At 44.5% G+C, this 72,089-nt stretch overlaps 1 protein-coding gene across 10 annotated transcripts; it reads left to right on the top strand.

The window, feature by feature from the left end:
• The first annotated feature begins 19,599 nt into the window (after positions 1-19,599).
• On the top strand, positions 19,600-49,724 carry SRRM1 (serine and arginine repetitive matrix 1). Of its 10 annotated transcripts, none has more exons than XM_066574605.1 (18): positions 19,600-19,695; positions 23,136-23,225; positions 25,691-25,813; positions 29,324-29,494; positions 39,347-39,450; positions 40,534-40,755; positions 41,419-41,607; positions 41,682-41,801; positions 42,181-42,449; positions 43,498-43,578; positions 44,516-44,602; positions 44,833-44,974; positions 45,348-45,389; positions 46,903-47,007; positions 47,343-47,816; positions 47,895-48,072; positions 48,255-48,422; positions 48,708-49,724. In XM_066574605.1, the coding sequence occupies exons 1-18, from the start codon at positions 19,675-19,677 to the stop codon at positions 48,810-48,812; spliced, it is 2,691 nt and encodes an 896-aa protein (XP_066430702.1). In that variant the 5' UTR covers positions 19,600-19,674; the 3' UTR covers positions 48,813-49,724. The 10 variants fall into 10 exon arrangements, with proteins under 10 accessions (XP_066430702.1, XP_066430704.1, XP_066430699.1 ...); XM_066574607.1 differs by having other exon boundaries at positions 42,178-42,449; positions 47,361-47,816; XM_066574602.1 differs by having other exon boundaries at positions 42,178-42,449.
• The last annotated feature ends 22,365 nt before the right edge of the window (positions 49,725-72,089 follow it).

The raw sequence follows: 72,089 nt of genomic DNA, 5'->3' as shown, positions 1-72,089 counted from the left end.
GTGGCGTGAGCTTCCTGCTCAGATAAATTACGGGATGTTCCTCTCCTTCTACTTCCTGGGACAGAACTGCTCCCAGTCCCACATCGGACGCGTTTGTTTGGACCATAAATTCTCTTTTAAAATTAGGTGTGACCAACACTGGACGTCTACAGAGGGCCCGTTTTAACTCTTGGAACGCCTTTTCTGCGTCAGGGTTCCACTTGACCATGACTGACTTACTGTTCTTGGTCAAGTCTGTGAGGGGCGCTGCTATGCTAGCAAAGTTTTGCACGAACCGCCTATAGTACCCTACAATGCCTAAAAAGGCTCTCACCTGCTTTTTAGTTGTGGGTTGTGGCCAGTTCTGAACGGCTTCAACTTTATTGACCTGGGGTTTTATAATACCCCTACCTATTATATACCCCAGGTATCGTGCTTCTTCAAGACCCAGGGCGCACTTCTTTGGGATTGCTGTGAGCCCTGCTTTTCTAAGGGAGTTCAGTACTGCCTGTACCTTGGGTAGATGGCTGTCCCAGTCTTCGCTAAAGATTATGATATCATCTAAATATGCTGACGCATATTGACGATGGGGTTTGAGTATGATATCCATCAATCTTTGGAAGGTTGCTGGGGCTCCATGCAAACTGAAGGGTAGGCAGATGTACTGAAACAACCCTTCTGGTGTGGCAAACGCAGTCTTTTCTTTCGCGCTCTCTGTAAGGGGAACCTGCCAGTAGCCTTTAGTAAGGTCGAGAGTGGAAAAGTACCTGGCATGACCCAGTCTCTCAATTAACTCGTCCACTCTCGGCATTGGGTATGCGTCAAATTTTGACACGTCATTTAGCTTCCGGAAGTCGTTACAAAAGCGCAGAGAGCCATCAGGTTTTGGTATCAGCACGATAGGGCTGGACCATTCGCTTTTCGACTCCTCAATTACTCCGAGGTCTAGCATTTTCTTGACCTCCTCTGAGATGGCTCGTCTGCGGGCTTCTGGAACCCTGTACGGTTTCAACTGAACCTTTACCCCTGGTTCATTTATAATGTTGTGTTTTATGACACCAGTACGCCCTGGTATATCAGAGAACACATCTGAGTTACGTTGTATAAATTCCCTAGACTCTTGTTGTTGGGATTTGGACAGGGACCCTGATACACACACCTCTGGGACCCCACCATGGGGGGTGCTCACTGCAGTCAGGGCTTCTCTGTCCTTCCATGGCTTAATTAGGTTTACATGGTACAACTGTTCTGGTTTCCGCCTACCTGGCTGGTATACCTTATAATTTACCTCTCCGACTTTCTCAATTATTTCATAGGGCCCTTGCCATTTTGCTAGGAATTTACTTTCTAGGGTGGGCACCAACACTAGTACCCGATCCCCAGGGTTGAAGGTTCTCACCTTGGCGGACCCGGCTTTGGGCTTCTTGAGCCTGCTGTAAATGTTCTCTAACAATGGGCATGACCGCCGCAATTCGATCTTGCATGAGGGAGATGTGTTCAATAACACTCCTGTAGGGATTGGACTCGTGCTCCCAGGTCTCCTTAGCTACATCAAGGAGCCCTCGGGGATGTCTACCATAAACTAATTCAAAGGGAGAGAACACAGTGGAGGATTGTGGGACTTCCGGGATTGAGAACATTAAATATGGCAGTAGACAGTCCCAGTCCTTCCCATACTTATTGACTACCTTTTTTAGCATGCTTTTTAGGGTCTTATTACATCTCTCAACCAGACCATCCGTCTGTGGGTGGTACACAGATGTCCGTAAGTGCTTAATATTCAGCAGCTTACACAATTCCTTCATGACCTTTGACATAAAGGGGGTTCCTTGGTCCGTCAGGATCTCTTTTGGTATGCCCGTGCGGGAGAACATGTAAAGTAGTTCCTTTGCAATACCCTTGGATGATGTATTGCGTAAAGGAACGGCTTCGGGGTAACGGGTGGCATAGTCTACAACCATCCCACCCTTCACTTTGGTCACTCCAGGAAAAGCCGGCCCGGATTATGCGGCTTGGAGCCACTTACTTACTACAACGTGTTAGTAGCTTAATGCTACTAACACTATACTGCCGGCTTCCTCCACCGAGCCCAGGCTGCTCGGTGGCACGTATCTGCCCAAGCGCTCCCCAAAGCAGCATAGGAGAGCATCCTAGGCGAAATATACCTGCCCTCCAGCACCTTGCCGGTCACCGTCTCACACTATATAAAGTAAATGAGCATAAGTGTCAAACAGTCTCAAGCTATTTAACACTACAGGAACAAGTTCAACTTGTGCAGCCTAATGTAACTGGACAATCATAACGCTCCATAGTGTTAAAGGGGTTTTCCAGGGAGAATACTACTGATGACCTATCCTTAGGATAGACCCCTACTGATCGGCTGAGCGGGCGCATGCTGTCATTGCCGCAAATACACAGAAGTCAGAGTGGAAGCCGCGGAAGTTTCCGCACTGACCTCTGTGTAGTGGCTGGCGCTTGTAACTGCAGGCACAGCTTGCATTAATTTCAATGAGACAGCTGTTTCAGGGGTTTTGCTCTTCATCAGTGTGCAGTAGGTTTCTGGCTTGGCTAGTGAGAGGCCTATGATATGAGTCAGGAAGGGTATCATTTCTCCTTAAGGAGAGAAGGTGTGTGAGGAGACGTCTATCCATGCTCCTCTAGGAAATATGTAAATAAGGAAGATAGAACAATACCTCTGCAGTGCTACCTATTGAAAGGCAGCGTTCCTGCAAGTTAATGTTTGACTCTTTATACAGGCCTTATAACAATGACTAGAAATTGAAAACCAAGCCAGAATTCATATGCATACAGCTAGCTGTTTCAGGGTTTTTACTCCTCATCGGTGTGCAGTAGGTTTCTGGCTTGGCTAGTGAGAGGCCTGTGACGTGTGTTGGGAAGGGTACCATTTTCCCTGAAGGAGGAATGTGTAATGTTGTATTTATTTCCAGGTATGGAGAGCACTAATTTATCCCTTAGTGATGAAGCCGGTTTGTACCTTAATGACCAACTATTGGTTGAATTTTTTTCATCGTGACATTCCTAGGGCCATAATTTTTTAATTTTTCCGTCCACATAGCCATATGAAAGCTTGTTTCTGCAGGACAAGTTGTATTTTTAATCACATAATTTGTGGGTACATATAATGTATTGTATAACCTTTATTACTTTTTAAGGGGATTTGGGAAGAAAAATTCTGCCTTTTTTTTTTTATTTCATTTTTACGGTGTTCAGTGTGTAGAATAAATAATGTGATAACATTGTTCTCTAGGTCAGCGCGATTCCAAGTTTATACAGTTTTTTTATGTTTTACTCTTTTTGTACACAAAAAACACATTTTTTTTAAGATTTGCTTTTGTGTTATTGCATTCCAAGAGCCATAGCATTTTCATTTTTCCATTGATGGAGCTCTATGGGGGCTTGTTTTTTGTGGGATGAACTCTAGTCATCATATATCCAATTTTTCAGAGCATATAGCATTTGCTCAGGGGCGTACCTAAGGGTTCAGGGGCCCGGGTGCAAAAGTTAAGCTCGGGGCCCCCCTTGGGCCTCCACCCCACACTCCCCCTTACCCATATCTAGATCGTGCTGTATACATGATCTGCCCCCTTGGCGTAATCTTTCCAAACATGACACATTTCCTGAACATGAAAATTTGTTTGTAGCCCCGTAGGCCACTCTCACAGACACCGCTTTTTACCGCTATTAGCACGGTGTCCCGAGCGTCGTACTAACCACGGTACAACACTCCCATTGATTTTAATGAGCTTACTCAAATCAGCGCTCGAACGCGGTGTTTCTAACGCTGTGATTTTCGAGAGCTGTCTGTTCTATTTTGGCATTTTTTTGGTTTTCAACACACCTCCTCGCAATGATGGGGTGCATTAAAAAGCGCTGTCAAACGCTGTAACCTGTGTTAGAAAACGCTGCTCGAAATTCCGGTAAAAATGCCACAATTTCAAGCTGCGTTTTCTGAACACGTGTGTGAGAGCAGCCTTAACCCCTTGAGTGGCACGCCCGGAAAATTTCCGGGGACGAGCTCCACTGCTCATAGCAACATAGCCCGGAAGATTTCCGGGCTATGTATCACTATGGGAGCTGCAGAGCACAATGCCACAAGCTGTGACAGTGTGCTCTGCCTGCCACAGAGAACAAAGCAAGGGCTTTGAAAAACCAGCAGAAGATATTGCCGACATGTCGGCAATGTCCTGCTTTGTTTACAGGTTGCCATAGAGACCATCGGCTTGTCAGAAGCAAGCCGATGGTCTCTGTGGCAGGGAGAGCTGGTTGTTAGCTGTCAGAGGACAGCTAGGTACTAGCTCTTACAGCAGAGATCAGAGAAAACCTCCGATCTCTGCTGTGTTAACCCTTTACATGCTGCAGTCTATGTGACTGCAGCATGTAAAGGGCTGTCACTGCAGCATCTAAAGGGCTGTCACCATCGAACCCCCGAAATGTGATCAGGGGTCCTAATGGGTCCCTGTGGAAGTCCCCTAAAAGGGACAAAAAAAAAAAAGTGAAAAAAAAAAAGTAAAAAAATTATTCAAACAATAAAAAAAAAACACTTGTCCCCCTTTACTTTGTAAAAAATCAAAAATACAATCACACATGTGGTATCCATACGTCGTAATGACCCAGAGAACGAAGTTAATACATTATTTAACCCCTTAATGACATGGCCCCTTTTTTTCTTTTTTCCCCCATTTCTTTTTTTCCTCCCCCCTGTTTAAAAAAATCACAACTTGTCCCGCAAAAAACAAGCCCTCATATGGCCATGTCAATGGAAAAATGAAAAAGTTATGGCTCTTGAGACGCAACTGCAAAACTAGTTGAAATTCAATGATTAGACCATTTTAAAAAACCTGCCCTGGTGGGCACGACAGGGTGGTAGGAAACCTGCCACTCAAGGGGTTAAGGGGGTTCATGTTTTTGTTGCACTTTAGAACCACAATAAAGAAAAACACATAAAAAACCTGCATGCAGTATTTAAAGACCACATACGTTATTAAGGAGCTGCAGACACTATTAATAACCGCATGCGGTTTTCATGCGTTTTTTAATTGTGTGTAAAGTGTGCAAATAAATACAGCAAATCCAGGGAGATGTATAACTTATACCAGAGAGAGAGAGCGAGAGATAGATAGATAGATAGATAGATACCGTGTTTCCCCGAAAATAAGGTACCCCCTAAAATTTGCAGAAGTCCCAAATATAAGGCACCCCCCGATAGTAAGGCATAGTAAAGTGTGCAGGCAAGTCAAGAGGCCTGTCCCCTGCTGCCATCCCCGTTGTCTCCTACCTCCAGATGTATAGGTAGATCTGCAGACAGTCTGCTGTTATCCTGTCCCTGCTGTGCTGTACGAGTGTGCTGTTGTGAGCTCCCCTTGCTGGCTGGAAAAGTCCATACTGTACGTTCTGTTCCTGCTGTACATGTCTGCTGTGATGAGCTCCCCCTGGTGGCCGGAAGCTGCAATACCATCCCTGCTTACAAGTGGTACAGGAACGTCTGTTTGCAGACAGGTACGTTACTTTACAGCCCTTATTTTTTTATGGCTCTGTGTGTGAGTCAGGCAACCTGTGTGTGATTCTTAAGGCTGGGTTCTCACAGAGCGTATTTCCAGCGGAAATCTCGCAGTTTGGCCACAGCGATAAATAGCGAGATTTCCGCTGCTTGTTTTGAAGCGACCTGGCTGCACGCTTTTCAGTTTCTGTGGCCGGTGAATCCGCACCACAACACCGGCTTCTCCCAGCTTTGCCGTAACAGATTTGCTGTCCCATCTGTACGAGATTTCTGAGAAATTTCGTCCAGAAAGCTGACCAATTGAGGAATTAGCGGCCACAGACGGATTTGCCGCGGCAAAATAAGACACCCCCTGAAAATAAGACGTAGCGCATAATTGGGAGCAAAAATTAATATAAGACACGTCTTATTTTCGGGGAAACAGGATAGATAGATAGATAGATAGATAGATAGATAGATATGAGATGGATAGATGGAAATGAGATGGATAGATGGATATGAGATGGATAGATGGATATGAGATGGATAGATGGATATGAGATAGATAGATGGATATGAGATGGATAGATAGATAGATATGAGATTGATAGATAGTATATAGATAGATGGATGAATAGATATAGTATATATATATATATATATATATATATATATATATACACACACAAAAGACTTATGGGCGGTCATTAAGGGGTTAAAAAAATTGAGCTGCATGTTCGGTTCTCATGCCATACTCATGCCATCTGTATCTCCTGGTTTAATCAGAAATATGCAGACCAGTAGCGTGCTCGAGATCATTTTGTAGGCCTCTGGCAGTGCTCCTTGTAGCACAAAGGAAGAGATATCAGTCTTGATGATTGGTTGATGAATTTCTACAGCCCCGTCCGGCTCTCCTTATGTAACAGTCTTTATCCTGGTATCTGTTTTATGTGCTTAAGCCTATGTTTTGGAGACGCTGCCAACCCATATGGATGTGCCTTCTTGGAGGAGCAGGACTACATTTTCAATCTGATTGGGTTGCGGATACCACCTCATGCTACCGGTAGTGACAAGGATACTTGCAAAACTCAAAACTAGAGAAGAATATAAGAAGAGAGTAACTGTTTGTGTACATCACCTACAAAACCCATAGCATATTTGGGGGTTGCCCTGGTGTTGCCTCTCCAGTACACTACACCTGTTGCCACTTCCATTTGCATCATATCGAGTGAAATAGATTCACAACTGCTTATGCTTCCAAGCTAGTCAGATTGGTATTCCTGAGACTGCGTCCTCACATAGCAAAAACTGCTTGCAGCTTAAACCCTGCTGGGCTGTACAATCCTGCTGATAGTGTTAGCAAAATCATACGGCTATTGGCAAATATTCATGGACAAAGGTTTAGCCACAAGTGCTTTCTGATGTGTGGGAATGCAGCTTGAACTTTAGGTGACAAGGGTTATACTGTGATGCTTAAAGGGGTTCTGTCATTAAATAAGAAAAATTCTATACTCACCTATTCCTCTCCCATCAGTCTACCTACCAGATGTTACAGTACTAGTGGGGTGCATAGGTACGCACGGCGCGAGGCTCCCTGACTCTCACCCACGCCAATGTCCCTTCCTGGAGGTAGCCCCGAAGGTGGACACGTCCAGGCCGCCAACTCTGAACCTACGCTGCCTAGTGGCAGGACAGGAAGGAACCGCGGTACCTATGCAGATGACTACTCATTAGTACTAACAGGCAAGGTAGATGGAATAACCAACAGGAAAGAAAACCACAGAACACTGGCAGAGCTGGATCAGGACAGGGTAACTTCCACCGGAGCAGGACCGAGGTCAAACACACAGAGGATGCAACCAATAACTGGCAACTGCCATCAGCAGAGATAGAGAGCGCGTGCCTCTCACAGCAGACACACGCGTGCGCACGGCCGTGTGTGCTACGTGCCATGCCTGCACACTGGAGCATGGCACCGCCGCTCACCGACCCGAACGACGGCGCAACGTCATCCCAGGACGCCGCGGCGAATCACGGCACTCCCACCCAGGGTCCCTGACTGGCCTCATGGTAACACCAGATCTTCACCTTACCCATCTTCTCCTGTCTCCTGCGGTTTGGAGGGGTCACTTTACCTCCACCTGCCTGATTCTTCTCCTTCCTGTGAGGTTACGTACATTTGGTTGGTAGTCTTCTGCCTGCCAACCAATGTGTGTTACGTCACAGCTCACAGCCCAGCAGGGGGAGTGCTTATTTACTTCAGAGATTGCTCATGCCAGCTGACTCTGAAATAGATTACAATTCCTTCCTAGACAGTGAACGCTACAGCACAGGTATGTGACCTTCACTGACCCAGCGGGAAGGAATGTGAGGAATGCAGCCTTAATAACAAGATGGCCAGCATGTGGTGAGGTGACCCGGGGAACTGCAGAAGCTCAGCCAGGAGAAGATGTGGTAAGGAGACTGGTGGGGAAGGAATAGGTGAGTATAAATTTTATTTTTAATGACAAAACCCATTTAATTATTCATTTAATTTCTTGAGCAGTGCATTTATATTCCAATTCTTCCAGCAAAATGCAAGGATTCTATGAAAAGCAATATTGGTGAAATAACATTAAAGATAAAGAGGTTATATCTGTTTGAATATAGAGGTGACTGTAGTGCTACTAATACTCTTTTCATTACACAGTGTTCCTCCCCACCATTCTAGGAGTTAGTTGTGTCCTAACTTTTGGACCAAAGCAGTGGAAGTCTCTGCACTGACCTCTGTGTAGTGGCAGTAAATTATCCAAGTGGAATGCTATAACTTATATTCGTGTGAAAACCCTTTCAAAATTCGGTCTTTAGGCACACCTCTCCAAAACTGTGGGTATAAATTCACCCATAAGGGCCCTGTGTGGTGCAGAGTGTTATTAAGGCAGCAGAATGCCATCCTAAGCTCTAGCTCACAACCTGAATCCCCGGATGGTTCAAGTAGTCAGTTCAAGGTTGACTCAGCCATCCATCCTTCTGAGGTCGGTAAAATGAGTACCCAATAAATAAAAAATTCACGGTTTCTTTAAAGAGCATCTAGGAATAAAACTTCAAGAATCACACATGAAGACTTTCCATCATGAAGATCACACACCCCTGTGTCAGAGAAATATTAGCATAACTTTAGTGTGAGGTGAAGAACTGTCCATGCCACAACTATCACACTGAATTGCAAAGGGGATTAGTGCATGAAGCTTATTCATTGTTTCTATATTACAGACCTTTCTAATATACTGTACTTTAGGCTAGATTCCCACCACATTTAGGGATTAGTTTGAGAGCGACCATTTGGAACAATCTTCAAAATATACGTCCCTAATTCATAACAGATTTTTTTAACGAACCTGTTCCACCTGCTGCTCATAAAGTACAAATATAAATGCCTCATGTGTGCCACCTTCTGGTCATTATTTGCATTACAAGCAGGTTGATTTATGTCTTTAGCACATCTCAGGTTTGATAATTATTATGTTGTCCAGTTACCCAAATAATGTTTACGTCTTCTTTTTTCTCAGTACATTTTTTTAAAATAATGTTAATTAGATTTTAAGTTTTTCTTATTATGGAAAATGTGCAAAAGGTGTATTTATGAAAAACAGTAGAATAAAATCACTACTTTGTTCCCCAAGAATGGGGCTATTTTTGCATCTCTTATTACCTACCCCCGTCACCTTCATTAAAAAAAAGGTTGCAGCGGTGACGAGTCAACATCACTGAGGTTACCGCCACTGCTAGTGATTCACTGCGATGATTACATATTGAGTAAACATAGCATTGATAAAGCTGGGTGAACAGAGACTATCAGGGAACCCGGAAAATGTCACCTTAAGAGTAGCAGGGGAATTGGTGAATATTACTCTTTTGAAACAGTTTGCAAAACTTATTGCAAATTTATGTGTAGCATGTGCTGATACTGACATTGTGCAGAATCCACTATGAAAATCCATCATGTCTGAACGTAGGCTTATAGTTACACTACTCTGAGTCAAGTGACTAGTCTGTAAGGCCCTTGCCACAATCCATAGCAACAGGTGACCTGTCCACCAGCATTGTGTGTAAACAGGGCAGTAATAATGCTAAAAATTTGAGGTACAGGTAATTGAATAGTATTCCATGGCATAGGGTTACTTAGTGACAGTTGTCATAGTATGGATGACCTGTTATATATGGATGGCTCAACAGAAACATAAAGGTCTGTAGCAGTAATACATCACACAACGCTCGTGTATAGTGGATTCTTCCAACTAAACACAGCAAATCTGAAACATAATGGGCACGCTCAATATGTGAATATCTATAACTTGCTCTGAAATTAATACATTTTCACTTACAGCACCAGTAAGAGACTGTCTCCCATCCAGACAGAAAATGGGAACCACCAAGATCTCTTTTAAGGTGGGTACACCCTTCACCTCCTCAGTTCCTGTTTCCTGTCCATAAAACGGCCATGGAAACAATGACCTTCACGAGCGCAACCCAAACAAGGACTGAAGAGAAAGGATTGGGATAGGAGAATGTGCATACTAGCTGAACACCGTAACAAACTGAACTGCAAATGGAACTTGCAAGCAGACATCCAACAACGACTGACAACCAAAATGCTTACATAGAATACCAACACGCATAAGCAGATGGAATAGTTAAGTACCTGTTATGTTTTTCTCAATCCCGAACTGCCAACAGAATTCAAAACCAGCGGACATAACTTAGAAACAGACAAAACACAAACCCATCATACCCGCACACATAACCCGATAGAATTGCTATAATAAGTACGAGTTATGAGTTCCGGAATTGGCCAAGTCACTTTAGCCTACAAGCCCACATCAAGCGTCCTCGTTGTCTTGTGGGTCTCTACTCTAACAAGACAACTACCCCCAGGAAACCTGCCTGCAAGCAGGGCGATCGTCCCGATAAGGACGACCCTGCACTGGAGCCTAAGGACCTGACTAGCCCAGAGATGGAACATGATCCAAAGCAGGACAGGAGACAATTCACACCTACACACCAGGATTTGCATGTAACCCAGATCAGAACAGTTCACAACACATGTCTGGCCACCTGCACAGACATATAGAACAAATTGCTGTTCACACCAATGTACACTGAACAGGGCTGTTCACACCACATATCCGACCACCTGCACAGACACACAGAATAAATAGCTGTTCACACCAATGCCACTGAACAGGACTGTTCAGACAACGTGTTCAGCCACCTGCATAGAACACGTCACTTCAAACCATAGAACCGGACTCCACGCAGAACTCTCATGCATACAGATATCAAACCATAGCTAATCCAAGTGTCCTCACACCGAGGGGAATGAGAGTCAGCCACCGTGCTGACATACAGGGAACCATATCAGGAATCACCCATCTGACCATACAAGACATCAGACAACTGGAGGCCGCACTTGTCAAAGGGAAGAAGAGAGGGGGTCAGCATAAGATGCAGACTCGGAGACCAGGTGTCCAGACCATCTTCAGCCTCTAATTTTGCCTATAGCCTTTTATGCCTCTGGGCCTCACCTATGCATATTAGCCTGTAGGCTTGTGGCTGCTGAACCTTGCCTATGGCTCTATGATCTGCCTTTGACTTATAGCCTCTAGGCTCTGCCTATGACCTGTTTACTCAGTAATGTCTAAGTTGGACAGGTGATCCTCAATGGAAACATAATAGACAAAGCCTCTTTTTTCTCACCACACATCTTCAGTAAGATATCTATGGTAAAAACTAACTTTGGATATTAGAGGTAAGATTGTTCTAATGAGTGCATAAGAACAAGATGACAAATAGATGGAGGTTACAATTTACCTTTCATGGGGCATTTTTATACAATAATCTAGCTTCCTGAAGTTGCATCCTGATGTGGGGTAGTTGTAGGGTAGTTTTATACTTTGGAACATTTATTTTTGACAAGTTATTTTCACTGATCCTCCTAAGTTTAAAATTAAGAACTCAAAGCTAGAATTTTTGAAACAATACAGCCTTGGGGTGTTGATAATCAGGACTCACCTGGTGTGGGTTGGATTCATCCTAAGTACAATATATTGGTGTAATATTGTGTAAATAGTGAGTTCCTTTCTGGCAATCATAATTTCTAAGAACAACATCAAAGTGTGTACCATAGTCAAAAAGAGAGAGGCTTGGCCTTAGTGCAATAAATATTCGCAGGCGTCAGATTTATAAAGATATTCCAAGTTTCCTGAGCCGTTTTCTACACGTGTGTTGCCATTGTCCAGACTGAAAGGTCGGCGATCCACAAGCGAGTAAACCAACCCCTTTGCCACAAGATATATAATTTATACATACACACACAAACACACACTCTTTGTTAAGAAAAATTCAAGCCCCTAGAAGAAGGTGCCGTTTTGCTACAAAACTCGGTATGCAGTTACATCTCATGCAAATGATTAGTCGTAACATAATTAGATGATGAACTTCCTTGCCACCTGAAGCCCTAAGATTTGTTCCACCATTGGCCTATAAAATGGTTCTAAGAGGCTACTTGTGTGTAGATGAGCTCTTTTTCGATGTAGAGCTTGTGAACCACTATGATGCAATCGAAGAATCCAACACCACCTGGGCCATTCTGACCAGACGTTTGGGAGGTGCATGCACTCAAGGCATTCGGGATCAGGACACGCTCAATAGACCACCAGAGAGGATTGTCTGACAAGCATGAGCAGCTCCAACTGTTTTGTTGTCCACCATCCAAAGACACCATCATTACAGGTCCCTGTGTCTGTCGGAACCATTTCCAGGTGCTTGGCTGAAGGACATTTGGTCTCACAGTGCCCATTACGTGTATGGCCTTTGACATCCACCGTTGCCTCTGTTTGCAGTGGCGTCGTGAATGATGTAACTGGACTGTAACAAAGTGGAACCGGGTTGCCTTCAGCGATAAATCCAGGTTTAGTTTGGGCACTGACAACAGCCATCTTCATGTCTGGAGACTTAGATGTGAGCTCCTCAGTCCTGCCTTTGCGTGGTGCGGCACACTGCCCCTACTACTGGTGAGATGGTCTGTGAGGCCATCACATATAACAGTCAGTCACCCCTAGTAGTGGTACGAGGGACAATGACAGCTCAGAAATATGTTCAAGACATCCTGCAGCCACATGTGTTTCTCTAATAGCGGCTTCCAAGAGGCATTTTCCAGAAGCATAATGCTCGGCCGTGCACAGCAAGAGAGAAAGTTTCATTCAATACTGAGAACTCCTTCTAGGGGAGGGTTTTTATTTGACAATGAGTGTATATATAGTATCCTATGTGTATAGTGTCTTACAGTCTGTACGTTTTTGCAAGCATAGGCCTCACCCGCTGTTCACGCTTTGCATTTGTTGAATACAGTATGTTATGACTTATTTTGTGTGTTTCCTCCGATTTCTACAGTGCTACGGAATATGTTGGTGCTATATAAATAAAGATTATTATTAGTAGGTTTAAGCAACTAATTGTGGCATGGACTGGTTTCGGGTAAGTATGTGTCTATAGCCTCCTTAATTACAATATGAACTCTGCATTTATCATTACATACCGGTGGGACATATCCCAAATACTAATAGGTTATTAGTGAACCAGCAAGTAATCTGCTTTAAAGTCAGATGCTTGTAAGTCATCACAAGTTAAAGGGAAGCTCAGCCTGGCATATAAAACTGCCCTCATCAGTACAGCACTGAAGTACAGAACAAGCAGAACTAAGGGCCCTCTTACATACGAGTGCTGGGCAAACGATGCCCATGACACTCATTGCACAGGAGCAAGCATCGGTGGATCGCTCACAGAGCAGCCAGCATCGGGGCAGGGCGACTGGAGGAGAGTTCTCTCCCAGCTCTCTCCCTGTCCCTCTCCATTCACTGTAAGCAGCGGCCGTTCAGTACTGAGTGGCTGCTGCTTACACAGAACGAAAGTCGTTCATCTCGTCCAGTTGTTCACATTCTGCAGGCTGTTATACAGGACGCTTATCGTTCAAAACGGGAGAACGATTACACTGTGCAACAAATGTTTAAAACATTTTCATAACAGAAAGTAATTGATACGTTTCTGTAAAATTAAAACCTGCTGATTCCACTGGTAACATCAAAGGGGTTCTGTCATTATACTCATCTCCATCCTGCCCTGCATCACTTTATAGCCTAACATATATATATATATATAAGCAAACACACCTGTATGCTGCCGTATACATATATACACGCAGCCAGACATGCATATTAATATACACATACATATATATGTGTACCTAGACACATGTTTATAAAGTGCTATGCCAGTACACATGCATATACATAAATTTAGATATATATATATATACACACACACATACACACACGCGCACACACACACGCTCCCAACGTCTTCTCTCTCTTCACTATGTGTCAGCCGCTGCCCAGCCGACACGTGCGCAGAGCCGAGCCGGACCGTCACTAGTGGAGTTTCTGTGTGGGCCTCTGAAAGACCCGCACAGATATAAAACATGCCGCCATTTGTTTTACGCGTGAGTTTTCATGTGGACAAATCGCGGCTGTGTGCATAGGATTGCGTTTTGTAATGCAATCCTATAAAGGTCGGCACGGGCGGAAATTCTGCAGGAAATCCCGCCGCAGAATTTCCGCCCGTGTGCAGGGGGCCATAGAGATAGTGGGAGAAAGAAAGTGTAATACGCATTTTGACATATATGTATGTAAGTGTGCGTATGTCTGTATGTTTGTGCATATGTTTTTGTGTATGTTTGTATGTATGTCTTTATGTTTGTGCGTTTGTATGTGTTTGTTGGTGAATACATAAAGGACTAATGCCCACGGCCGGATTTCTGCCGCATTTTACTTGGCAGAAATCTGCAGCGTTGCCCTGCAGCTGTTAGGTTCTATTGAACCTAATAGCTCAATGCTCACGCTACGGAATTCCACCGCGGAATTCTGCATCATGAGATGAACCACGGCATGTTCTAAATGGCGCAGGCATACGCGCGGCCAGCTTCTATTGTAGTCTATGGAAGCCGGCCGTCACGCTATACTTCGGCAGTAGCACGGCACTGCCGGTGCATCATGCGCTATATATATATATATATATATATATATATATATATATAAAATATGGGTGTGTATGTGCGCATATATAAATATATATATATATATATGTATGCATATAGTTGTGTGTATATATTTCCGTTTAATTTCTTTTTTTACAAACCTTTTAAAATCGTGAAAAAGGAACAAGTTTAAAACTTACCTTCTTGATGGCTTGCCTGACAGCAAGCAGCGTACATTTATATTGGCCCTTTTTTTAAAAATGTGCCCGCCTCTCTCTTCCTGGTGTGCATGCGCACTCCAGCCAGGCAATCCTAACTCCGTCACCACTGACGTCTCTTGCATCGCCCCGTAATATGCAGGAGTCGATCGTGAGTGCGCATGCACGCCGGGAAGGGGTACGCATGCGCACTCGGCATCGGCTCCAGAGGTTAGATGCGGCCGGCATAGGAGTGACGCGTTACGTGACAGGTGCCGATCATTGACCCGGGCGGAAGTATTTGCCGTCCGGCAGTGGTCGAGGCAGTTGCGGAAGCTGGAACTTTTCCAGCTTCTGCACTGCCTTATACAGGCTGCAGAGGGACATCGGAAGACGAGGTGGTGTCTGGTGAACGACGAGGTTCAGGTGAGTATAGAATTTTTTAAATTTTTTTTGGCGACAGAACTCCTTTAAATACTAGCAGCGCGTCTCACTTTCAAGTTACGAACCATTTCCTTTATTTAAGATGATAACAGTTTGGACGTGCCGTAATATTACTATTTAACTGTTTTTGGTGGAAAATGATACTTGGATCTTGACTTCCTCCTGTAAGAAACATAACTTTCCCTCTGTAAGAACCAGCAAAAGTCGCCCATCATATTCAGATTGCACTTCCCTCTGTTACGTTCTTCAATGACTGAAATGTCTTGTGTGCACAATAGAAAGTGAATAGAACTCATTGATTTCAAGGGGTTCGTTCACATGAGCATATTTTTTCGCATGATGTACAATCACGTGAAACATATGCAGCATGACCTTGTTGGGGCGAATTACACACTGCAATAAGCCATTGAAGTGAAATGGGCGGGCACAAATACGCAGTGAGTACGCAGGAAACCTGCTTATTTGCACACCATTTCAATGAACCTGTCTACGTTCTTTTCTGCATGCATAAATATGCAGTGTATTTGTGCACCTAAAAACACACCAGAGCAGGCGAAAAACGCGCGTGTGTAAGCGATTTATGGTCATGCAAATACATATCGCATTTGCCCAACTAAAATGCGCTTACATCCATGGCAGTGAGCCCCAATAGTGACCCCCTATAATAGCCCCAGTAGTAATAGTGACCCCATAGTGGCCACAGTAGTAACAGTGTCCCCTATAGTGGCCCCAGTAGTAACAGTGTCCCCTATATTGGCCTAAGTAGTAATAGTGACCCCCATAGTGGCCTCAGTAGTAACAGTGATCCTCATAGTAACAGTGGACCCTATAGTGACCCCAGTAGTAACAGTGCCCCCCTATAGTGGCCCCAGCAGTAACAGTGTTCCCTATATTGGCCCTAGTAGTAATAGTGACCCCCATAGTAGTACCAGGGATACTGCCCAGCCAGAGGCCAATAGCAACACTCCCATTGGATCAGGAATAGATAATATGGCGTCATGAGGCACAGGTTTTATTGCAGAAGGTATATCTGGATACAGAATTTTATCTTTCTGTTTAATGGAGAAACCTTTGGCATTTGTCCTGCAGAAATAACAGTCAGTATGGTGGTCTCTTTGTCCTCGCCATACCATCGGAATGGCGTATGGCGTTCTGCTGTTGGCTTTCAGCCACTGTGTGAGATAAGTGTTACATGACACACAGATGATGTGTGGTGCCACTTTTTACCTTGGTCATCAAGCTTTATTCTGAAATACCTGAGATAGGCCCACTTTACCAAGGATGTTGTTTTCTCCCGCTGTGTCTTTGTTGTGAACTGACCACAGACTTATCAGAAATTGTCTGGGTTGTTCAGACATCCGTGCCACTCAGCCATATTGTTATTAAATTTTCAAAATAGTCCCAGTCTAACCAATAACCTGTAAAAACACAGTTCATTAATTACAACTTACTGATGGATGATCTGCAACATTTCTGCCACGTGGAAACATACCGTATATGTTACATAAACCTACCCTTAGGCTGGATTCAGACGAACGTATATCGGCTGGGTTTTCACGCCCAGCCGATATACGTCGTCTCTCTCTGCAGGGGGGGGGGGAGCCTGGAAGAGCCAGTAGCAGTGCTCTGAGCCCCCGCCCCCTCTCTGCCCCTCTGCACTATTTGCAATGGGGAGAGGTGGGACAGGGGTGGGGCTAATTCATGGAATTTTGCCCCACCCCCTTTCATTGCAAATAGTGCAGAGAGGGTGGAGAGGAGGCAGAGAGGGGGCGGGAGCTCAGTTCCTGCTCCTGGCTCTTCCATCCTCCCCCCCCCCCTGCAGATGAGGACACCGTATATCGGCTCGGCGTGAAAACCGAGCCGATATACGGTCGTCTGAATCCACCCTTATAGTGTTCAGTCAGCGAGCGGTGTGTAACAGCGATTGTTAAATAGTTGCGCTATCACTTTTGTTACTCTTTTTATTAAGCAAGGTTAATGGCGAGCCTAGAGGATTGATTGTATAGGCATATTTCAAAAAATACAATATAACGGCAATTGGATTACATTATTTACCATAATTTGAAAACCTTACGTGGTAGATAAAAACGTACATCATATTTGAATTCAGTGCACTAAAGTTACTATAAGCCGCTTATCTGTTACAAACATTGTGTTGCACAGTGTAATCATCATTTGTGAGAGGGCCCTAATGCATGCTACATTAGCACAAGCGTGTTTCGTTGTGCCGAGCCGCGGCTTGGCACTGCTATGCTAATTCTGTAGCTATGCAATTAGTGTAGCGTGGCCGAAAGGCACCTGGCGGTCTGTGCTACAGATGAAGCGCGCCAAACATCCTGTTCAGTGCTGTACATCTCTAGAGCTGATTACAAAACCTATTTGGGTTAGAATTCCTGAAGAACGCATACCTTTAGAAATAGGGTTTTTTAACATTTTCAATGCCAAATACTAATACTTGCTGACCGAGCCGGTGGGTGGGCCCGGCTGCTTCTGTTGCTGGGAGTATGTTCCATAACACAGCCACCTCCGTCATGTGGATGATGTAGGAGACGTCATCTACAGGTAAATTAAACCTTACGCACGTGCCAGGAGATCGCAGACCAGCGCATGTGCAGATCATTTGACCCTTTTGTAGGCAGATTCAGCACACTCATGTGCCGGTTATCAGTTTTGAAACGGAACATTTGACCCAGGCAAAAGAAGGCCTAGATACGCCCCTGGGTAGACTGTGCGCTCACAAAGACTTAGGACACAATTTTGCTACTAAGCACTAAGGGCTCATGTCTAGAGATGAGCGAACACGTTCGGCTCCGCCCCTTTTTCGCCCGAACACCGAACTTTGCGAACACTTCAGTGTTCGGGCGAAAAAGTTCGGGGGCCGCCGTGGCAGCGCGGGGGGGTGCGGCGGGGAGTGGGGGGGAGAGGGAGAGAGAGAGGGCTCCCCCCTGTTCCCCGCTACTGCCGCCCGCGCCGCCGCGCATCTCCCCGCCCCCCGGCGGCACCCGGACACTTACGCGCGAACACTGCAGTGTTCGGCAAAGCCGGTGTCCGGGTGCGGATGTGTCCGTAACGGACACGTTCGCTCATCCCTACTCATGTCCACAGACAGATTTGATTTGCGGGACCCGCAAGTCAAGCTGCCCATAGGGATGTATGGGCATCTGCAAATGAATTAAAACATGCGGATTTGATTTGCGCACCTTTCGGTCTGGAAAACAAATCACAGCACGCTCCATTTTTTGGCGGATCCCACATTGACAGCTTCCATTGAAGTCAAAGGAAGCCATCCGAACCGCGGCACACCTGCAGCTGACACTGTGGACGTGCGGCGGATCTGCGGGATAGCAGGAGATTTTTTAGAAAGTACTGTGCATGGGTGCGACACACATCCGTTGTGCAGAAGAAAGAAGATCCAGCCAGGATGGAAAAGACCTACACAGGATCCGGACAGGTAAGTACCTGTCTATGGCCGCGGGCAGGGTAGAATCCCACGGGCGGAATCTGACCCGCCCATGGACATGAGGCCTAAGGCTAATTTCACACGATAACACGCTCCCCAACATGCAATCTCCCCGTGGATGCGAGATGTTTTTATCTCTAGACCGCCTCGCATCACATAAATGATCCTCCGTCACAGAGCTTCTCCCATTGTTTTCACTGGGGAAACCTCACACGACGTGAGCCTCTGCCCCCGGCCCATTGAGAATAAGTGGTGATGCGCGGTGAGAGCGCGACTAAAGATGGGATGTGCTGTGATTTGTGTATGACCCCAGGCTCGTATTCGTGAACCATGTGAATTCCCCCAGGATGCAAAGCATTTTTATGTCAAAACAGCCTTGCATCATTTCGGTAAAAAAACAACCCTCTGCCGATTTCCCTGGCCGTGTGAAGCCGGCCTAAAGGCCTCATGTACATGTGCAATCGCAATGCGTGAAAATCCGCGTTCACTATGTTTTTCACGTGTGCAAAGAAAAAAAAGCAAGAAAGCCCAATTAATGTAACTTTTTTCCTACGGTCTCCTGGCAACATGCACAAAAATATGCAGTGAATCCACATGCGACGTGTTTGTGTCAGCCAAGATTAATTAGCCAATTCTGGTCCGTGATACGCGCTAAAACAGGCCCCGCTGCAAACTGTTTTAATGCGCTATTGCAAATAAACGCTATTGTACGCAGTCTGTATTGTGACTATGAAACATATGGACGTACTACGGCCGGTCCGTCTGCAGGAGGCCAAAGCTTCTCAGCACAAGGGCTGTGCACCACAGTATTATGGCCTCAGCCTGCCGACTTGTAGTAATGATTTGGGCTACAAGCAGCCTTTTTTGGCTATTGTCCCGCGAGCTTACACAACAACACACTACTACTGCTGACGTCACTCTCGTCTGCTTCCACCTCACCACGTGACCCAAGGCCCCGCCTTCTTCCCGCCGTTGCCTTGTGGGTAACGGGGAGCTGAGCTGCGTGAGGAAGCGAGAACGAGGCAAGATGGACGCGGGCTTCTTCCGCGTGAGTAAAGGGGTTTTATAGACGTGGAGGGGGGCGCAGAGGAGACTGCGGGGCGACATGTGGTGCTTGTAGGGCTGCGGGTGACACCCGTGGGGTTAGCGGCGGCAGTGGCGCCATCCTGGGAAGTGCGGGCCGGAGAGCGGAGGCCCGGCCCTGTTGTGGTGCGCTGCGCCTCGTGCCTCCCGCTATGTGTAGTGCCGGGCGCCCCCCGCTGTAGTGTGAGGGCCGGCAATGCGGCGGGCCATCGTGTCTAGTAGAGGGACGGCCGCAGTCCCATCAGTGCAGACAATCCGGCGTAGCGCAGCATGCTGCAGTAGTACCCCCTGCCCGTCGGCGCTGTTAGTACCGCACTGCCTGGATGAACCAGCAGGAGGTGCTGCTCTGTTGGGTCTTGGATCGTCGCCTCCTGCACAGGTGTGACCACTACCGTCCTGTGGGGGAAAATGGTGCACAGATTGTCCACAGCGGGACAGCCCCTGTCCTGGTCAGTGGCTCCATCCACCGCTGCTGGGTCAGTGGCTCCATCCACCGCTGCTGGGTCAGTGGCTCCATCCGCTGGTCAGTGTTCTCACTGCGGCCTTTACTACTGCGTCCTGGTGATGTCTGGCACCCGCCGGCTGCGTTACTGCATCTGTGAGGAGTTGGCCAACTTTAATTTTTCTCTTAACAGCTGGCCATGACCCTAGACAAATATCTCTACTCCTCGCTCTCTTCTTCCTCCTTTTCCCCGCAATTAGCACTGTTTTTAACGCTGTGGTAATCGCGGTGTAACACTCCTATTGAAATCAATGGGGCTGCGCAGACATGCGTTTGATCGCAGCACTGGATGGCGCTTTCCAGCGCCGTGATTTTCACGGACTGTCTGCTCTCTGTCCATTTAGCGCACTTCATTAGCCATCACAACAATGGGGTGCGCTAAAGCATGCCTTCGGCCGCTGCAAAAGTAAAACTGCAGCAATTTGCTGTGTTCCTGTGTGAGGGAGGCCTGAGAACCAATGAGGGTTTGTTTTTTTTAGAACTCTACGGTGGATGCAATCCGGACCTCCTGCCTTATTTAACTTTAAGGCCGCCTGCACACAGGCGGAAATCCCGCGGCGGGATTATCCGCGGGATTTCCGCCACTGAAAGCCTGCATAGGAGTGCATTACAATACGCACTCCTATGCAGACGGCCGTGCGAAATGTCGCGCGGCAAACAAACCGTGGCATGTCCTATTTCTGTACGGGGCTCGCAGAGCCTCGCACAGAAACGTCACTCACCCAGCCGCCGGCTCCGGTGTGCACATGCACCAGCTGCCCGTCAGCCGGCACATGAAAGAGCCGGGGCCGCCGGGCATGGGTGAGTACGCGCTCATCACTTCAGGCGCTCGGGTCGGGTCCCACGGCGAGAATTCTCGCTGCCGGATCCGACCCGCTCGTCTGCAGGCGGCCTAAACGTGTAAGTTCACCTACACCCTCCTCCATAAACACTAGATATGAGCCCTGTACACCTGGGAATACAAACATATCATGCTGAAGATACCGAACAGAAGTAGCTATTCACATGGCCAGCGATGGCCTTATCTCCATGGATACAGTCATCACCGACACACGGAAGTGGTAAAAGACGCAATGCATACAGACGCAACACGGACATGTACATGGATAGAACCGCTCAACTAAGACCTGAAGGTCTCTCCACACTGGTTGGTCAAACAGTTGGTCTTTTGCCCCAATAAGGTACATGTAAAAAACAGATCTATAAAACTATCTAAAAGGCAAACTTTGACCATAGCAACCAACCGCCGCTTCCATTGTACAAAAGCAGAACGTGAAGTGAAAGCTATGCTGTGATTGGTTGCTACGGTCAATGACCAGTTGTCTTCTAGGGCTCATTCACATCAGCGTTAGGGCTTCACATTTTTGGAACAGAGGAATGGAATTAAAATGGCAATAAACGTTTTTGTATTGTTTCCTGTTGGGTTTCCTTTTTTTTCCCTAAAGCTTTAATTCTGTTTCTCTGCTCCCAAAACAGAACTGAGAGATGGAAAGCCCCAACGGAGCCCTCTGGGGAGAGGCGGAACGGGGGCGGGGCTAATTCTCGGAACTTAGCCCAGCCCCCGTCCCGCCTCCTTTCATTGCAAATAGTGCAGAGGGGCAGAGAGGGGGCGGAAGCTAAGTTCCTGCTCCTGGCTCTTCCATCCTTCCTCCCCCCCCGCACATGAGGACGACGTATATCGGCTCGGCGTGAAAACCGAGCCGATATACGTTCGTCTGAATGCAGCCTAAGACAGGAAAAAGTTCTTCATACTTTCATACTTCACTTGTACTGACTTGCAGAATAAAGTCAACATGCCACTTATTATGGTGAACTCCGTAAAAATGATTGCAGTGCTGGGCAGAGAGGAGTCTGCAGTCCCCCAGTTGCTGAATAACAGCTCTTTCTGTGTGCAGCGTAGATGTGTGAGCTACATCTATTACACAATAAATATATATTTTTTTTTAATAGCGGGATCTAACTAAAGCCCCATTTAGACACAATTCTTGCTAAAAGCCATATTTTGAGCAATAACCGTTGCGTCTAAATGCACAAACATCGTGCAGTTTTCCGGCACGATTCGTTCCTAGAAAACTAGAATGGAGTGATGAACTCTTGTCAGTGGTGCAGGCTGTTAGCACAGTCAGCAGTGCTGATAAGATTCTTCCAGCTTGTGTCTCGCTGGTAGTTCACAGCGGGATGCGAACTGTAAGCGCCAAGAACAATGCAGCTGTTTGCTTATGTGGAACAGCTGTATTGTTTGCCAAGCGATAGCCCACTCTGCCTGCATAGTTTTTTTTGGAGCTAATTAGCTACTATAGACTATGCAAAGATGATTGCTCAAAATTATCACTCAAACTTGTTTGAGTGATCATCTTTCAGTGTAAATGGGGTGTAACCTGCGTTGGCTGCTTGTAATAGCAAGTGCTATTTGCAAGGACCTGGCTCCTGTGAGCAATGTGGACCTGGTCCTGTCTGATCAACCTAACCATCGCAGGCAGCAGCTATGGAGTTGAGCAATGAAAGAAATCCATATTGAGACCCACCCCACAGATGTTGGGCTCCTAGTGGCCGGAACTTCTGATCAGAAGCAGGTAGTAAGTGCTGGCCAGCGGTGGTGGTAACAGTCTGCTCTAAAAGTATTTAGCATATAATTGATGCAGCTTGCATATCTTTAACCAGGTATAAGCTTTATATATCACATTTCCTCCTGTAAACAAGTCTTGTGTGTCCCTGTCCCTATCATTAGCTTCACAACCCTTTAAGCAACAAAACATAAATGGTAAATATACCTTTTAACGGTCCGCCTAAATGTATTAAGATGTGATTATTCTATTACAACCGTTTATATTAACACAACTATTTTTGCTCTAAAATGTCTGTCTGTGTCAGTTTTCAATTTTGCATTCCTCTCTGCTTCACAGGGCACAAGTGCGGAGCAGGATAATCGTTTTAGCAACAAGCAGAAGAAGCTTTTAAAGCAGCTTAAGTTTGCAGAATGCCTGGAAAAGAAGGTAGGCATCCTGTGGAATATGTTGGTACTATAGAAAGATTAGTGGAAGTTATTTTACATTGTGTTGGATGCCCCCGCTAAGCAATATCTACATAAGGTATTGAGCGCCTCAATCCAGGTATAGAGCAAGTATGAACTCTAGATCGTAGTCCAAATGCCCATGTATGCACTTAAGTGCCAGTATCTGGAGTTTTACATGTGAGATACATGGTTATCACCAAATGCATTAGGTAAGTCACGTTTTTGTTTAACCAGTTTTCAACTACTTTGCATTCTCTGCAGCAGTGATATCATGTATAAAAAGTAATGGTTTGTTGGCTTCTGCCAATTCCAAATCTCTTCATTTGTAAACTGACCCTTTTGAGCCAATAATAGTTCTTCTGCAGTCAGTTCAATGAACCATTTTCCACCATTGTAAAATAAGAAGCGTTTGTTGGTGGACTTGTCTTTTTTTTCTCCCTCACAGTGACCACTATATGTGTTTGCATAAACGCTTAGCACCATATGTGATGGGAGTGTATGGAGCGTGGCCCGGAGCTGAGTCCACTGCATATGCATTGCATGCGGGCTGTGTTACACAACTAACATCTGCCTGCAATGGCCAGGATTGAAGATAAGCAGCCAAGATTGGTGTTAACCACTGGTTGTGGTCAATAGCAGCCTTGACAGATGGAAGAGGCTCCCTCTGTCACTCGATCGTCCCTACAACTTGATCACATGATGTCCATAAGCCATGGCAGCTGAAGACCTAACAATAACCTCCATTTTTGCCATGTACGGAATTCAATTAGGTCCTGCCTGAAAAATGGTTTAATTAAGATAATGCCACCAGGTACAATACAGAAGTATTGCAGTGTATTAGTCAAGTGATTTCTAGATAAAGTCATCTAGTGGGGCTAAGAAAAAAGTAGAATAAGGAAAAATTAGTTTAAAAATTTTCTAAAGAATATATTTAAATGAAAAGCAGCAAATATTTAAAGCTAAAAAAAAACACTTAACTATAATGGGTTTCACTACGTCAGTAAAGGACCAAATTATTTAAAATTACCGGGCCACGACAGATGTTTTAAACTGCTGATCAGTGGGAGTCCTGAACAGCTAACCCGTACCAATCTGACATTGATGACCTATTCTGAGGATATGTAATTAATATTTGAGGCTCGGAAAACTCCTTAGGCCCCCTGTCCACGGGCAAGGCGGAATATCGCTAGCGATATTCCAGAGCAGGGGAGAGAACTGACAGTTCTCTGCGGTGAGCCTATCTGACAGATAAGCTCACCGTGGAGAATTGCAGCACGCCACGATTTGAGTCCCGCAAGGGGAGAATCACTATGATTCTCTGCTCGTGAACAGGGTGCTGCGCTTTCACTGCGTTACTCGTGGCCGGATTATCGCCGTGAGTAACATAATGAGAGATCGTCCATGGACAGGAGCCTTTAGTCTTTCAATATATTATGTGGTAAGTTAAGGAGTGGAGCCTGCAGCTTAATTTGACTCAACACAAGGAACCTCGCCCGGACACAGAAAGGATTGACAGATTGGTATCTTTCTCAAATCTGTGGGTGATGCATGGCTGTTCTTTGTTGTTCTGATAACCAACGAGACTCCCCCATGCTAATTAGCTATGCAACCAGCTTCTTAGAGGGACAAGTGGCTTTCAGCCACGCGAGATCGAGCAATAACAGGTCTATGATGCCCTTAGATGTCTGGGGCTGCACGCGCGCTACACTGAATGGACCAGCATGTCGATCAACGAGGGGAGTGAAAATAGGCTGAACTAGATGGCCGTTGTCTCCTTTTGGCCTAACATACTATGTTAAATGCCATTTAAAAATACAACTTGTCCTGTGGAAAGCAAGCCTTTATATGGTCAGGTCAATGGACGAATAAAAAGAAAGGTTTTGTTATTTTACGTTGAGTCGTGTGCAAATGAACGATAATTGTTCAATGTCGACATGGCCAATATTTGAATGTTAAATGATAATTTGTTCACTTATCGTTCCTGTCATGCAGGTATAGAAATCATTGCTCCTCGTTCACTCATTCCAATGATTAATTGCTCCGTTGTCTTTGCCTGTGTATGACACAGGCCCAGGCTAAGGAAATGGCTAAGAAACAACCCGTCCGTTTACGCTGACAGAATGTGAAGATTTCAGTCCTTCGGTCTGCAGTATCTTGGAAAATAATACAATCCTAGAAATCAAACAATCAGAAATTTTTAATAATCTTTATTTGTATAGCGCCAACTTATTCCGCAGCGCTTAATGAAAACCAATTCCAAAAAGGCTTCATTTCCTAAAACATATTGATATAAATTTTTAAAAAATTGTAAAGGTATCCATAGGTTTTAAGCACAAATTAGAAAACTGGTTTCTGATTTCACATCGATTTTGATTCCTTGTAGTAATTGATGCTGCATTTCTAGAAGTGCAAAATGTATTCACATGTATGTTTTCTGTTTTACAGGTGGAAATGAGCAAAGTGAATCTGGAAGTCATAAAACCTTGGATAACAAAGCGTGTAACAGAAATATTAGGCTTTGAAGATGATGTGGTTATAGACTTTATTTTCAACCAGCTGGAAGTGAAGGTATCCCTCATTGAAGGTTTCAGACATTGATGTTAAAATATCTGTATAAGATACAAATGCTTAGCATGTACATTGTGTGAGCATTCAAATCATTTAAAAACCATTGTGGTGGATTAATAGTAGATGGTGGTACGTGGTATTCAGACTGCAAGTCAGGAGTAGGTTGTTGTTTTGCTGTGTGAAATGGGTTAGATGGCAGTTTTCTAATGATGATGTGATTTATGATTTAAAAGGCCTGAACCAAATTGGAAGTTATTCCTTGCGTGTGAAGTATAGCACCATCAACTATTTAGGGCACAGCAGAGTGAGTGTCCAATGTCGCTCTGACCCAACTCTTGATGATGCAGTGTGTGTTCTGGAGGTGAGTTGTGTTACAGTGGATGTGCAAAAACAAAAAAGGCACCTTAAAACTTATGTACCATTTATAAACAGGAATGAGGGGGGAAGAATCCACATTAAAAATAAATTCCCTTACTCCAGCATGTAATCGCATCACAATGGTCAAGGCAAAACTGCAAAGTGCTGTTTGAGAAATAAAGGGTGGAGCAAGAATAATGTTTTTGGACTCTGTGCTGACCTTTTCTGTACACAGATATCAAATAGGACAGACAAATGATTATTAGTAACCAGACAATAAGAACTCTCATAGACCTCAATAGAAACAAAATTACAAAACAGAAAGTTAAGCACACTCAAAAACATTTCTAGGCGTATTGACCATCTAACTCCTTGGATTTTTCCAGCATGGAAGGAAATGCATTGTTTTTATATGATAATGCATTTGTTTTAATTATGACATCCCTCACACGACAACCACAAAAAAAGGCTCTTTACAGAGCTGATGACATTGCGAGTTCTGTTATCTGCCAGCTATTCAGTATAGAGTAGATCATTGATACACATTTTAAAGGATTATTCCCATCTTATAAAGTGATGGCATATCATGAGGATGAGCCGTCCTTTTATGATTGGTGGGGTTCTGACCTCTTGCACCCCTGCAAATCCTAAGGGCAAAAGGGCTGATTTAACACTGTGTCCCCTTTGCTGTTTTTTTTTTTTTTTCCCTACACAGAAGTGCCCTGGCCACCTGGCTGTGCAGGGAATTACAGCCTAAGCCCTTATGTCCACGGGGAAAATCAGGCCCGCTACGGATTCTCCATGGAGAATCCGTAGCGGGTCCCTCCTGCCCCGCGGACATGAGCGCTTAAAATAAGAATTAACTCACCTCTCACCCGCTCCGATCTTCCCTTCGCCGCGGCTTCATCTTCTCTCTGTCGCGGCCGGACCTTCTTTCTTCGGCCCGGCGGATGTGCATGGCACGTCGGTTGCGTGCCGTGCGCATGCGCCGGCCCGAAGAAAAAAGATCCGGCCGCGGCGGAGAGAAGATGAAGCCGCGGCGAAGGGAAGATCTGGAGCAGGTGAGTATATTCTTATTTTAGGTCTCCCGCGGATCCGGACGGCTTTCATAGGCTTCAATAGAAGCCTGCGGGAGCCGTCCGCGCTGGAGACCCGCACGAAAATGGAGCATGGTCCAGATTTTTTCATGCTCCATTTTTTTTTTTAAGAATCCCTTTTATTGACCATCCGCGGGTATTTATCTACCCGCGGGTGGTCAATGCATCCCTATGGGGTGTGAATCCGCGAGCGGGAGAAGAGTTAAAATCCGCTGCGGATTTTAATTCTTTTGCCCGTGGACATGAGGCCTAAGGCTGAATGCACGTGGGCAGATTTGAATTGCGGAATCCAGAGCGGGTGACCGTCTCTGAATTTCGCAGAAAATACCGCCCATAGCATGCTATGCAAAAGTGATTCTTCACGCACATGAGCGGAAACAAATTAGGGCTCCTGTCCATGGCCGATGATTTGCTGGCGGTAAATTGCTAGCGAATCACGCTGTCTGAAGCTTTCCATAGCGTTGCTATGGAAAGCGCAACCCACCTGTCTACGAGCGGAGAATCATTGCGATTCTCCACTCGCGGCCAGCAATTCTCTGCATGCTGTGAATTGCCGCGATTCTCCATGGTCAGCCTATCTGTCGGATAGGCAGACAGCAGAGATCCAGCTCCTGCTCTCGGGCGGCGGCGATCCGTCACGGGATAGCGCAACGCCAGTGGACGGGCAGCCTTACGGTTTCCACTTGCTAATGAAAAATAGCAGCATGCTGATTGGACCATCCGCAGTACAGATGAAGATCAAGAAAAGCAGGTACATGCAGACAACGCTGCCAGGACCGCATTCCACTGCAGGATTTTGCATGCGGGATCCGGGTCTGCTTTGTGCATGAAACAGCAAAGGGAACACATTGCTAAATTAGCATAATGGGCCCCTTCATTCTCAGGATTCATGGGGGTCCCAGAAGTCAAACCACCAGCCATCGTATATTGATGGCATATCATAGCAACATGTCATGACTTTGTAAGATTGGGGATACCCCTTTATGGGCTTTCCTGAATTGTGGCACTTAGCTATTATGAGGCGCCTCCATTATTTTCCTTATTCAGTCCACTGTTAAGTAGTTGGTCCAGAGGTCGTTTGGATACTTGCAATCTTAGCACCTAGTGTGTGTGTGTGTTTAATTTTTAATGAGTTTTTTTAAAATTTTTGTGGTGCACTCATTTTACGCTATTACTAAACAGTTGTTACATACTGCTATCGTTTCAGGTCTGATTTTGAGTGGATAGTGGAAAAGATTTATACAGTCTCTTTTCTATATTTCTGTTTATTTCGAAAGCATGAGTTTAAAGAGTAGATCTTTGATAACCTTTTTTATATCTGTGGCTGTGTACTCATTATTGCTTGTTCATTTTTTGCAATTTAGATAAATGATATAACATTAAACTCAAGGTGGTTGAGTTGCTGTAGGCAGTCGGAAGCAAGCCAAGCGAACACCTTTCTCTCCAGGGGAACTTGGAGATACCCAAAACCTCCCCAAGGTTCTGAGAAGAGGCTGAAGACTGCTGGAATCTGTACTTTGTGCTGTTGCGCTATGCTTGTCATAAGGATCCATATTGCTTGACTATGCAAATATTATATCAAATTGTCCAGTGTTGTTGAGAAACCTTTTAAGTCTTTGTGGACTATACCTGTTCTCAACATGTCACCCACCAGTGTAGTCTATGGACTGTATACATTGCAGGGGAATGCATGATCCTTTTAGCCTACAAAAATTATTGTAAGTTTTTGTTTTGTTTTTAGGGTTTGGGTTTTTTTTTGCCTTTCTTTTCTTCAGTAAGGACTACCACTAGTGAGTAAATAGGATTGATTCTAACTGCTTTTTGCATCTTTCTGCAAGTCTTGGCAACATCCACAAAGAATTAAAAGGTCATTTTATAAGACAAAATTTTCTCTGGAAGGATATAAGCCACAAAGACATGGGAGATGCTAAATTGCTTCTCACAGCTGTACAAAACTAGTTGCATATAACCCAGAATATAAAATAAATCGCACACTCCTTTAAAAGTAATGCTATCAGTACTCACCTGTAAATCTTCCTGTTGTTTCTTTTTTCAGAACCCAGACTCCAAAATGATGCAGATTAACTTGACCGGTTTTCTAAATGGCAAAAACGCTCGGGAATTCATGGGAGAGTTATGGCCACTACTTTTGAGTGCTCAAGAAAATATTGCTGGCATTCCTACTGCATTTCTTGAATTAAAGAAAGAAGAAATAAAGCAAAGACAGGTATGTGTAATTGTGAACAAGTGCTGCAACAACAGCATGTTGGTATGTTTCTGGCTGTGGCCATTCTATCCCAGTACTGTAGTAAGGATGACCAAAGTCTGGGAGGAGCGCCACATCCAGTTAATTTTGTATTGTGTGTAGCTGGTCACAGGATGACAAGCTATGCATATAACACAATGATATATTTTTCTGTCATTGATCTGCTAGTGTAGGGTTTTTTTTTGTTTTTTTTTAAGTCCTTTATATCAAAGTACTGACCACCACCTGTCCGTGAGTGAGTTACATGCTCTGCCCCTGATCACATGACGGTGATGTCATCAAAGGTCATAGAACATGTAGAGCCTTACGGCAGCCATGTGCTTACAGGATCTGTGACATCACCATTGTGTGATCAGTCACCTAGGCTCTGCCCGTGAGTGAGTTACATGCCCGCCTCAGATCACATGACGGTAACGTCATCGCAGGTCCTTTTATTGCTCTGCAGATACGCGGACTGCATCCCCTACAAATCCCCGTGGCCTTAGTTGCTATAGAATTCTAACCATCACCTGTCTGTGAGGGACTGTGAGTTACATGTGAAGATGCCACCGTCATGGGATAAGTAACTGGGGCTCTGAGCACGGCCTCTGATTTCATGACTGTGACGTCATCATAGGTCTTTTACTTATTAAAAACCTATAGAGCCAGACGGCAACTGTGTGCTTACAGCACCTATGGTGATGTCACAGTCATGGGATCAGTCACCCGCGTGGGAGGAGTCCCGGGGCACATGACCAAGGGGTGATCAGTGTGCAGGACTCTGCTGTGCTGGTTGTGATCCCTGTCGTATGGGATGAAAAATGTATGTAGCACAGCTGTGTGGCGCATTGTGCCACCAGGAACACTGGTTCTATTATTTCCTAATAATTACTAGTAGTACATATATTTTCTGCACTGTACACAGTGATATAACTTACATTGGGCCCTGTTCTCATGGGGCTCACATTGTATATTTGTCTATTAGTATGTTTTTGGCAAGTGTGAGGAAACTCACGCAAACAAGAGAAGAACATACAAACTCCATGCAGATGTTAGGACTTGAGACCAAGACGGCATTGCTAAACATTGAGCCATGGTGCCTCATAGTTCTGTCATGTATTTTTATAATGGCGTGAGGTTCTCCTTCCAACAGACAATAATTCATGGCTAGTGCTGCAACCTGATACATCATAGTAACCTACCTGAGATTTGTGCTGCCTCTGCTGATGTATTTGGCTCACATAGGCCTCCTGCAGATGGCCAGGTCGGATCCCGCTGCGAGAATTCCTGCAGCGGAAGCGAGCCGTGACCACTGCAGCTCACCTGCTCCCGGCGGCTTCCCGCTCTATATTCCAACACATGCGCAGAGTGGAGTCAGCGCGTCACTAGTGACGTTTCTGTGCAGGCCTTGCCGCGATTTGTTTACTGCGCGAGACTTCACGTGGTCAAGTCACGACTGTGTAGGATTGCATTATTTAATGCAATCCTATTGCAGCGGGCATCGGCGGAAATTCTGCAGGAAATCCCGCCGCAGAATTTCCGCCCGTGTGCATTTGGCCATAGGCTGGATAAAATTGCATGTACTTCACAGCTGAGCAAGATGAAACAAGTGTTCTTCATCAAGATTTCATAAACAGTGAGCTCAGACATTAGCTATTTTTTCTTTTTATCACTAGTTGGGCTGACTATTGTTATAATAACCAAAGGGTCTAATAAATATATATATTATGGCTATGAAGTACAAGATAACACACTTTGTCCAAAAAAAAATCAAGCCCCCAGAAGAAGTTGTCATTTTGCTGCAAAACTCTGCATGCAGTTACATCTCGGGCAAATATATAGATGATTAGAGTTGTGGGGTGATTAGATGAAGGTATTACCACCTGAAACCCTAAGGCCGCCTGCACACGGGCGGAAATCCTGCGGCGGGATTTCCGCCACTGAAAGCCTGCATAGGAGTGCATTACAATACGCACTCCTATGCAGACAATCGCGGTTTGGCCACGCGAAATCTCGCACGGCAAACAAACCGTGGCATGTCCTATTTTTGTGCGGGGCTCGCAGAGCCTCGCACAGAAACATCACTCACCCGGCCGCCGGCCCTGGTCTGCGCATGCGCCGGCAGGCGGCACATGAAAGAGTCGGGGTCACCGGACGCGGGTGAGTACGCGCTCGTCTCTGCAGGCGCTCGGGTCGGGTCCCGCGGCGAGAATTCTTGCTGCCGGATCCGACCCACTCATCTGCAGGCGGCCTAAGAGTGGTTCCACCATTGCCCTATAAAAGGCTCTCCGAGGCTATTTGTGTGTAGAGACCTCTTTTTCCGCTTGTGTAGAGCTTGTTGAGCACTAGACGCCTCTACGACACACAGAGATTTAACCAAGGTAACATAGTTTGAGAGGGGGCGCATTACTGGAATGCGAGAAGCTGGATAGTCGTATCGCCGAATTACCCACTAACTGAGACGTACTGACCAGACTGTTAGATGTTGGGACCAGTGAATGCGTGAGGTCATGCACAAAAGGCAAGATGCTCAAGACGCCTTCACAGACCACCAGGAGAGAGGATTGTCTGATCATCCGACAAGCATGAGTTGCTCCAACTGTTCGTAGTCTGCCATCCAGATACAGGTGGCACCATTGTTACAAGCACCTAGGGTCGAGCGCCTCAATCCTGCCTTTGCTGTGGAGCGACACACTGACCCCACTGCTGGTGTGATGGTCTGGGGGCCATCACTTACGACATTCATTCACTTGTAGAAGCGGTACGAGAGACAAGAACAGCTCAGAAATATGTTCAGGACCTCCTGCAGCCTCATGCGTTCCTCTCACGGCAGGCTTTCCAGGAGGCATTTTCCATTAGGATCATACTCGGCCGCACACAAGGGTATCACAGGAATGTCTCCAACATTGTCACACTTTCCTGACCTGCCTGGTCACCAGATTTATTGCCAATACAACATGTATACAACAGTCATGGATTCCAACTTTTAAAAGCCTATGAGTTTGCATGATCTAGAGTTTCTTACAGCAAATGTGGACTGATATGCCACAGGATATCATATGGAACCTTTATGCCTCTATACATGCCTGTATCACATCTTACATCCAAGCTAACAGAATCCTAGAGCCTCCGTTTTCTGCAATAAATTAATCCTTTTTGTTCTGATTTTGCAATCTTATATCAACACTACAATCACACAAATTTCATTCTAACCACTCCTTCCAGGGCAGGGATTTTTTTTTTTATTTGCAAGGTTTGAAAATGACACATTTCGTAGTACAAGTAACCTGTATTGCATTATACATACTAGTAAGGTGCACTAGTGCACTTGGAGTTTAACAACATAGGAAATGTCAAGAGAATATAAACCAACCATATATGTAAAGGAGTCGTCTGGTTATGCATAGTTGCTGTCAAATGAAAGCTAACCAAATATTATAGAATTTGGTTCTCAGCTGGATTTTTGTATCTGTTCTACAACCATTACCTATTGGCACTTCAGAAGTGTTCTAGCACTACAGCTCAGGCTTGATCAGTAAGAATGACCTGGGATGGATTTCCTCTTTGGATTAATGCCCACATGTCTGAGGACGTGACAGCTCCATTCTGTCGGTGCCCGCAGGTAGCCGACAGCTCCATTCTGTCGGTGCCCGCAGGTAGCCGACAGCTCCATTCTGTCGGTGCCCGCAGGTAGCCGACAGCTCCATTCTGTCGGTGCCCGCAGGTAGCCGACAGCATGGAGCTGTCATCCCAGGATGCGGGCAGTCGCCCCCAGCATTGCGATCGGCGCCCCGGGAAATTTAAAATCCCTCTGCTCCTGGCTGCCATGTGTAGCCAGGAGCAGAGAGATTATACCGGGGACATGATCACTGTTATCCTATGGATAGCAGTGATCATTTCAAGTTTTAAAAAAGTGTAAAAAGTAAAAAAAAAGTTAAGAAAAGCTTGCGTTTCATCTCCCCTTACGGATCATATCCGTAAAGGAGGATAAAATGACGTACCTAAGGCCCCCGGATTTATCTGCAGACCTTACCCCAGCTTCTGCACACGTGCCCGTCGCCACAATGGCAGGTGCAGTGCAAAAGCTGTGCATTGCCAGGGTAATTTAAAATCTCCCTGCTCCTGGCTACAAAACTTAGCCGAGAGCCTGGAGAGTTCACGGGGGGGCCACGGTGAGCAATTCCTGATCACGTGTTCGCCATTATCCAGTGGATAATGGCGATCACGTAAAAGTAAAAAACAGGTGAAGGTTCATCTCCCCTCCCTGATGCAATCGGTGAGAGGAGATGAAACTTTTTACTGGAAGCCTCCGTATTTGCACCCCAACGCGATCTTTCTCCGTGAACTTTCCCGGATTCTGCACATGCGACTGCCGGCAAAACACCGGACACATGCGCCGGAGGCGGGGAGCCCAGGAAATTTAAAATCTCCTTACTCCCAGCGACCAGGTCGCCGAGAGCCTGGAGCAGTGACGGGTGGCCCCGTTGAGCGGTCCCCGGTCACGTGATAAAAAGGTAGAGATCTACCTTAGGCCGGTCTCTCATGACCGGATAGGAATTACGGATTCCGCATGCGTCTGATCCGCGGTAATACGCAGATCAATCGCATTGGATTACACAATTCGCTCACATTAGTGGGTCGGAATTGTGTAATCCACTCGCAGAAAAGAGAACGCAGCAGGTTCTATTTTACCGTGGATATCCGCAACATAGAGCCCATTGTGCTCCATGGTCGCGGATATACCCGCAGCCCATACGCAACTACATTGTATACGGGCTGCGGGTACCTGTGTCACCGCTAAGCGACGGTGCGGGAAATACAAACCAAAAAAAATGTACTGCGCATGACCACCTGTGTGAGTAGGCAGTTACGCAGTACATTACGCGGCCGTACGCAGGGTCACAACCGGGCTCACAGCTGGGATCCGCTGCGGGCCTCCGCAAGCGGATTCCACCTACGGCTGCGTGAGCCTGGCGTTATTTAGACCGCTACCTAAGAAGCCCCGGGGACGCTCGCCTTCCTGCAGATCCAGGAGCAGCTTGTCGAGCGTCTTCTGTGTGAGACCGCCGCACCTCGGCAAGCTTACGGAGACTCACAGAGCGCCACTTTTTACACCCCATACCCACTACTGATACCCCCAAAAAGCATGAGAGGAGGGGGGATACACTGTTTTATTGCCCCATGTACCCATCCCAACCAGCCTCCGTAATTACCCCTGTCTTCGGAAATACCACACAGTTCACATTATTACTTTTATCTAAGATTTGGGGAACGCCGAAAAAGGGCGCGGGGGGGGGGGGGGGATTTTTTTTAAGGTGTCAATTTTTATTCCGTACAAATGAACAATGGGGCCTGGGATTTATTCAGTTGTGCCCTGCAATCCAACGGGTGTTCCCTGCATTACAGGCCTTGCCATGTGTCCTTTAAGTAGATTAGGGCCACAAGGGGTATGTTTTTGAACACGGGACAAACGGGGGTATCCATTTTGGGGTGAAGGTCTTCATTCCTATGTACACTGTACAAAAAAAAGTTTTTTTAAATTGACAATTGACAAAAAAATGAAAATCGTAATTTTTTCCTTCTGCTTTGCTTAGATTTATTCAAATACTGTGGGGTCAAAATATGAAGTACACCCCTAGATGAATTCGTTAAGGGGTCTAGTTTTTAAAGTGGGGTCATTTGTGGGGGTTCTTTATCGTTTTGGATGCTCAATGGCTCTACAAGTGGGAAATGGGGACTGGAATTTATTCCTTTGTACCCTGAAATTCAACGGGTGCTCCTTCCATTATAGGCCAACCATGTGTCCTTTAAGTAGATTAGGGCCACAAGGGGTATGGTTCTGAACACGGGACAAACAGGGGTATCCATTTTGGGGTGCAAGTCTTCATTCATGTGTGTGCTGTACAAAAAAAGCAGTTTTTAAAATGACAGAATTGCCAAAAAATGAAAATCACATTTTTTTTTTCCTTTTGCTTTGCTTGAATTCATTCAAAAACTGGGGGTCAAAATGGGTAGTACACCCCTAGATAAATTCGTTAAGGGGTCTAGTTTTCAAAATGGGGTCACTTGTGGGGGTTCTCTTTGGTTTTGGCCGCTCAAGAGCTCTACAAAAGTGCTATGGGCCTAAAACGCCTTCAAGCTAAATTTATGTTCTGAAAGACACCGACTCCTTTCATTTTGGATCCCGTTGTGAATTCAGACATAAGATTAGGGCCACAATGGGTATGTTTCTGAACACGGGAGAAATGAGGGTATCCATTTTGGTGTGTAAATCCTCATTTTCATGGGCACTATAGGAAAAAAATGTCTTTAAAATGACATATTTGCAAAAATATGAAATTTTATTTGTTCTCCTGTAAATTGAATTAATTCCTGAAAAAAAACTGGTGGGGTCAAAATACTCCTGACGCCCCTCGGTGAATACATTAAGGGGTGCAGTTTTTAAAATGGGGTCATTTGGGGTGGTATCTATCATTCTGACACTCATGAGCCTTTGCAAACTTGGCTTGGTGCAGGAAAACAGTGTTCCTCAAAATGCTGAAAGGTAATGTTAAATTTGTACGTCCTCTAAATCAATGGTCCCCAACCTTAGCTCCGCCCCATCAGGTGTTCCGATTCCAGCCAATCAGGAGGCTGGAATTGGCAATGGACCGCGCAGAGCCCACGGTGCACCATGGGAGAAGACCCGCGGTGCATCGTGGGTGAAGATCCCGGCGGCCATCTTGGAGAAGGAAGAAGTCGCAGAGCGGGGATTCGGGAAAGTAATTTTTTTTTTTTTATTATTTTATCACATCCCTTGGGTTTGTCCTGCACCGAACGGGTGGCCTATGCAAAAAAAAAAAAACCATTTCGGCGCGAGACAACCCCTTTAATTATGACATTTAGAATGTCATGGCAGTACACACATAGGGCAGTATATAATCTATTTCCCCCCCCCCCCCCCCCCAGCACACACATAGGGCAGCATATAATTTATCTCCCCCACCCCTCAGTAATAGACAGCCCCCACCTCTCAGTAATAAGTAGCCCCCTCCCCCAGTAATAAGCAGGCCCCCCCCCCCCCCGTAATAGGCAGCCCCCCCCCCCCCCCCGTAATAGGCAGCCCCCCCCCCGTAATAAGCATCCCCTTCCGCTGTAATAAGTAGCCCCCCCCCCCAGTAATAGGCAACCCCTTCCCCTGTAATTAGCCCCCCCCCCCCCCCCCAGTAATAAGCAGGTCCCCCCTGTAATAAGCAGCCCCTTCCGCTGTAATAAGTAGCCCCAGCCCCCCCAGTAATATGCAGCCTCCCCCCCCCCCAGTAATAGGCAGCCCCCCCCCCCAGTAATAGGCAGCCTCCCACCCCCAGTAATAGGCAGCCTCCCACCCCCAGTAATAGGCAGCCTCCCACCCCCAGTAATAGGCAGCCCCCCCCCCCCCAGTAATAGGCAGCCCCCCCCCCCCAGTAATAGGCAGCCCCCCCCCCAGTAATAGGCAGCCCCCCCCCCAGTAATAGGCAGCCCCCCCCCCAGTAATAGGCAGCCCCCCCCCCAGTAATAGGCAGCCCCCCCCCCAGTAATAGGCAGCCCCCCCCCCAGTAATAGGCAGCCCCCCCCCCCCCCCCAGTAATAGGCAGCCCCCCCCCCCCCCCCCAGTAATAGGCAGCCCCCCCCCCCAGTAATAGGCAGCCCCCCCCCAGTAATAGGCAGCCCCCCCCCCCCCCCCAGTAATAGGCAGCCCCATGTAATAGGCAGCCCCCCAACCTATATACTTACCTCGTCCCTGCTGTCGCTCTCTGTCTGCTTGCCCTGACGTCAGTGTGCAGCCCGAGAACGCTTCCTCCCCGAGTCCTCTCCTGCGGAACTAATGAGCAGGGGACTCGGGGAGGATAATCCTGGCTGCACAGACGTCAGTGTGTGCGCCGGGATCAGCGTGATTACCAGCGGGGAGCTGCGGCGCCCCCGGTGGTAATCGCTTCGGTGGTCAGCGGCGTCGGCACGCCGCGGGCCACATAGCACAAGGCAGCGGGCCTTGTGCTATGTGGCAAAAGTTTAGAGCAAAAGTTCCCGGCGCTAAACACCCAACGCCGCCCCCCCCCCCCCCCTCCCCCCCGGTCCGCGGCCCGGTGGTTGGGACCCCTGCTCTAAATGGTTTAAAAATACACAAAAGTTCTTCAAGTGTGCATTCAGAATAAAGTAAACAGATGGAAATAAAGATCTTATCAAAAATTTGTACAGTATGTTTGGACATATTTGAGATATTACAGTTGAAAATTTTTCCAATATTGGTACTTTTAATAAATATACACAAATTATATCGGTCTCTTTTTACAACCAAAAGCCTTTACGGAGTTTTGCTACGTTGAACGACGCATATCAATTTCCAAAATTTGGCTCCGTCACTAAGGCGCAAACAGGCTTCGTCACTAAGGGGTTAAACTCAGGCTCGGATTGCTGACCAATAACTGGGTAGTGCTTAGTTTCGGACATGTACAAAGCAGCAAATTGTGATAAATGTAACTTCAAACTGGAGGTGGCCCAACCGGGTCCTAGAGCCTCCCTTCAAATGTTCAGTTTTTTGCAATAAATATTGGTCCGATATTGTAATAGTTACAATTACCCACAAAGTTTCATTCTATTCCAACAACTTTCTAGGTGCTTTGTTTTTTGTTTTTCTTCTTTTGGCAATGAGTATATATATTCATTGTGTGGAAGATCCAACTGCTTTGGTATATAACTATAGGGAGGTCTACATTACCGTATGGACGCATTGTCTTCTTTTTTTAGCCTAGATGCAGACATGGATCAGAAATCGTGTTCCTTTTTTAAATGTGCATGTGGCGAAAAACATGCCGCAAGACCTGCAGCAAGAATTCTGTATAAAATAAACTTGAGCAATACTACTGTAGCGAATTATATGGCGCATTTGCTGTGAATGTTAATAGGGATTTCGTATACCATTAAAGCATGTGTTGAAACTTCTCCAAAATCCGAAACACGCCTCTGACAGCATCTCCATGCTGGATAAAACAATGTGGAAATTGAAGTCCTATATGTAGGTGAATTTTTAGTTCTGTTATACTGAAAGCATACATTATATATTTGCATTGCTGCTTTACATATACGCTTCATGAAAATCAATAACATTTAATTCAGTTTAAAAAACAGTTGTACATATTTTGCAATAAAGAAACTTTTATATTAAAGGGGTTGTCTCGCGAAAGCAAGTGGGGTTATACACTTCTGTATGGCCATATTAATGCACTTTGTAATGTACATCGTGCATTAAATATTGGCCATACAGAAGTTATTCACTTACCTTCCCTGCGCTGGCGTCCCCGTCTCCATGGCTCCGTCTAACTTCAGCGTCTAATCGCCCGATTAGACGCGCTTGCGCAGAAGGGTCTTCTGCCTTCGGGTCTGTTCGGCAGCAGCGGTGTTTTGGCTCCGCCCCTTCTATGCATCATCGCGTAGCTCCGCCCCGTCATGTGTGCCAAAACGCCACTGCTGTCGAACAAACCCGAAGGCAGAAGACCCTTCTGCGCAAGCGCGTCTAATCGGGCGATTAGACGCTGAAGTTAGACGGCACCATGGAGACGAGGACGCCAGCGCAGGGAAGGTAAGTGAATAACGTCTGTATGGCTCATATTTAATGCACGATGTATATTACAAAGTGCATTAATATGGCCATACAGAAGTGCTTACCCCCACTTGCTTTCGCGAGACAACTCCTTTAATGATAACACCTAAAGTTATAATATGCAATTTAGCATCTTCCTGTCTGTAACGTGCAGTATTATGGTATACACGGTTTATTAGCTTTTATAAAGATTACTGATTTGTGATTGTGTCTTCTAGATCGAGCAGGAGAAGTTGGCATCTTTGAAGAAGCAAGATGATGATAAAGATAGAAGAGATAAAGATGACAGAGATAAGAGAGATCGATCTAGAAGTCCACGAAGGTCATTTTTAATTCTTTGAATACAACTCTCATTTGTTGCTTGTCAATATGGCTTAAAAATCTGATAGAAAATCCCATTTCTTGACTAAAGGGGGAGAGGGGTCCACCCCCAAGTTTAGGAAACCTGCAGGTATAAAACTAAATAGAACCTCCCATACTGCCACAGTGTTGCAGTAGAAGATTTTGTCTCACTTTTAATAAACCGATGGGTACAGGTCCAGTATCTATACTTGACAGTTTGGAACTTGAGTGAAGATAGGCATTTTTGTAATTAATGGCAATTATCCTAAAAGGTGAATGTGACACTTCTAAGTAGGAAGAGGATTACACCGAAGACTTACACTAGAGTTTGGGTGTCTTCCTTACCAAAGCAGGTTGAGACCCTCTTCCATCTCCCTCAGTTTCTATTTTTCCAATTTTTAATTTTTTGGAATTCCTTCAGTCAGGATTTGACAAGGGTCTTAATGTCCTGTATACATCTTTTAGAGCCTTATTTGATACCAAAAATATTTATCAAACCCCCCCCCCCCCATGGGTAGTGAGACTGTTATAATCTGTCCCTAGGCCCCTTCAGAACGTTTATTGGGATTTTAATCTAGTTCTGTATGCGCTTGTTTTTGCACTATTAGATGCCATTTTCCTCAGGATCCTGATCCCATGTCCCCATGGGGCTTACATGTTGTGGATTGTGTGCACAAAAAATCTGCAGCATTTACAGTAGCACTGTAGTGGATGATATTTATGCAAAGCTCATCTCTACGCTATGGAAAAAATCTCCACGAATTTCATGTGGGAAATGACATTAGGACATGAAGTTTCAAATTATGCCGTGAATTGTACTAGGGTGAATTCTGCATCGCATTAGTAGCATTTCCACACTAAAATCCATAACAATGCTCCATTTAGTGCTATTTTTGCTGTTGCAGCAAAATTGCAGTAATTGTCTCTTAATCCAGTAACTGCCCTTTGCTCTGTAAACTTCTCCGGCAGTGTGGGTCTGTCCACCTTTTTCTTGGGATGGACTATCTATCCTGGTGCTTTTATGGATTCCAGAAAAATAAATTTATTGTTGAATATTGTCTAGGCGAAAATCTAGGTCATCTTCACCAAGGAGGAGGTCATCCTCACCACGGAGAAGGTCTCCAAGCAGAAGAGAGAGGAAGAGAAGTCACTCTCATTCACCACGCCACAAGACAAAAAGTCCTAGCCCATCTCCAGTTTTTGACAAGAGAGAGCCAGAGGTACAAGAACCTGAACCTTCACTTAAAGTAAAGGAGCCATCTGTGCAAGAGGCAACATCATCCAGGTAACTTTTGAGGGAATTCACTTTTGACTATAATTTGTAGATGTAAAATGTTTGCCAGTGATTCAATTTATCATTTAGTTGCTAGTTTTTAATCCTAATCCTTTATGTAATATAAAATACCACTCCACTGACGTCCTGGATTTGGTGTACTTCCCTCCAAGTCAAGTGGCTAGATTTGTAGTGTGAAGCATAAAGTAGCTGCCAGAGTCTCTGGTGCAATGGGTTGTGGATTTCAGACTATATCACACTTGACATAATACAGGTTGGCAATACAGGTAGGCAGTGATGCAGTGATGGACAGCAGCCAACACTGGGGGAAGGGGTGGGGAATATTTTGGTATTGCCATTGCTTTCTGGAGATCCTTACCCCAGACTTCTTTCTTCATTAAAAATTAAAACGTGCCAGTAAGGAGAAACCTTCCCTCAGGCCAGATTCAGATGTAGCAGATTTAAATCTGCAGCTTGCCTATCCTGTTGAGCATTTTCACAGGTGAGTTCTTGATTTGCAATACAAAGACCTACTGCCTTCCTAATCTTTCATAGACTTTTCAACCTTATGTATGTTTGTTACTTTTTTTGTTTGTTTAAAAAAAAAAAAAAATCTTAATATGTTTTACTTTTAAATTAAAAATATAGTATATTAAGTATTTTCTTTTCTTCTAGTGACATAGTTAAGATCACCAAACCTGATTCTGCACCAGATACCAAGGATGCATCACCAGAGCCAAATTTGCGGAAAACTAAAGAGAAAGAGAGGCATCGTCACAGGTCTCGCTCACGTTCCAAATCTAAGTCCAAATCTCGTTCCCCTTCACATTCTAGACCACGGAGACGTCGTCATTCAAGGTCCAGGTAAATGTTGGACCTTTTTGGATAAATTTGTATATCCCTTTATTAAAGATCTTAATACAAACCTTATTTAATAGGTCCTACAGCCCAAGAAGGCGTCCTAGTCCTCGACGTAGGCCATCTCCTCGAAGGAGAAGTCCGCCTCGCAGAATGCCTCCCCCACCTAGGCACAAGAGAAGCCGAAGTCCAGTTAGACGGTGAGTGTTTGATAATCTGTTCATCTTTGATAATGTTGGTATGATCAAGTCAAAGTTCAGTTTTTAACTTTGCTATAGAGCTGACCTTTATTATTTCAATATTAGAGATGAGCGAGCATGCTCGGTAAAGGCAGATACTCGAGAGAGAGAGAGCATCGCTCTTCTCGAGTAACTACATACTCCGAGCAAATGCAGGTGAGGGGGGGTTGTGTGTGAGAGATCTCTCTCTCCCTTCGCTTACCTCCGCATTTGCTCGGACGAGTATGCAGTTACTCAGGAAGAGCGATGCTCGCTTGAGTATCTGCCTTTACAGGCATCTCTAATCCATAGTCTTTTCTTTTTTCCTTTTTTTTCTTTTCCATTCTAAAACACTCAGCAGGAGACGTTCTTCAGCATCCTTGTCTGGAAGTAGTAGCTCATCATCCTCCTCTCGCTCACCACCACCACCTCCTAAGAAGCAGCCCAAAAGAATTTCTTCTAGCCCACCACGCAAGCCACGCCGCTCATCTCCATCTGCTAGTCCTCCACGGAGACGATATAGACCATCTCCACCTCCAAGTCCACCACAGAAAAGACGTTCCCCTTCGCCACAGCAGTCATCACGTTTAAGAAAGCCTAGGGGATCTGTTTCACCACCTCACGTTTCTGGTAATGGCTAACTTTTCGTATAGTTTAAGGAATTTTTTCTACTTGTACATTTATGTCATATCCACAGGGTAGATGCGTGTCCCAACTCTGGGAACCGCACCTGTCGCCACAACGGGGGTCCCCTAACACTATCCTGTCTTGCCACTGGAGGCTGGAATTTTGTAAACTGCAAACTAGTTCTAGACTGTTTCCTTAACTCCCATAGGCGGGGAATAGGGTTTACGGAAACCACATAGAACCCATAATTTAGTTGTTTTCATAATCCTAGCCATCTCTGGCTCCAGCAAACATGTCGGTATGGGAAACATGGCTGAGATGGAAATATCCCTTTTTAAGTCTTCATACACATCTGCATCAGAAGTTCCATTCGGAGCCTCTGACATAGATTTATGTGAAAATCTTACAAAAGTGAGTGCTGCATGCAGTACTTTCATTTAGTAGAATGCCAGAGTTCATAATGGGAGCTGGAGAACTCCTTTAATATAAACTGGTTCCGTCCTTTGCTGTCAGGCGTGTGCCGGATGTGGCATTTCCACTTTTGCATTTGTCTGGCTCCTAGAAATGAGCCAAAAAGTGTTAGATGCCTGTGTGAAAGGGGCTTTCCGCGTTCTAAATCATTGGTGGCAGTGAGAGGACGAGCTGTATATTTAAAAAAAAAACAAAAACACAAGACTCGTCTCCCCGCTTGCCGTGCTGCTTTCTCATAGTCACTAAGGAACCAACGGTTTTCTGTTTACTTGGTCAGAATGGTCACATGGGTGGTTTACCCTCATGATTGCTGCAGCTAATTGGAGGCCCAGAAGTAATGTCATTAGCAACATCCCGTAAAACTCCCTAGGGGCTTCTACATTAGAAGCCCACATGACACGTATACTAGCATTTCTGGACCAGTGATATCACCTGTCAGATGCTGGTGTACTGAAACAGTGGTCTGGCGCCATAGTGAGTATATTGTTTCTAGCTAGTTTTCAGCATGGGGGGGAACTGTGAATGTATGTGTAATAATATATATATATTTATGCTTGGGTTTTGGTGTATTTCATTACAGTTTCAAAACACAAAATTATTGAAAAGCGAAAAACTCCATCACCTCCCTCAAAACCGCGCAAAAGGGAAATATCAGAGTCTGGTAAGTCAAGAGACATTTGAATCTTGTCTGTCCCTCACACCATGCATGGGTTTAATGTCAACTATTGGTGCCACTTGGCTTAATTGGCTGGGAGGTGCCACATAACTGTATCTTTGACACCTACAGTGGATATAAAAAGTCTACACAACCCTGTTAAAATGCTGTTTTAGTCATGTTAAAAAAAAAAACCAAAAAACACCTGACAAAGGCCGCCTGCAGACGAGCGGGTCTGATCCGGCGGCGAGAATTCTCGCCGCGAGACCCGACCCGAGCGCCTGCAGAGACGAGCGCGTACTCACCCGCGGCCCGTCTCTTTCATGTGCCGGCGCATGCGCAGACCGGAGCCGGCGGCCGGGTGAGTGACGTATCTGTGTGAGGCTCTGCGAGCTCCGCACAAAAATAGGACATGCCACGGTTTGTTTGCCGCGCGAAATTTCGCGCGGCCAAACCGCGGCCGTCTGCATAGGAGTGCATATTTTAATGCACTCCTATGCAGGCTTTGAGCGGCGGAAATCCGTGTGCAGGCGGCCAAAAATGAATCATTTCAGATTTATTTCTGCTTTCAATGTCTTCCGTTATCTGTATAATTCCATTGAAAAACAAACTGCAGTCAGTTAGGGTGGAGAAATATAAAGGGAAAAAAAAATTATGTTCTATGTTCTGAGATAAAGCAAGCAACGTTTCGACCGTTAGGTCTTTCTCAAGCCTGAGAGAGCCTGCTTTGTGGCTTTGCATTAGATCACCTCGTCCTGTGTCTGAAAGGTATAAGCATTTGTGTGCTGCTGGATAAGACTACAATTTTTCACTTACACACGTATTACTGTAACACTGATATATGTGTGTGTGTGTGTGTGTGTGTGTGTGTGTGTGTGTGTGTGTGTGTATACGATTTACTTAAGGACTTGAATTTCAAGACCCACTTTTTATATTTTTTCAGATGATGATAAGGGAGGCAAAATGGGAACGTTGGATTCAGTACAGCAACGTCGCCAGTATAGGAGACAAAATCAGCAGTCCTCCTCAGGTAATTTCCATTTTATTTTTGGGTAGATATGGCAGCTTGGAGAATGACAAGGAGGTGTTAATATACAGTGTGGGTTTGTTTCAAAGTAATATGGATTTTTTTTTAAACAAGGTTACTCATCACTACTAGTTGTAACAATTTAGTGCATTCATAGCATTTTTGGTCTTGCCTCAAAAAGAATTGAAGTGTATATGGAACCATTGTCACATCACTATAACATTGAATTCCAGACTCCGGGTCATCCTCCTCTTCAGAGGATGAACGGCCAAAGCGTTCAGGAGTGAAGAATGGTGAAGTTGGAAGGAGACGTAGGAATTCTACATCAAGAAGTCCATCCCCTTCACGGAAAAGACCCAAGGATCCTTCTCCACAGTAAGTCTGTGTATAGTAGCAGAGTTTGTGTTGCATATTTCCCAGCCAACATCTAAAGCATATATACAGCCAAAAATAATTCCACTGTGCTGCTAATAATTATTTACCAAGTAGTCTCTGTTCACACTAGTATTAGGTTTCCTTTTTATTTCCAGTCTATTCCGTTCTTCCTATGGAAGCAACTGACGGCAGCTGGTTAAAATATATATAGTGAAAATGAAAGGCTGTGTAAAAAAGTCTTTCGATATATTAGTCTGTAAAAATGGCCAAAGGTGATGACTGCAAAAAACAACAGTATGAACACAAGATTACGTTCTGAAGTCACTTAAATGTGCTTGAAACTTGAATCTATTTATTTCCTCCTTGCTATCAGGATGCAGACTCTGAAAAGGTGGCAAACACCTCCACTTAAAAGGTTGGTTTAGGCTTTTGTAATCTACTATTAAATGTAGACATTTAGAATTTAGTGTAACTAGGTTAAAATATAGTCCCGATACGTTTCTTTTTTAAGTGTATATTGTGTATGTAATGTAGTCACGTAATTGTAGTTTAATGAAAAGGTATAAAGTAATATACTTTTTTAAAATTTTAATTATCTTCTATTTGAAAGATCCTTGTTTGCTGTCAATAGATAAAATATTTTTTTGCTGACTACCAGGGGCCGAAATCAGTGCAGACCTAATTCTGTTCCCAGTCTGGACTTCAGTATGATGCATTGGGATTTGTGGGGTTTTGAAACTGTCAGAATTTAAAATCTCTACAAAGCTGTTGACACTATTTTGAAGTACAAATACAATTTTGACGGTATAACTCTTCACATCCCATTATTATAACATATTTAGCATACAGCTGCAATGTGAAAAGTTTTGAATTGGATGATGGGAAGAATTATTGTAGAAAACTGACAGACTTCTACTCAAAAAAAACAAACAAACCTAAAGGCTGCAATTAAAGGGAGTCTTTCCCCAGGTTTATGCTGCCCTTTCCAAGGGCAGCATAATGCTAGTGAGACGCCTTCCTGATTCTATTGATGGCTCACTTCATTCGGTTTAATAGTTTTCTTGAAATTGGCTATCCTCTATTTCAGCTATCGGTCCTTATATTCATGAACAGTGGACTAATGCCACTCTTGCGCCAATGATTGACAACTTTCTGCGCATAGACACAAAGTTGCCAGTCAATGCAGGGAGCTGCAGCTCTTGAATTTCAAGAACTACAAAGTGCACACAATATAGAGGACTAGATCATCTTCTGTTCGAGCTGCAGGAGATGCAATGTTCAATAAAACTGTACCTTAGCAAGTAAGTGGGAGATCAGTGTCTCACTAGTTTATACTCCCCTCAGGGCAGTCCCTTTATACTGAAGGTCCTTGACTGAATACCAACCTGTCATAATGCAGTCAATTATTTTGGTTTATTATTTATAATGTAAGTCCATTGGTGAATCCTTTTGACAAATGTCTCACTATTAATAGGAACCTGTCAACAGCTTGGAGCTGCTAAAAGCAATGGCCTCTAGGGAAAAATAAAATGTACAGTATGCCTTGTAAAATTTAGGCTTAATCCTTCACATGCTTTATTTAAATAAAGTTTTGTGTTTTTGCTGTAGTTATTTAAAAAAAAAAAGCTTTGATAAGCTTTTATTTTTCCCTAGCTACTATCGCTTTCATCAGTTCCCTTTTAAATAGTGCGACGTTCCAAATAATTTGTGTCCAATCCTTTTCAGGCATGTTTTATATGCTTATTTAAATTGGTCAGTAGTGTAAATGGCAGATTTTTACCCTTGGGGCATGTTCGCAACATTTGTGTCTATAGTAATGTTCTGTAGAAACCTTTTAGGCCAATATTTAAAAAAAATTAGCTAAGTTATAAAATGCTTAAAATCCCTTTTGTAAATATTGTGAACTGAAATTTGTATTTTTTTTTCAGCCGTAGGAGAAGGAGCCCATCTCCTCCTCCACCCAGAAGACGACGCAGCCCTTCTCCTCCTCCACCCCCAAGGCGACGACGTTCTCCTTCTCCACAGAGGCGCAGGTAATTAATATAGTAATTTGCTTTCTGAGTGATTGAGTTGGATCAATTAGAATTCCTTGTACTTAATAAAGAACAACCATTCGGATGCTTCTAAGTCTGCCCTGAAACTGGAAGGTGATAAAATAAATGTGGATTCTGGTTTCAATGGTGCTCAAAACAATGCTTCACATGTCAGGCCTAGTATGATTGTAGTCAACAATTGTGTTGCAGTGAGTAAAGGTGTGAATTTTTATCAGGTGGCATAAAAAAGAGCTTCTTTACCATGTGCTAGTTAGACTTCCTTAGCATGTGCTAGTTATGTGGATCTTTAAATTTGTTTTGTAACTTTTACTTAGGTCCCATTCTCCTCGCAGGCAGTCTCCCGCACAAAGACGGTACTCGCCACCAATTCAAAGACGATACTCTCCTTCTCCACCTCCTAAGAGAAGAACTTCTTCACCACTTGCTCAGCAATCTTCCAAACGTAGAGTATCGCAGTCACCACCGCCTCCAGCAAAACACAGAGTATCTCATTCTCCTCCACCAAAACATAAAGGATCTCCTGGAGGAAAAAGACGTTCTCCCTCTGTACCATCCAAGCAGAGAAAAGGTTTATCCCCAAGTAGATCTGGAAGGGAGGCACGTTCTCCTCTGCAGCCTAAACGTTTATCACCCTCTCCACGTCCAAGAGCTGCACGTAGCTCTGAGAGCCCTCCAACTCATAGGAGGGGACCTTCGTCTTCTCCTCCTAGGAGGCAACAGTCCCCTTCTCCAAGTACTCGGCCAATTCGACGAGTATCCAGAACACCAGAACCGAAGAAAATGAAAAAGTAATTCCCTTAAGCTACTTGCATATTTTTGTTATCGGATTCATTCTGTATTTATAAGCTTATTTTCCCCATTTTCAGGGAGTCTCCAAATCCTCGAAGAGGATCTTCTTCGAGATCGGTTTCTGGTTCTCCTGAACCAGCTCCTAAACAAACTGTTTCAAGATCTAGGTCTCGATCCCAGTCTGCCAACTGGTCTCCAGCTCCAGTGCCAGCTAAGAAGGCAAAGAGCACTACGCCTAGCCCATCTCCTGCTCAGGTATCAAGATTGTTTCCGTTTAACAACTTGCACAGAGCTATCTGCTTGACTGTGTTCAGCCTTTTGCCAATTATATCCAGCTACTAGTTTGCTACTTGTTTGTGTAGGCATTCCATCAAACAAGAGAAAAACTACTACAGCTTGTTACTACAAATGTAGACTATTTCTTTTCTACCTTGTAGACTTCAGATCAGGAAGGTGGTGGTGGAAAGAAGAAAAAGAAGAAAAAGGACAAGAAACACAAAAAAGAAAAGAAGCACAAGAAACACAAAAAACACAAGAAAGAGAAGGCTGCAGCTGCTGCTTCTCCAGAGATCACTGAGGCAGATGTGGATGCTGAAGCCAAGAAGGTAAGGTCCCTGTCCTGGAATGTTAGATTCCCCCCACCCTCCCAAATTCAGTATTCAGTTGTGTCACTTACGAAATCCCTTTTCAAGCCTGTATGTCCAAAAATATATCTCCCTCTGCACGCATTGTTAGGTGGTGGGTAGTCTAGTGGGCCCCATTGACTAGTTTTGGTCACCAATCACTGTTCTGCCTCCTTTTCTGTCTTCTGCTGCAGCGTAATAAAAATTCTACTGATGCCGGGCGTGTACCTCCCTAAACAAAAATCCTATACATTTCCCCCCCACCAGGAGACTGAAAGTGACGGAGAAGGAAATCTAGACGATTTGGAGAAGCATTTACGAGAGAAGGCTCTGCGTTCCATGAGAAAAGCGCAGGTTTCTCCTCAATCCTAGTTCTGTTCACGTCTCATTTTCAGTGTAAATTGTATTTTGTTTTGTATTCTTTTTTTTTTTTTTTTTTTTTTCTCCATATGGCTTAATGCATTTTGAAGGTTAGACTATTCCAATTATTAGGTTGGGGTTTTACTACTACACACCTAATCATTTCATACAGTGATGGAAGAGGTTAAACACCTGCAGTTATAATGGGAAGTCAACTGTGCAATCGTTAAAGATTTGTTGTGCTTTCTCAATCCTGTAGTGTCATGGCTGACATATGGATTGGTTAAAATGTTTCCCCTTTTCTGCTTTTAATATTTCCATTGTCATACCATAAGTTTTCCAGGTTTAATAAATTGTATAGACTGTTTCTTTATTTTCATTACATGAACAGCATAAGAAGTGATTAAAAGAATTCTCCTGTGTTTTGGTTGCAGTGTAACAGCAATTCTGTTAAACTATTAAAGAGGTTTTCCAGGAAAAAAAATTGTGGTGTGTCAATTAGACGTGCTTTAAAAGTATTTTTGGTTGAGTCGAGCAGATGGGGACTACTTATCCTAAGACTAACGGGGGCCCCCATGAATAATATGCCTGTACACATTTTCTCTCCATGGAAATAAATGGAAGTTACAGAAATATGAGGCCTTAGTTTTTAGAATCGGTGGGAGACCCAAGTGCTGAATGCACACTGATCAGTCTAAATATCTGACCGGTAATAAGTATTTCTCTGGGAAACCTCTTTAATGATCATATTGTAATATGGCCATGGATTTCTATATGTGAGGCTGTTAAAACACGTTTACCTCAAAATCTGCTATATTCAACATGTTCTGTTCTCCACTATGTTGTGGACACGTTTTGTTAAATAGACGCTAGCTTGGAACACTGGAATTTCACTTTAATTTTATTAAAGTTTTTTTTAAGGGGTGAGTTGTTGCCTAAGTTTCTAAAGTTTCATAACTTGTGTCTGTATAGCAGGCACTTCATCCACTCACTTTGTGAAATGACTTAATGGTCTAAACCTTGTGGATAACCCAAATGTTTTTGGTCCTCTTCACTTACTGTCCAGTATTTTTCTACTCTTCTTGTGTTCATGCTACATTTTGCTACGTGACTATACACTCTCAAAATGTTGTATGAACAGAACATGACAGGAAGGCAAATCAAACACGGTATCTGTCAATAAGCTAGCTTCCACCATACACATTAGATTATTTTTTTTATCCAATTTGTTTGGTCAACTTCATACTTTAGATGAGGGCTGAGCAATTAAATTTATTTAATTAATTGCTGTTTAACTGAGGCACGCTTCTGACTTTCGTCAAAATTGTGAAATTGGCATCAGCCCAATTTTTGCTAAGCACTGATTGTCAAAATTTTCCCATTCAGTTCTATAATAAGAAATTACTGTATATGCAATTCCCTTATATTAAAGTTTTTAGTTTTTTTTTTTTGTTTTTTTTTGTTTTTTTTTTTTGCTAAACAAGCTAATACCACCAAAAACAAGATACATGGAAAGGAGAGTGAAAAACTTTCAGGCCAAATTATCCAGCTCTACTTTATAAGATATGACACTTATCACAACCTCAGGGAAATGCTTCTTTTGCCCTGGTCTATGTACGAGAAGTATGTTTCTGAGACCCATTCACGCACACATCTCTCGAGTAGATTCAAGAATATATAAGCTCACACACAGCTGCTAGGTGAGTGAGCCGTAGCCTCTTCTTTACCAACATGCAGTTCGAGAGTAGCCTTACAAATGCTTGTACAGTTCCAAAGGGTACATCTTTTGTTGTGTACGAACATGGGGATTAGTATACAATACTATCTGGTCTTTGTTTAACCTGTGACGCCTCATCGGTTGGTGACTGCGCATATCATGATCTAGCACTCCCAGGATTTTACAGCCAATTGAACCAATCGATCCTAAAAGTACCTTTTAGGTGGGACCACTGTGCTTTCACACAGGAGCGATAGTCATTCAGTGCTCTCTTCCAGCCCTCTGCATCCATTCACTGCAAACAGGCAGTCCGTTCATACGTGAACGACTGCCTGTTTTACACAGCTACAATAGATGCTTGGTTTTTAGGTGAACTAAAAACAAAGCAACTCCAACAAGTGAGTGCTTTCTTACTCTGTGCCCTGGTGATGGCCGTGTAGACACAGGATGACTATTACTGAAAGTTGCTGTTTCCAGCAATTATTTAGGCGCTTTTCGTCCTATAAAAGGGCTCCTTCACACTGGCAATTGTGAGAATATCGTGGTAAAATCGCAACTTTTTATCCCGCAATACTTGAGCGTCAGCACAGCTTTTTCTCGCAAAAACATCACTACCGCTTGCAATGTTTCTCGAGCCTTTTTCGCGTGGTTTTTTTTGTGTTCGTGCTCTGCGATGCAAAAAAAAAGAGGCTCCATAGGGAAACGCAATATCGCATGAGTGAAAACATCGTAAATGTGAAAGAAACCACTGCAAATTATTAGTTTCATAATTCTGCGTTTTCACTCACTTTTTTTTCTGCCAGTATGAAGCCCCCTCCCCAAAGTTTTCTTTTACTCTATATTTTACTGACAACACCAATTTGACTGGACCAATGAGGATATGCTGCAAGTCAAATATATAATCGGCCGACAAAAACAGACTGCAGGAAAAAAAGTATAATATAAAAATATATCTTCTTGTACAGAATGAAAGACCCCCATTAAAATGGAACAAGATACAATTATGGTAAAGCCAAGCCAGAGGGAGCGTTTTGTAAAAATTATTTATATTCTTGAACCCCTTGGTGACCAGCCTATTTTATACCAATTTTCTTAGTCTCATTACAAGATACCATAACTCATTGACATGGCCATATGGGGTTATTGATTTTCACTGTTTAAGTCATTATAGCCTTGGGAACCCATTGATCTAATAATTTTGCTCAGTGAACAGAGTTTGAGAGGTGACATGTTATTGAGCTGTGGGATGGTCGTATCAACGAATTGCCTGCCACCTGGCCTACTCTGACCAGACTGTTCGGAGGTGTTGGGACCAGCGGATGTATGAGCTCACGCACACAAAGCTGCTGGGCTCAGGACGCCCTCAACAGACCACCAGTAGCGAGGATCGTCCAACAAGCAGCTCCAACTATTTCGTCCGCCATCCAGAGACAAGTGCCACCATCGTTACAGGCCACTGCCTTTGAAAGCCACCATTACCTCTGTTTGCAGTGGGTTTATGAATGACAAAACAACTTCTACAGAGTGGAACTAGGTTGTCTTCAGCGACAAATCCAGGTTTAGTTAGTGCCCAAATGTTAAATGTGTTCTTTCTGAAGACCGAGGGCTGAGCTCACTGCCCTCACTGCTGCTGTGATGGTTTGGGGAGGGCATCGCACACGACACGTTGGTCACTTTAAATAGTTGTACGAGGGCCAATGACAGCTCAGTGATATGTTCAGGACATCCTCCAGCAGGATAATGCTCAGCTGTACACACAAGGGTGTCACAGGTATGCCTCCACAATATTGCTACACTTCCGTGGCCTTCCTGGTCATCAGATTTATGTATGGGACAATCTGTGGCGCCAACTTTGGCAGCCTATGAGTTTGTACAATCTAAAAGATCAGTACAGTAAAGATGGATCGATAAGCTGCTGAATACCATATGGTACATCCATGCCTAAATACCTGCTTGTGTGACATCTTGTATCCAAGCTAGACACGGCCTAAGGACAGTTTGTTTTCCCACAGGATATTGTCCTTTCCCTTAGATATTATCTCTTAAGTACTTGAGTGTCTAAAGAGCATAACCTGTACAGATTAGCAAAGCATAAGTACAAGTGTAAAGTATACAAGGGATTATATATACATAATAGCAGCATAATCCAGGAGCATAGTAACCCAGTATAATAGGCAGCATACAGACCCTCGAGCTGCCATCTCCGATGCACATTTCACCCATGCGCTTTTCTCAAGAGGTACAGGAATACACTTCCCAAACTTATTTATAACCCCAGGTTCACAAAAACAGGAAACACCTGTAAAGTATCATCATACTACAGATCTCATAGCAAGGTATTGGGCTCTACAACAATGGATGTTATGTGACAATAGTCCATCATTGTGGAGCTTAGTACCATTCTATGAGACCACATAAAATCAATCAGTATAGAATAAGATCAGTTCTTTGGTTTAAAACAATAGGAAATGGTGTACCTAACATTAAGACCAGAGTGCTTACGTTTATGTCCTAGATGTGCAGAGTTTATTTGGAGCAGGATCGCAAGCCAATCCCAGTCCATATAAGGCGGGTGCTGTCTGTCTGTGATAACAGCTGCAAGCAGGTGTCTAACACTAAATGCCCCGATTGTTTTGGGATCCCAAACAGACCCCTTGTGATGAGGCACAACTTGGGCCCAATTTCCAATGATTTGATTTGCGGAATCTGCAGGAGTCGCCCACGCGGAAGATCTGCAATTCAATGTGCCCATAGAGAAGCCTGGCATCCGCAACTGAATTTAAGCATGTGGGTTTCATTTGCGGACCGTTTGAGTGCGGAAAACAAATCGCAGCATGCTCCATTTCAGTGCGGACGGGCTCAATAGAAGTCAATGGGTAAGGACGATCCGCAGTGCATCCGCAAATACAATTGCAGTTGTACTGCGGATTTGAATGGTTAAAATCAATTAGGGAGGTGGGGAAAAGGCTGTGTCAGGGGCTGGAGGGTGTTGCAGATTTTTTCCCGCACAGATGATCTGCAGTGTCTCCACGCTGAAAAACAATTACATCCACGATCTCCCGCTGCAGAAATCCGCAAGTTAGCATGTCAAGCGATTGCAAGTTCAAGTCCCACTCTGGGGCCTAGAGAAAAAAAAAACAAGTTAATGTATTTTATTAGTTAGTGTAAAAATAAAAAGTTTTTAAAAAAAAAACACACTTTTTTCCCAAATTAATAATGAAAAATAAAAAGCATATTTGATATCTCCATGTCTGTAAAAGTCTGACCTTTCTAAGTAACTCATTATTTATCCCACACAGAGAATGTTTTCAGAAAAAAATACACAAGAATTGCACGTTTTGAAAAAAGGTGGGTGGCAGCGGAATTAGTTGGCAAAGCAAAGAGCCCCGCATCTTGGTGTTCTCGTTCCTTGTTTTCATTCAAGACTTGAAAAGCCGGCTGCTATACGCCCGTGTGAATAAGGCCTAAGGCAGTGTTTCCTGACTCTAGTCCTCACAGACCTCAGCAGGTCACGTTTTTAGAATATCCTATAAAGAGAACACTTGTAGCAATGTCTGAGGCGAAGACAATAACATCATCATCTGTGCAATACCAAGGAAATCCTGAAAACAGGACCTGTTGGTGGGAGTCCATGAGGACTGGAGTTGGGGAACACTCCCTTAGACCAATGGTCTTATTTTTGTGCAAGTCTGCGTGAGAATAAGAAATGTGACGTGGGGTGTCCCACACATCAGACATCACACGTATGGAGTGTCCATGTGCTGTACGATGCCAATTTTGCACGAGTCTTGGTTGCATCTTGCATCGTCCTTGTAAATATGCCCTAAAGGATTTTATTAACCTGTGAGAATCCATGGAAAACTAAGCTGAAGAACTAGCCCTGATGTACATTGAGAAAATGTTGCAATGCATTAGAGGAAGTGGACACATCGGGGTTAATAGTGTTGTTCAAATGTTCTCTAATTCTATCCTTTGGAAGACTGGGTAGGAAATGTATTTAGTTCTACTCTTAGACTATACTAAGTAGCTGCATCTATATGCAACAGGATTAGCCCATTAGGTAGCAGGCTCTAAAAAGTCTTGAATGAAAACAAGGAGTGAGAACGCCAAGTTTCAGGGCTCTTTGCTTTGCCAACTAATTCTGCTGCCATCCACCATTTTTCAAGCCCTATCCCTCTGTAAAAAGCTCCTACAGTACCCTCATATCCCCAGAATCACCTTGAGGGATTTGAGTTCTTTGTAATTACATCAGTGACTGCTGCCTTTCTGCACGTGGAAGCCATGGGATTGCATGTGTAGCAGCCAGAGCGGAGGGAATGCAGCGGATCAGCTCCATCCTGTATCTGGTGGCTAAAATCTCCTGGCGGACCCCCTCAACGCCCGCTGCCCAGCATTTCTGGAACAGCTATGAACACTTCTGGAGCCCTTGGTGACCATGGCCTACTTAGCATCAGCGGATGGGCAAGGACCGATGGCCTCCCCACGGAGCTGTGGCTTCTCTCCACCGGACTACAAGGATTCTCCTGCTATGAGTGCATAGTGATTGTTGCTTGGAGACTTCTTTGGCATCAGCCTTGAGCCCACGGACGGATTGGATTTGTAGAATCTATGTGGGTGCCCCACGCGGAAGATCTGCAGTTTAAGCCGCCCAAAGGGAAGCATAGGGTGTCCGTACCTCAACTAACACGTGGATTGGATTTGCGGGTGCGACGTGTGGAAAAGAAATTGCAGTATGCTCCATTAAGCTGCGGATGGGCTCCATTAATCTATGGAAGTGAGCGATCCACAATTCAATTGCGGATGCATTGCCAATTTGTAGGCAGATACCTCTCTGGTTGCTTGGAGACCAAGTGCAGAGAGGAGGGGGGAAGGCAATCACTTAAGGTGTGTTTTTTTTGGTTTTTTTTTTGCGCGAAGAAAAAAAATCGCCAACAAGCATTTAAAAATAATTTCTGGACTGACTCGCAGGTCTTCCGCTACGGAAATCCACATGTGCCGTAGACATGAGGCCTTAGTCTGCTCCAGCCAGCAGTGGAGGCTGCACCTCCATACTGTGTGGCCTGTCTGCTCCGGTAGGGGAGACAGCATGTCATAGGACCGACTGCTGACTACAGCTCCTGGCTCCTTGCAACGTCAACATTTATCCACTCCATCATTGGATCCCACTGATTATATGCAGCTGGGCTGTACTGCAGGACATCAGCTCCTAAAGGAAAGGGACTGTGTCCTGGATTATTTTTAGCTTGTGACACCCCACATGGGGGATTATCTGAGGATAGAGCTTTCAAAATTCACGGAACCCTGAGACCATCTGCTTTCTTGCCCCCCCTCAAACAGTTATTCATTAATTTGTTTGCACAGCTCCGCCATAAATAGCAGGCTGAAGATTTTGCTAGCTACAACAGTAGTGGTGCCTTTCTGGTGCCACCTAGTGGTTTTTCAAAGTAACTATATGTTCTCTAGTAGATATGTAATAAAAGAGATTTCATACTGCTGCAGCATCTGCTAGCAATCAGCAATAAGTGATCTTCCCCAACCCTTTCCTGGCCACCTGTGTGACTTTTCCTCTCCCCAAATTGTTTTAAGATTAAAGTCTTCTTTTTCTTGATGTATGTGATTGGCTGTTTGATGTGAAACACAGTTTTCTTGTATGATATTGATTGTATTAAAAAGCTATACTTGCAACAATCCTAATAAAAATATGTATTTAAAAATAATGGATTTTAAGGACCTAGGGCAACTTATTGACTCCAGAGACTCTAAGCTAGATAATACTGTGGCTAAAGTTAATCAAAACTATGATAGCATTTCAGATATTCACCGTCAGCTCCCATAAGCTAATGCTAAAATAGAAGATCTTGAAAATGGGTCTCTAGAGGGTAAACTTCCATAACCGGGGGTTGCCTGAATCGGTGGTAACTTAGAGTCCACTCTGCCAGCTCCCTGCTATTGACTTCCGGACGTAGCCGGGAGGTGTCATTGGGGGCCGCGGTGTGCAACCCCACGTCACGTGATTGTCCATTGGATAACAGCGATCGCATAAAAGTTTTAAAAAGTTGAAGTCTCATCTCCACATCCCCCCACCTTCCCCCACGGATCGGATGTGTGAGGGGAGCTGAAACTACTCATCTACGGCCTCTGCAATGTCCTGAAAGGACCTGCCAGCTTCTGCGCATGAGCGCCAAAGGTAAAATGTTGGGGCGCAGAAATGGAAAGCCCAGGAAATTTAAAATCTCCCTGCCCCCGGCTAGCAAAGATAGCCAAGAGCAGAGAGATGTCACCAGGGGCCACGGTATGCGGTTCCGAATCACATAATCACCATTATCCAATGGATAACGGAGATCATGTAAAGTTATCCTCATATCCATGAGGAGAGTTGAAATTACTTACCTAAGGACCCTGGATTTGTCCCCTAACAAGATCTCTATCCGCAGACCTTTTCCCGCCTTCTGCGCAGGCACCCGTCGGCAAAATGTTGGAAACAAAAACCAAGGATTGCTAGGGAAATTTAAACTCTCCCTGCTCCTGGCTCCAAAGGTAGCTAAGAGACTAGAGATTTCATGGGGGGCTGCGGCATGCGATCCCTGGTCACGTGATCACCGCTGTCCAATGAATAACAGCGTTCCCTGTAAAAGTAAAAAAGAAAATTAAAGTTTCACTTCTCCTCATGAATCAGATCCACGAGGGGAGGTGAAATTACTTACCTAAGGATTCCAGCAATATCCCCTGATGAGATCTTTATCCACGGACCTCTTTTCTCAGCTTCTGTACAAGTGCCCGTTGGCAAAATGGCGCACGCAAGCGCAGGAACCGGACAGGGCCCAGGAAATTTAAAATCTCCTTGCTCCTGGCTACCAAGGTAACCGAGAGCCTGAAGCAGTGACCGGAGGCCTAGAGCGGACCCTGGTCATGTGATCACCATTATCGAATGGTATAAAAAAGATAACGATCTACTATAGGCCGGTCTCACACGACGTGATAGGAACTGCGGATTCCGTCTGCGTTGATCCGCAGTAATACGCAGATCAGTCAAATGCATTGGGTTACCGCAGTTATGCGCAGTACATTACGTGGCTGTACACAGGGCCACGGACGGACTCACAGCTGGTATCCACTGTGGGCCTCCACAAGTGGATTCCACATACAGCCGTGTGAGCCCGGCATTTTTCAGATCACTACCTGTAATACGTAATTTACAAGAAGTCCCTGGGAACGCTCGCCTTCCTGCAGTTCCAGGAGTAGCTCATTGAGCGCCTTCTGTTTGAGACTGCCGCACCTCAGCAAGCTTACAGAGCTTCACAGAGTGCTACTTTTTACACCCCATCCCTGCCACTGAGGTCAAGAAATATCCCCCAAAAAAGTGTCAGGTTTGCATGAAGCATGGGAGGAGGGATACCCAGTTTTATTGCCCCATGTGCCCATCCCAACTAGGCCTCCGTAATTACCCATTTTGAGACATACCACATAATTTTACATTATTACTTTTATCTAAGATTTAGGGAATGCCAAAAATTTGGGGCCACAATGGGTATGTTTCTGAACACGTGACAAACAGTGGTATCCACATTGGGTTGCGCATCCTCATTTGCATGTGAACTATGGAAAAAATACTGTCTTTAAAATGACATATTTGCAAAAATATGAGATTTTATATTTTCTCATGTATTTTTTAAGATGGGGTTATTTGTGGAAGTATCTATCATTCAGACACTTATAAGCCTTTGCAATCTTAGCTTGGTTTGGGAAAACAAAATGTCCCTCAAAATGTTAATAATTAATTTTAAATTTGTCTCCTAAATGCTTAAAAAATAAAATGAAGTTTTTCAAATGTGCTTCCAGAATAAAGTAAACAGATGTAAATATATATATCTTATCAAAAAAATTGTACAGTGTGTTTGCACATATTTGACATAATGCAGTTGAAAATTTGAAAAAATTAACATTTTTCAAAACTTTCCTAATATTGGCGCGATTAGTAAATATACACAAATCCTATCGCTCTATTTTTACCACCTAAATTAAGTACAATATGTGGCGTAAAACAATGTCAGAATTACTTGGATATGTAAAACCTTTACAGAGTTATTCTATGTTAAAGTGACACATCTCAGATTTCCAAAAATGGGCCTGGTCATTTCACTAAGGGGTTAAACCCCTGCGCTAAGTGTTTCGAAGCATGATAGTTTAGTATTGCTTTCCCTTTCATCTGTTCTTTCAATTTAAAAAATGTAACTATTCCTTCATGACTTTCCAAGAAGAGTTACTGGAGAAGCTCTGTTTTCACTAAGAAAAATTCATTGAGATTTCAGACCTCAGCTCCTAATGGCAGACTGTCTCCACTGTGGCAGAAACCCAGGGAGAGGCGCCCTCCTTCTCACCAGGGCAATAATGGGCTCAAAGATGGGCATCGACTCACTAAATTGCTTTATACTCAGTATCTTATTGATTCCTGGTGTAACCATAACCCTACCATGAGGGACTTCTCTTTCTATTCGTCTGTGAATAATGAATACTCGGAAATGACCATATGGGATGGATAGCTCTGTCAAGATGAACATTCTATCCTGACTGCTCTATGTCTTTTGGACCCTACTCATAAATGTCCCTTTGGCACAGTTAAAACATCAGCAAAGTGAACAAATTTACACGGGGAGGCATGTAGTAACTAAAACTATGTATAACAAGATCAGGGAGGCCTGGTGATGCCTCACATCATCACATATTACCAAGCCTCCAGATTGGCTCAACTCTCCCAGCTTCACTCTTGATTCCATATCCCTTTGTGGGTAGAATTAGAGGGAGCAACTTGTCCTGGACTCCCTGTTGACCTTCTCCCTTGGTTGTCTTCTATAAGAAGGCCAGCCATCCTGTGCCCGGCCCTATTTTGCTTGTTCTCCCTATGGGATCATCTATAGTCTGCTCATAAACTGGCTGCGCCAGTATTTACAAATCCAGACTTTGTTCTAGATGATTTAACAAAAGCTTCCTGAGAATAGAGGACTTTACCTTACGTTTTTTTGTATTTTTCATAAGCTCACAGAATTAGAATATTTTCGTTACTATCATATCACTCCTTAGAAGTTTCGAAAAAGACAACGTTTATATCACTACAAAAAACCCTTTTGAATCTGTTTGTTGACACCCATGTAGGTCTAAGAAGGGTTATCTTTTTAAATTCATATAATGATTTTAGCTGTGACTAATAAACTCCCCTTTATGCAACAGTGGGAAAGGGATACGGGGAACGTTCTGGATCTTGATCGTTAGGCGCGTCTGGCAAAAAACACAGTTAATTATCTATTAATATGTCACTAGTAGAAGCCGGATGGAAAGTCCTGCTTCGGTAGTGTATCATGCCAGCTAGCTGTCGTGTATGTACCTAAGAGTCTCCCCACTATGCTTTATAAGGTGGGGGCAAGGGGGTACAATGTATCATATTTGGTGGGAGCGCCCAACCAGTCATAGATTTTGGATCTATTCCGTTATAATTAGAGATGAGCGAACACGTTCGGCTCCGCCCCTTTTTCGCCCGAACACCGAACTTTGCGAACACTTCAGTGTTCGGGCGAAAAAGTTCGGGGGCCGCCGTGGCAGCGCGGGGGGGTGCGGCGGGGAGTGGGGGGGAGAGGGAGAGAGAGAGGGCTCCCCCCTGTTCCCCGCTACTGCCGCCCGCGCCGCCGCACATCTCCCCGCCCCCCGGCGGCACCCGGACACTTACGCGCGAACACTGCAGTGTTCGGCAAAGCCGGTGTCCGGGTGCGGATGTGTCCGTAACGGACACGTTCGCTCATCCCTAGTTATAATTAATCATTAGAATGATCTAATGCAAGCCTTGTTAATGCTCCCATTCCTGATGTTCCGAAAAACACCAGAAAACTAATTATTACATCTTCTTGGCAGCTAGAATAGCACTGACCAGAAGCTGGAAAACATTAGAGCTGGTTAAGAATAAACTAGGATGAATAATGGTTAACGATTGGCTTACCAGCATGGTGACAGATACTTTATCTAATGGCCCATCTACACGGTCCGATCATCGTTCAGACTCTCGCTGGAACATGGGAATCTAAGTGATAATCGTTCACGGTAACTGCCTGTAGCAACTGAACAAAAAAACAATACTTTGTTCGTTGTTTGGTTTATACAGGCATAAAAATCAAATGACGATCGGCCCGTGTAAACAGGCCGTTGTTCATCTAGAAACAACGACTGTTTACTATGAATGCAGGCACGTGGGTCAGAGATCATTCTGGCCCACTCCACCTCCATTCACTAAGCAATCCTCACTTCTCTGTGAAAGCACAGGAGCAATTATTGCTGGGATGCCTGTTGGGCACTGAAGCACCCCGACAGTTGTCCCATGTAAAAGGACCTTACGTTTGAGGTGGTCTGGTGCCCTTGCTTATCATATATGGGGGGACTTTCTAGTCCATCCCTAATCTGGTACATGGTATTTCGAGTAGTTGAAAACCTTTCAATACTATGTTATTCCCTTGTACATCTTGTCTCTTCCCTGTGTGTCCACTTTTAACTCAACTATATTTGCTTGTGCAAAGCTTTGTATAAGGATAGCACTTGATTTTGCACCATTGAAGTGTTATGTTATGCTTGCTCATATTTTGCCAACATGATATGTTTGTATACTTTTAAAAGTTGAATGAAAAGTATTGAACGTAAAAGAAAAACAAGTAATACAGTTTTCATAATTATAGAACTCAATACCCTGTAACGTTTTAGGAGAGCTAATTTTTTTTATTTTTGCTGTGCTTTTTGTTTTTGTGGGTTTGGAAGCATTAAATTACACCTTTAAAAATAGAAATGGTACTGCCAGAAACCACAGGAAGAAAATGCAATATTTCAGTCGTTACCTTTTCATAGAGTGTGACTTTCCATATAATCACAAACAACAAACATGCTATCTAAGCAGAAACGCAGTACCTGAAAACATCCCTCTGCTCTTCATATGCCTCTCCTGGTATTTTTCCCAATAGCACTATGCATGCAGTTCTTTAAATAATGTGCCAGTTATAGAAACAGTGGAATGATTACACTAACATCCATTCCAGTTCTGGCCACAGTTTCCTAACAAGTCTTTGCTTTATTTAGTGTCTTACTGCTGTGTGCTGTCTGGAAATATCAACTCATGTTCTTCTAAAGTCAATGCTATAATAGTAAGCTTTCAGAATAGTTAAGAAAAAAAAAAGTGGAAAAAAAAAGTCTTCGGAATCTAAAGGGCACCGTTTCTTAATCTCATAAACCTATGTTCAGCCTTTCCTTTATGGGGTTCCATTAGATTAAATAGCGAAAAATGGTATTTAGATGGAACCATTGACTTCAATGAGTCAAATGGAAACGGAAGATGCAAACCTCAGGCTCACTGTGACCTGTTTCAGTCTATTTTGGAACATACAAAAGTTTAACCGACTATATATAGTTAAACAAGGACTGTGTAGTTTTGTTAAAGTACACAATATGAAGAGTAATACAAATTAAGGCCTCCTTCCCACGGACGGATTTCCGCCGCGTTGCCCGCAGCTATTAGGTTTTATTGCACCTAATAGCTCAATGCTCACGGTGCGGAATTCCATTGCGGAATTCCGCACCGTGAAATCTCCCGTCCTCACCCGCGACATGCTCTATTTGCCGCGGGTGTACGCGCGGCCGGCTTCCATTGCAGTCAATGGAAGCCGTCCGCTCATGCTATCTTCCGCTGTAGCACAGCGGAAGATAGCGTGAAATCGCCTCTCCGCCCACCGCTGCTGCGTCATATGACGTGGCCGACCGCGTCATGTGACGCTGTGGGCGTGTCTTGTGACGTGGCCGGCGTGTCACATGACGCTGGTAAGTATGGGGTCTCTGGGGGGCGCCGGGAAGGCGGAGCCCGTCACGGCCGTGTGCAGCCGGCCTAAGCTGTACAGCAATACTAAACTGCATTGTGCAGAGGCTGGATACACAGAATAGTTTGTAACCATCTATAAAAGTGCTAACATCTTGTACTGTGAGAAGTACAAAAAAGACACATAATAAATGAAAAACATACTGATGTCACGCACGTTCTACCAGAATGTTGCCATCCCCAACACACATTTTAGTGGAGGTAATGTCATCCCAACGAATCACTACTTACAAATCCAAACTCCACCAATGAAAATAAGAGGCAGATAGCAGATGAACATATTAATTAAATGGAATAGTTATCTGCAATCCGCCTCCACAACTGGAAGTTGTGTCTTCTTAGACATCAGAGTGGTTATCAAATCAAAGCTGCTTCAAGTCCGAGAGAACTGGTTTCTTTGAAGGAACGTTCCCAGAGAGACCATTCGTCCATCACCCAGCATCATTGAACATGTGTAGACAGTTTGGTGACCAACCTTACTACATAGATATGATACAGAACCAAGCTTACTATATAGATACGGTACCAGAACTAACATTACTATATAGATACAATACCAAAACTAAGCTTTCTACATATATATGGTGCCAGGATTAGACTTACTTTATAGATAAGGTACCAAAACCATGTTTACTACATAGATACAGTACCAGAATGAAGATTACTACATAGATACGGTACAAGAACAAATCTTACTACAGAGATACCAGAGACAACCTTACCACATAGATGCAGTAGAATAATCAACCTTACTGTTACAGTACTAGTAGTGTGCACTGGTATGCACGGCGCGGGACTCCCTGACCTTCACCCGGAGGGATAAACAACTTCAAAAGGGATTTATGAAACACCCTATGCACCCTCCAAGAACTCGGTAAATCCAACTCACAAGCTAGAAAATTAATGACTCACGTGATGGCAAAGGGACCGATAAAGCGCAGCACAAGCTTTACCGAGGGGAGCTTCCATTTTAAATTCTTCGTGGACAGATAGACTTTCTGACCGACCTCAAATGGCTCCGACACAGTGGACCTTTTACAACTACGTAGTTGCATACGACCACTTGCTTCCCCCAGATTCAATAAGAACATCAACAGCGGGACAAGCTGTAGGTAATGGAATGGAACTCAGGAACCGGGGATGCCGACTGAACACACAGAAGAAAGGTGACACCCCTGTCGCAGAACTGATACGATTATTTATGGCAAATTCGGCCAAAGGTAAAAACTCTACCCACCGACTGACCCTCTTGCCCACAAAAAGACGCAAGTATTGTTCTAGGTCTTGATTTTTACGTTCCATTTGACCCTCTCGCCCACAAAAAGACACAAGTATTGTACTAGGTCTTGATTTTTACTTTCCGTTAGCCCATTCGTCTGCGGATGAAATGCTGATGAGAAAGACAGAGATGTTCCCAATTTTTACAAAAGGACCTCCAAAATTGGGAACATCTCTGTCTGTCTTTCTCTGGAATTGCTCCCCTCGATTCGAAACTATATTGACCGGTATTCCGTGCAATCCTATAATCCCTCTAATGAAAATCTTCACTAATTCAGCGGCAGACAGTAATTTTTCCAAAGCAACAGAATGGGCCATCTTCGAGAACCTGTCAACAACTACCAAAATGGTGGAACAACCTTGTGACAGAGGCAGGTCAGTGACAAAATCCATGGACACGTGCGACCATGGACTACCAGGTACTGACAACGGCATTAACAGTCCCTCAGGGCTCTTACGGTGACTCTTACCACGTGCCATGCCAGGCCATCAGTAGAATCGGGAACATAGTTCAAGAGTCCCCTGGACCCCCGGATGCCCTGCAATAACAGAGGAATGAGACTCTTCCAGAACCAATAACCGCAGAGACATCAGTACAAATAACTTCCCTGCCAGAACCCCCACCAGGGCTTCTTGTTGATATTCCTGAAGGTGAGCCGGAAGGTTCCGTGTCAGGGCTGCCACCATGACACCGGGCGGGTGGATGCCTTTCGGAGAAGTGTCCTTAACCTCCGGAGTCTCCAAACTGCGGGAGAGGGCATCAGCTTTCACATTTTTATCTCACGGCAGGTACGTGACTGTAAAATTGAATCTTGAGAAGAAAAGCGCCCACCTGGCTTGTCGCGCATTAAGATGCTTAGCATTCTCAAGATACACAAAGTTCTTGTGATCAGTGATGACTGTCACGTAGTGTCGAGCCCCCTCCAGAAAATGATGCCATTCCTCAAATGCCCATTTTATTGCCAACAGTTCTCTGTTCCCAACACCATAGTTGCGCTCAGCGCTACTGAATTTACGGGAAAAGAAGGCACACGGACTATACCCTGAATAGCCCCCCAATTCCTGGGAGAGGACCGCCCCCACCCCAACCTCTGAAGCATCTACCTCCACGAAAAAGGGCTTCTGAGGGTCCGGCTGAGCAAGCACTGGCGTGGTGGAAAAAGCCCTCTTAAGTTGCTCAAATGCCTCTGAAGCTTCCGGAGACCATGACGTCACGTCTGCTCCTTTTTTTGTGAGATCAGCCAGCAGTTGTGCAAATCACTGAAAAATTTCTGATACATTTTCTGTAAAAGTTGGCAAACCTAAAAAAGCGCTGAAGAGCTTTCAAATTATCTGGTTTAGCCCATTGTGCGATTGCCGCAACTTTATCTGACTCCATACACACATCAGTTGGAGTAACGATATACCCAAGGAATGACACGCGTTTGACCCCAAATGAGCACTTCTCCAATTAAACATACAATTGGTACTCCCGTAGCTGCTCTAAAACTAAATGGAGATGTCTGACATGCGTGTCCCAATCCGACGAGTACACAAGAATGTCGTCCAAATAGACTACCATAAAAACCCCTAGATAATCGTGGAAGACTGTGTTCATAACCCCCTGAAAAACCGCAGTGGCATTACATAACCTGAGAGGCACAACCAGACACTGGCAGTGCCCCAACGGGGTGTTGAACGCGGTCTTCCACTCGTCACCAGACTTTATAAGATTATAGGCCCCCCCAAAGGTCAAGCTTAGAGAACCAGCATGCTCCCACCACCTGGTTCAACAGATCAGGGATAAGAGGGAGCGAGCCCTTTTTTTTTTTACGGTGATCTTATTTAAAGCCCGATAGTCAACACAAGGCCGCAAAGACCCATCTTTCTTTTCAACAAAAAATAGGCTTGCTCCAGCTGGTTACTTTGATGGTCTGATATGTTCCTTGGCTAAAGCCTCTGAAATATAGGATTTAAGAGCCTCATGCTCCCGAACCGACAGATTAAATATGGCCCCCTTAGGGATGGTCCTATCCGGGACCAGATCAATCCTACAATCCCATTAGCGGTGTGGGGGTAATACCTCAGAAAGCTTTTTAGAGAACACATCTTGAAAATCCTGTAAATAGTCCGGAATACTAATAGTATCGGTGGACCACAATGTAACAGGCACTAGATGATCCTGACAGAACCCTCTTCACTGAACTAGCTCCAGAGTAGTCCAACCGAATTGAGGATTGTGCGTCCTTGGCCACGGCAATCCCAGAACGATATCCACGGACATCTTCTCCATGACCAGAAATGAAATAACCTCCAAATGTAATGCGCCCACCATGAACCGAAGTTCTGGTGTCCTCCAACGCACTACCCCTGAGGACAGAGGGGTTGCATCGATACTAGTAAAGTGGATCAGCAAACCTAACATGGTAAAACTTGATAATAGTGGTCTTACGAACTGCAAATGGATAAGGTTCGTGACCGACCAGGAATAAATAAATGCCTGTCCCACTCTGTGAAAAGCCTTGTAAGACACACTACAAGGCACCAGTAATTTAGGGAGTACCTGACCTCCTAGATGACCCTCCCGACAGTCACCTACGAGCTGAAGTTTTCCTGCTGCTTCCGTATCTGCCTTTCCTGGCAGGACGCGATGCGATGACCAGCCTTGCCGCGGTAGAAACAGAGTTGGTTTGTAACCCAGAACCGCCTCTGTTCTTCAGGACTCAACCGGTCCACTTCCATACCATCAGCTCTGGGGGTTGACAATGGGGTACAGGCTGTAGAAGTCGCCAGAGACTTAGCACCACGTTCTTGACGGTACTCTAACCTAGCTTCCCTTCTAGACCTGAGTCTATGATCCGTTCTGACTGCCAATTCCATAGCCTGATTCAAAGTAGAGGGTGACGGATGGGACAGCAATAGATCTTTTACTGCATCAGACAGACCTACCAAAAACAAATCTTTGAGCGCACAGTCGTTCCATGCAGATTCAACTGAATACTGCCTGAAACTACAGTCAACTGGCGCCCCTGGCATAGAGCCAACAACTTACTGACTGCATAACCTGCATGATCGGGTTCATCAAAAATATTCCCAAGCTCAATGAAAAAAGATTCTACTGACTGCAGACAAGCGGAATCAGCCGGTAAAGAATAGGCTCATGACTGAGGCCCTTTTCTGAGCAGAGACATAACAATCCCCACACGTTGGGGCTCAGACCCAGAGGGACGAGGCCGCAAGCGGAAAAACAACTTACAAGCCTCCCGGAAGACAAAGAATTTTTTCCGGTCCCTCAAGAACACCTCAGGTAATGGGCATTTAGGTTCAGGTACTGGATCAGCGGGCACAACTAACCGCTGCTCATGAGGGCTAAGACGCCCCGACAGGTCCTGAACCATCCTGTCCAGGTCACGAATCTGACCGGTAATCGTATTGTAGGACTCCATTCACACCGTGAATCCCACCTCAATAAACCGCAGGAAAATATTTTTTTTCGGACAGTTATTATGTTACACTACTAGTAGTGTGCACAGATACGCACGGCGCGGGACTCCCTGACCCTCACCCACGCCAATGTCCCTTCCTGGAAGTAGCCCCAAAGGTAGACAGGTCCAGGCCGCCAACACTGACCCTATGCTGCCTAGTGGCAGGACAGGAAGGAACCGCCCTACCTATGTAGATGACAACCTACTAGTACCAACAGGCTAGGCCGATAGAATAAACCAACACGACAGGAAAACCACAGAACACAGGCAGAGCTGGATCGAGACAAGGTAAATTCCACTGGAGCAGGACTGAAGTCAGACATACAGGGAACGGAAACAATAACTGGCTACTGCCATCAGCAGCTGCCAGACTATATTTAGGAGTCTCCGACCCTAGGGCGGAGACCAATCAAGCCGGCTGACTGGAGCTCCCAGCCAGCCACTATAACTCACAGAGGTAGAGCGCGCGCGCCTCTCATAGCAGGCACACTAGAGCACAGCGCCGTCGCTCGCCGATCCGAACGTGGGGGCAAAACCATCTCAGAATGCCGCGGTGAACCGCGCCCCTGCCACCCGTGGTCCCTGACCGGCCTCATGGTAACACTTACTACATAGATACGATACTAGAAATTAGCTTAATACATAGCTACAGTACCAGAACCAACATTGCTATATAGATACCAGAACTAAGCTTCTTACTTCATAGGTAATAAGCTTAATACATAGATATGGTTGCAAAAACCAGCATACTGCATAGATATGGTAACAAAAATAAGCTTATGCTTTCCTTTGACAAAAAAATAGCCACTAATAGTGTTAAAACAAAATACATCAAAACCAGCATATAGATGGCATAAAGTAGTGTCAGCATTTTATGTCTCTATGTGCAGATTTTTCTTGTGGATTTTGAGAACACCACAGAACTTTCTCTGCATATGATACACAAGCCATTCTATGGGCTATGTAAAATACACTGTCGATACACAATATACTGTGAATGGGCAACGTTTCCGTACGCATCCCTGTTCCGTTCAAATCACACTGTGCATATTCATCATGTGTGATTCCCAAGCATGTGCAGTGCCACACGCAGCCCGTATGTGGCCTCTGCTGGCAAAGCGTATGGGCTCTGCATGTGTCAAATGCCGCGGGAGATCTGCAGCGTTTTATGCATACAGCCGTGGGCAAGAGTCCTTAGCATTTATGATCTTTTCTCATACAAAAAAAAGTTTGGGTACGATTGGGGCGGAGCAGTGATGGGGGGAGGTTCCAGCGTCTGCTGTGTCACTTGCTCTTGTGTTCGAAATACAGATGCATGATGGGTATAACAGCCTTGGAAATGTTGTCAGTTATCATTTGTTTGGGCGTCTTCACACTGGCGATCGCGAGGAAATCGCAGCAAAATTGCAACTTTTTTCCCGTGATTTTTGAGCATCAGTGCTGCTTTATCTTGCAAAAACATTACTGCCACTTGCGATTTTCTCATGCGTTTCTTGCCACTTGATTTTGCTGCGCTTTTTTTTTAACATGAAAGTCAATGGGGCTTTCTAATGTTAAAAATGCATTACATGAAAATTGAAGTTTTCTGCTTTGCAAAGCAATAAAAAGGAGGCTCCATAGGGAAACATGGGAGATAAAAAAAAACACAAAACACGGAAAGATAGGACATGCTGCGATTTTTTTTTTATTGCATGAGTGAAAACATTACAAACGTTAAGGAAACTATTGAAAATCATTGGTTTCATAATTCAGAGTTTTTACCCACTCTTGTATCTCACGAAAATCATGCGATTTTCTCGCCAGTGTGAAGGCGTCCTTATAGATAGATGGTTATATATAGAGATGAGCGAGCCTACTTGGCCACGCCCCTTTTTCGAGTACTTCCGTACTCGGGCGAAAAGATTCGGGAGGCGCCGTGGGTGAGTGGGGGGTTGCAGCGGGGAGTGGAGGGGGAGAGGGAGAGAGAGAGGCCTCCTCCCTGTTCCCCGCTGCTACCCCCGCTCACGCCTCCCCCCACCGCCCGGCGCCCCCCGAATCTTTTCACCCGAGTACGGAAGTACTCGAAAATCGCGGTGCTCGATCGAGTAATTACTCAAAACGAGTAGGTTCGCTCATCTCTAGTTATATACCCTATATTTTAAATCAGTGGTGGGTTTGCAATATAAGACACAATGAATGAGGATGCATATTACGTCTGAAACTTGTTTGTACACTCATTGTCAAAAAAAATTAGGCAACTAGAAGGAGTTTTCGGAATAAAATGAACAGTTTCTGTGTTATTGTAACGTTGATATAAGTAAGTGAGTGATTACAATATCACAGCAAAAGTATAATTAATTACAGAAAACTGAATATGTGAAGGAAGGGCCGCCTCTAGCTTGGATACAAGATGTAATACAGGTGGGTATGGAAATATACAGGTTCTGTATGGTATCCTGTGGCATATTGCTCCACATTTGCTATACCTGAGCCACTACATCGTACAAACTTGTAGGCTGTTGAAGTTGGCGTCCCAGATGGTCCTATATATGTTTCATTGGCTATAAATCTGGCCACTTGGCAGGCTACAAAAGTGTGGCAATGTAGTGCAGGTATTCCTGTGACACCCTTGTTGTGTGCAGCCGAGCATTATCCTGCTGGAAAATGCCTCTTGTAAGCTGCCATGAAAGACAACACATGTGGCTGCAGGATGTCCAGAACATATCACTGAGCTGTCATTGTCCCTCTACCACTACCAGGGATGACTGACGCTTGTATACAAAGACCCCCAGACAATCCATAGCAAGGGTAGGATTGTGCTCACCCCTAGGTCTCCAGACACAAAGATGGCCATCGCCAGTGCCCAAACTAAACTTGGATTTGTTGCTGAAGACAACTCGGTTTCACTCCATAGCAGTACAGTTTAGTCATTTACATCACCACTGCAAATGCAGGCGGTAGTAGGTGGGTTTCAAAGGCAGTATATCTAATGGGCAACAAAACAGTTGAAGCTACTTGTGCTTGTTGGATGATCAGATGATCCTGACATTAATACCGTAAATTTCAAAACTAGTTAATTATCTAAAAATGAAGGGAAACGGCTCACTTACGTCTGATATGTGTTCTATGTTCTGTTGTAAATAAAATATAGTTATATGAGATTTCAAAATCATTGTATTCTTTTTCTCTTTATATTTATTTATATTTTAAACACTGAGCCAACGTTTTTGGAATTGGGATTGTATGTTAGAAATTACTGGAACTGGACAATTCTCTTCTGGATACAAGCCTATACTATACAGGATCTGTGCTCTGAGTGTTGTGAACATCAGCACATGTGGTAAGCTGGTTATTTCTGTTCTTCAGCAGTGTCAGGCAAAGCCACAGCTAATGCGGGTCAAGGTGAGAGGGTGAAAGATCACCACCCAACGGCATCTCAGGATCAACAGCTCTTGCAAGGCTCACTGGCCAGATAAAGATCTACTCTCACAGCCATGGTAGCTGATGCTTGCAACTTTCAGTCAGTCTCGTATACCTGCTAAAGCATACAAAAATGTGTCCTAAATATTTGCAGTTCTTTGATTATATATTTCAAAACCTACAGCCATGTGTCATGGTTTTATGATATTATTAACATTTAGCAATTTAGTATTACAATTTATTTCTGTTTAATTTACAAATAAAGAGGTTTTCTGGACACAAAATGGAAATTCTGAGAATGCTCAGTAGCAATAACCTGTACCTTTTATCTGCCGCTCTGGATCCTCTTCTTCGTTCTGTGTATTCGCCGATGCATCACTTCCACAGTAAACACGTTATTACCTATATGAGGGGGGAACCAATTCCCAGTTGCGAAAATTTTTCTAGTCGTGCCAACACATATTCACACAAACTAATGTGAAATTCGCCCCATAACCGGCATGAGTTCCAGGTGTTCTGGTGGGAGCAGTGAGAGAATGCAACACAGAGTGGAGACATCCAAGAGAGCATTGGAGGGCATTCCCGAGGAGTCCTGTGCCTACTAGAAAGGAACAGACGCATGAGAAAATGGTGAACCTGCTGACTGAGTTTGCTCAGTGCAAAAGCCTGAACGATTATTATATCCAGCGACCATCGCCAGGAGTGGAAGGCTGCAGGAATAGAGAGAAGTGTTACCCTACAGTTAGTCGGAAGAAGTTCACCTTTGGTTGTGGCAAGATTTCTCATCCCCGTAGCAGTATTAAATATTACTGGAGATCCGTAAGTGAGGAATGGGCGCACTAGCAGAGAGACTACAAGGACTTGGCAGGCCTGCCAATCATAATATACAAACTTGAGCGAATACCAACTTATACAGAAACATGACTGGCGTTGAGTTAGGAACTTATAGAACTGTGGTTGTAAGAGTTCATATCTGCCAGTTATGGACAAGGCATCACATAACACTTGGGTTACTTTCGGACGATGTATGGCAAACCGCCATTTACTGGGTTAATATGTTGGTGCTAATATTACCTGTTATACAGATGAAGTGTGTTACTGATTTTTGTAATTAATGAAACACTGTTATATCTTTTAGTACATGGTTAAGCTATTCTTTAGTTAGAGTCAGATTACTTAACGTTTCCATAGAAAAAACACATCTATCTTTATCTGTTGGCAAAAGCTGCTATCGCTATTTCATTCCTCAAGTTCAACTGTTATAATAAATATATATCTGTAATTCTGGTGTTCCTATCATATCCTGGGACCTGTTACTCACCACTTACCACAACACTTACAACTTCCAGCTTGAATAGAGCTTGATTAAAGGCCAGCGTTGTAGCTCCACCCCCAGCTCACAGGCCCTACAACTTACTAGCACCAACCTCCCTCTAACTCAGAGTCAGAGAAAGCTGCTGAAGCCGAAAGACAGGAGCTTCCAGCTTCCTGACGGGAAGCGTCAGCTCCTGTCCTCCCATCATGCACTGCTCACA

Source organism: Eleutherodactylus coqui, chromosome 1 (assembly GCF_035609145.1).
Source record: "Eleutherodactylus coqui strain aEleCoq1 chromosome 1, aEleCoq1.hap1, whole genome shotgun sequence".
Taxonomy (NCBI): domain Eukaryota; kingdom Metazoa; phylum Chordata; class Amphibia; order Anura; family Eleutherodactylidae; genus Eleutherodactylus; species Eleutherodactylus coqui.
Note: the sequence above shows the minus strand (reverse complement) of the source record. Positions and strands in the feature narration are given on the sequence as shown.

Excerpts from the sequence above, each read along its gene's own strand:
- SRRM1 (XM_066574602.1), top strand. The coding sequence starts at position 19,675 with ATGGACGCGGGCTTCTTCCGC. Across the intron at positions 47,817-47,894 it reads GAACCGAAGAAAATGAAAAA|GGAGTCTCCAAATCCTCGAA; the intron begins GTAATTCCCTTA and ends CCCCATTTTCAG. Across the intron at positions 48,423-48,707 it reads TGGATGCTGAAGCCAAGAAG|GAGACTGAAAGTGACGGAGA; the intron begins GTAAGGTCCCTG and ends CCCCCCCACCAG.